Source organism: Spea bombifrons, chromosome 9 (assembly GCF_027358695.1).
Source record: "Spea bombifrons isolate aSpeBom1 chromosome 9, aSpeBom1.2.pri, whole genome shotgun sequence".
In the NCBI taxonomy this organism is placed as follows: Eukaryota; Metazoa; Chordata; class Amphibia; order Anura; family Pelobatidae; genus Spea; species Spea bombifrons.
Genome location: NC_071095.1, coordinates 31,780,334 through 31,852,422, shown reverse-complemented (window position 1 = coordinate 31,852,422; position 72,089 = coordinate 31,780,334). Strand labels below are relative to the sequence as shown.

General features: G+C 39.5%; 3 protein-coding genes and 1 long non-coding RNA gene across 4 annotated transcripts; 1 reads left to right on the top strand and 3 right to left on the bottom strand.

Annotated features, from left to right (window-relative positions):
- Positions 1–1,115: 1,115 nt before the first annotated feature.
- NUSAP1 (nucleolar and spindle associated protein 1) lies at positions 1,116–18,554 on the bottom strand. The gene is made up of 12 exons (XM_053474513.1): positions 18,375–18,554; positions 16,558–16,626; positions 16,011–16,151; positions 12,564–12,708; positions 10,581–10,673; positions 10,380–10,492; positions 6,778–6,834; positions 6,172–6,320; positions 5,032–5,174; positions 3,994–4,101; positions 1,335–1,437; positions 1,116–1,251 (listed from the first exon to the last, which is right to left on the bottom strand). Exons 1-12 carry the CDS (start codon positions 18,465–18,467, stop codon positions 1,164–1,166), a joined length of 1,302 nt encoding a protein of 433 aa, XP_053330488.1. The 5' UTR covers positions 18,468–18,554; the 3' UTR covers positions 1,116–1,163.
- Positions 18,555–18,914: 360 nt separating this feature from the next.
- OIP5 (Opa interacting protein 5) lies at positions 18,915–27,889 on the top strand. Its single transcript, XM_053474447.1, has 5 exons — positions 18,915–19,021; positions 20,838–20,904; positions 22,329–22,451; positions 24,858–24,939; positions 27,800–27,889. The coding sequence occupies exons 1-5, from the start codon at positions 18,916–18,918 to the stop codon at positions 27,887–27,889; spliced, it is 468 nt and encodes a 155-aa protein (XP_053330422.1). The 5' UTR covers position 18,915.
- Positions 27,890–41,218: 13,329 nt separating this feature from the next.
- On the bottom strand, positions 41,219–57,604 carry LOC128504478 (uncharacterized). The gene is made up of 3 exons (XR_008355459.1): positions 57,498–57,604; positions 50,160–50,244; positions 41,219–41,368 (listed from the first exon to the last, which is right to left on the bottom strand). It is a non-coding gene; the product is annotated as an uncharacterized LOC128504478 (long non-coding RNA).
- Positions 57,605–60,438: 2,834 nt separating this feature from the next.
- On the bottom strand, positions 60,439–71,382 carry CHP1 (calcineurin like EF-hand protein 1). The gene is made up of 7 exons (XM_053474518.1): positions 71,182–71,382; positions 68,401–68,473; positions 64,596–64,676; positions 64,377–64,504; positions 62,471–62,532; positions 61,468–61,590; positions 60,439–60,813 (listed from the first exon to the last, which is right to left on the bottom strand). Exons 1-7 carry the CDS (start codon positions 71,246–71,248, stop codon positions 60,760–60,762), a joined length of 588 nt encoding a protein of 195 aa, XP_053330493.1. The 5' UTR covers positions 71,249–71,382; the 3' UTR covers positions 60,439–60,759.
- Positions 71,383–72,089: the final 707 nt, after the last annotated feature.

Sequence of the window (72,089 nt, the reverse complement as noted above, 5' to 3'; positions counted from 1 at the left end):
CAGCAAACAAAATTTATTGACTGAAAACAAAATGCAGCAAAAATGAAATTAAATGAATTATGCTTTGCTGTACCCAAGTCTACTTGCTTTTGTTGCTTTGCATATGTTCGCTGATGTTTGTAAGGAGACCTCCGGGCAGTTTATGTTATTTTGACAAGACTAGAGGATTTATCTTTTTTTTGCTTGCTCTAAGTTTAATATACACCTTTCCTAATAACCTGAAAAGTAGTATTTCCAGTTTATACATTATCACACCTAACACTTCTATAACATTTAAATACTGGTTTGATATATTTATTTACCTGCTGTAACGAATATAAACATATGCACTGAGACAATGTACTCCATTATAAAATGGTCTTCAATTTTGTTGTTAACCATTCTAAACCATTAATGTGAGAAACCAGTGAACATGTATTTTCTCATGAGGACTAACCAAACTGGCAGGACTACCACAAATGTAAGAGGGTACCTGTCTCTAGATCACAACTCCAGAAAATATCTGCATGGTTTGAGTACTTCACTTTCAGTACTATTGCAGCCTGATAATTATTCTAAAATTTGGGGAAATTTTTACATTTGATTTTTTTCCTCCATTTTGAGCCCCAAATTACAGTACTGATGGTGTGCTCCCATTATCAGAGGGATCAGCAGGGTACGATCCGTTTCATTTTGGGAAGAGTTTTCCTCTGAATGGAAGTTTTGGCGTTCAGCTTTATTGAAGTAAGCGGTATTACACTTCGTCAGTACAGAGCCAGTGATCGCACTTGAAGGAATATGGAAGACATGAGGCTAAGAATTTAGGGCAGGGGTGTCCAACCTGCAGCCCTCCAGCTGCTGCAGGACTACACCCCCCATACTCCTCAGCCAGCCCCTTAGCTGAAAAAGCATTTTGGGAGATGTAGTCCTGCAGCAGCTCAAGGGCCACAGGTTGCACATCCCTGCTTTAGGGTGTACTATTATGTCCTATAGGTCATTTAGCACATGATCCTTAGGATGTGATGTCCTAAGGATGGTAAATGGCGAAAACAAAATATTACAGCACAGAAATTATAAATGGTATAACCATGTACAGCATGAATTATAAAAAGACATTTGCCAGTATAGTTAGACATAGCAAATATGGAGAACGTATTTACAGGAATATATCATGAATATCCTTTTTATGGAAGTTCAACGCCTCTTCTGGTTTCCAATGTCTGGTCTCGCTTGTTCTTTCTGTTCTTCTCATGTTGTCTGCGCCTGTCTTCCCTGTTGGAGGAACAGAAAGATAACAGACTACCTGTACTACCAGTAATGCATCCACAGAAGCACTGGTCACAACTTTTACTTACCTGGTGTGAAGATGGGGTTGCTTGAAAGTATTTTTAAGAAGAGATACTTTTGTGTTTATTGTAGACTGCTTTTCCTTAGAATCTCTCCAAGGTTTAAGTTTGCCTAGAAACATGAAGAAAAAAAACCCCATACAAAATGGATGTTTTCAAATATGCATATATCTACTTAAGAGGGGATAGCACAAAAAGAAACAGACACCTTGTGTTCAGGCCCACTTAACATACATACACTAACTGTAAATATTCTAGTTTTAATATAAATTGTGTGTGTGTGTGTGTGTGTGTATGTATATATATATATATATATACATATATATATATATATATATATATACATACACATATATACATATATATATATATATATATATATATATATATATATATATATATACACATACACACATATACATATATATACACATACATACATATACATACGCAATTTATATTAAAACTAGAATATTTACAGTTAGGGATGCAACAGAATGAAAATTACCCCCCCCCCTCCTCTAGACAATTTGACTTGGAGAAAGAGAAGGTAAAGATGGTCTCCCATACCAAATCCATTGACATTAATTTGCCTTTCTTTGTACCTATAAGAGCCTCCACTATTTTTGGAAGGCTTTCCACGTTATTCTGCAATGTGTCTGTGGGAATTTGTGCCCGTTCAGCCAAAAGAGAATTTGTGAAGTTAGGTAAGGATATTGCATCCAAAGGCATTCCTATTGATCCAAAAATGGGGTTACGGTCAGGGCTCTTGTGAAACAGCCCCAGACCATTATCCCTCCCCAACAGGCGATTAAGTCCAGGTCGGACAAAGAGCATTAGGTGTATGCTTGAGGCTGATACAAGGTACATTGTCTCCAAAGATATGTTTATTTTACCCACGTTGCTAAGGGTTATGGGCTTCAGAGTGCTTTATTCAGATCCAGATCTCAGGATTGATTATGGCAACCGATTTGTATTGTGACGTGTCATGATTAACTCATAATGTAGTGGATGCATGGAAGGGTAACTCAGCAGAGGTGGTTAGTTTCTTTGTTTAAGCATTCAATGAGTTAATCTGAGGTTGATTTAAATGTGTTTCTTTGTGCATGCCCTCTGTATCTGTTCTGGCTTGATGTGTCATCTTCCAAAAGGACCCCTGTGGTGATTCATGGCCTAACAGATAAGGATCCTTAGTTATAGGAATTCCATTCCTATCTTAAGTGGAGGGGTTTCCATCACCTTTACCCCACCATAACTTATTGGCACATCAAAGATGGGACCCGATTCTTGGGGATGGTGTCATATAATCGGTCATGTGGTCAGAGGGGGGTTTTCTTGAAACAGAGTATGATTTAGGGACAATGCAGCGTCCGAAAAGCAGAACTCCATGATATACTCTGATCGGAACAACATCGTAAGAAACCATCTGGACTTAAGGAGTTCCCACAGGCCTACTTATTGGAGAAACTCGTGAGTGAGGGTCCTGTGTTTAAGTCCTGTTGCTTTTAAGAACTGTTTGCGGTTTTATTTTTCTTTTGTATGTCTTGTTTTTTTGTAATTCTGGCACTGTGTAATCTTTGAATTTTTTTGTTATTAAAATAGTCATAATCCAAGTCTGTCTTTGGGCTCTATATATATATATATATATATATATATATATGTTGGTTGCCCGGGGTGGGTTGATATATATATATAGAGATAAAGGTTCTAATTCGGATTTCTCACGAATCCGGTATCAAAATCGAGTGGTGGCAGACTACCTGGGGGGATACAGGCAGGATTTGGGGGTTAATTTGGTGTAACTTATGCCTTGTTAAAGGGGTCAAGTTAGTAAATCCAGAGGCCTGGTGCTATTAACCCCTTCATGCCCATGCCCTCCACACAGTCACGGTTTGGCAAGTAGTCCTGACCGTGACATGACGTATGGTCACTTTCAGATTAGCAGCGCTCTCCATGGATCTTTCTAGCAGAGGGCGAGTGGGACTTTCAGCCTGGACGTGTGCATCGACTATACTGTTCCCTTCCATTACTTGTTTTATTATCTCTCCTACACCAAAGCTTACAGTAGGCACTATGCATTCTGATAGTTTGCATTCTCCTGGCATCTGCCAAACCAGTGGTTTCTCAGATAAGTGCAGGAGTAGCACGCTTTTCAGATTGCTGATCGCTTCCCAAGCCGTTTAAGCAGGTCGCCATTTTTTTGGTGGGGAGGGTTTTCCTCCCCGGATCCACGGTCAGCCTCACTTGCGAGGCTTCCGTGGATGCTGCAAAGCCGCTGATCGCAGTGATGCAGCTGTTTAACAGCAGCACGTACATGTATGGGCTTTGTCGTCATTGCGTTGCACCGCAAGCCCGTGCACATACAGGCTGTCGTTAAGGGGTTAAACACCTTAACATGCGTTTAAAGTAAAGCACATGGGCATGCCACCTCTGTAGACAAACGCTTGGCAGTAGTAACTTTGCCATAAGAGAAACCTACAATGTAAATTATCCTCTGAGCGATAAGTGCACAACCCTTGCTATTATTGCAGCTTAATTCTTATAGAAAATGAAGTGTGAATGTGGTCAATGATGGTAATTAGAGTTCAATACCTAAATATGTTATAAAGAAAAGAAATAATAAAAATAAATAGATATACAATATGGAAAACCTCCCCATAACACGCACCTTTGTAGGGATGATAGGCAAGGGGCCGGGCAAGGCTTGCCTGAAGATCAAACTTTGCTTTTTTGCTTATGTTGGGGGTTTCAGCACTAAACTTCAAAGCAGTGATTGCTGTATGTAAATCAAAAGGAAAACGGTAAACGCAAGAAGCACAGGCATGTTTAATGTTATAGTTCTGTATACAAAGATGTTAAAAATGGCATTAATGAGATGGTTTAGTCGATGGAGGCAGTAAAGAAAAAGAAAAGATGCCCAATTTGCATGGGTACAGCAAACATAGAAAGAGAACCATGGTTTAATAAATGGTACATTTTTGCACCCACTAGCGCTAAACAAAATGATACATCTTCACTATTTTACAATAAACAGGATCAAAGCAAAATAAATATCTGGGAATTCAAATGGTTATAAGTGGATCACGTATTTTTTTTTTTTTTTTTATGTAGACGTTTCTACCCTAAAACTGTATACACTGGCGTAACTACAGGGGCTGCAGCGGCCCGTGCTCCAACCCCTTGTTCCTGTCTCCACGTATCGGTTCAAAATTGTTTAGAAAGCGCCCTTTCTAAAACTATTTTGAGCCTGCACAGGGAGACAGGAGCGTATCGGGGTCACGCTACTTCCAGTGAAACCAAGGCTGCTCACACAGTGCGTGCGCAAACAGCCAGAGAGAAAGCAGCAGAAGTGGTGAGATGTAGGATATATGTCCCACCTTTCACCACTCCTGCTGCTTTCTCTTCATCTGTATATGAGCATGGATGTATACGTTTGTGTGTGTGTGTGTATAAATGTGTTTATATATGTCAGAGAGTATGTTGAAATAGGGGTGGTGCAAGGGGCAAACAAGGCACAGACAAGTTGTTTGGGGCAATTATGGCGTGATTTTTGCGCCAGGACCCTGTGGTGTGCATGTATGTAGTCAGGGGCATAACTAGAAGCCAAAGGGTCCTGGTGTAAAAATCATGCCATCATTGCCCCCAAACAACTTGTCTGTGCTTTCTATTATATATATACACACACAAATAAAACATTCTTACGTACCTGGCTCCAATTTGACTGTAGCAGGAAGAGGGATGGCATTCCCAATGGATCGCAAGCTTCTTGTAGACACATTATCAGCAGTGGAAGACAGTTTTCTGACTGGTGATCCCTTATGTTCATTAGGTGTTGTTGCCTCAGAAAATCTAAGCGACACAAAGGCAGGTGAGTGAAATAATCTTTGGACTGCATTTTTCTGTAGAGGTGTGACCTTTAACGTCTCCTTTTACTGTACATCAGTAACATTTACAGGCTGACCTGTTGATTTAATATTGCTTTATTTTCCAAATTATGTTTTGCCAATGTAACGCAGGAAACAATACTGTTATGTAATGACAATTATACACGGGGCTTGCTTGGCTTCATATTTAAAATCTGGAACGGCTCAGCATAAGCATTTCTTGGGCGCAGAGTGGCATATCTGGGGGCAGAGTGGTATATCTATAAGTATGCAACTCTGCCCCCCCCAGATATGCTTTATCACCCTAATATGCCACTCTGCCCTCCAATATGCTTTATAGCCTCAGATATCCCACTCTGCCTTCTGATATGTTTTATGCCCCCGACTTCTGACTTGCCAACACATCCCCAGACTCTCTGGTGCCTGCAAGATGCATGTAGACAACCTCTGCTGCTTATCGGCACTTCCGCTGGGGCTTCTGTGCCGGTACTTCGACATAGAAGCCCTGGAAGTTGTTATCTGCGCGTATTGCACAGGCGTTCACCGGCTGCCAGCACGCGCTGAGACAACCTCCGCTTCTGCTGGCCGGTAGTTCCGCTGGCCATCCAAGATGGTGCACCGGAAGGTCGTGTCACACCGACGCTCCATCATAGAAGCCCTGGTGGAAGTGCCCGCAGCAGCAGGGGTTGTCTGCATCGTGCTTGCTCGCAGCGGGGCTAAATGAAAAAAAAAAAAAAAAAAAAAAATGTACATCCCAGCCGTCTTACGCATCGCTTCACTGAACCCCAATTATAGGCCACACCCCCACTTTAAAGACTTAAAGTGGGGGGAAGCCCGGCCTATACGGTATGTTGAGCACAATAAAAAAACTTGATAAAAAAAAAAAAATGGTTAAGATGTGCTAGGCTTTAAAATGTAGCTAAATTGGCTTTGCAGTCATTGTTACAAACTGGTTAATTTACCGATTGTTTATTTTTGAAGAAGAGACAGATGACTTGAATGTGTTGGCCATGCTGCTTTTGGGGAGCTCTGCAGAACATCCCACAGGTGCATGAGGAGTTGTAGTCCACTTTGCAGGGCTCAATAAAGATAACCTGCCTTTTATGGTTTCCTAGGAGAAACGGACAACACTTAAAGCATTGTTAAACTAGATGTTTTAATTATTAAAAAAATATATTACAAATGCATTATAAACTGGACTGGAATTTATTACAACACAGCCAACATCTTAAAATGCTAAATTAATGACATTCCACTTTTCAAGATATGGTTTATTTGTGTTTAATTCATGTTTTGGCATGCTTGTACAGTTAGACAAGATCTCTTTAGGAGGAGATGATTACAGGGAAGTCTTAGATAAAAAGGAAACTTGCTGTAGTTAAACCCCTGAGTATCTATGCTACATTAAAATATAATATTGAGTTAACAACCACAAGTTTAAATATTACATTTCAAATCTATTTAATGAAACTAGTGAAAATTGGCTATAAAAAAACAAACAAAAAAAAACAACATTTTAACTGGGCAGCACTCTGAATAACTTTTGTATCATCACGTTGTTGTCTTACCTTCAAGACCGGTGTCTTCTCCTTTACTGCGAGAAGGTGGGACTTTTTTTTCTGTATCTGTAAATAGTTAACAGCGAGACTTACTTGGACCACTTGTTTCCAGTTACTGGTTGGATCAAATAATGTTGGTGGTTCCAAAGGTCATTCACACAAGTTTCTAATTTCTAGGTTACTCAGGCATTTCAGGTCCAGCTCTAGAAATTATTAATGTACTAATTTTAATAAAATGTGGGGGAGATAGGGCATTTATGTTATAGGTTATAGTATAGTAGGTTTGGGAGGGGACGGACTTCAGTCCATCAAGTTCAACCTTCAACACATATCTACTTCAAAAGTACATTTCAATATCGTTTCCCTCTGTCAGTTTTAAGTAAAAAGTAATTTGTCCTGATAAAGGTGTCGAATTTTGCCAGTGTAGTTTTTAGTTAGTCTGACTCACTCTTCACACTGTTTCCAGGAGATTAAATGTAATCAGCCAGTAGAAGGTTCATATCTTGCTATGTTACAATTGCCAACTTCTGAATCTACATTAGACTGCTGATCTATGCATTAGGGGGCAAAAGGCATATCTGGGGGTATATTGGTCAGGACCGATGTGATCATCAGCCTACTCTTAATTGGTTCTGCAGTAGTTTCAACCGACAGCAGTTTACTCTCTCTCTTAGGAGCCACACTGACAATCTGAAGTAAGTAGAATTCGGGTGGAGTACAGGCCCCTTGATTGAACAGGTCCAGATTGTTCTCCAACTTCTTTGGAGGTTCTATGGACAGACAGATTAACTCTGGGTACCAAATCCTTTTGGGCCAGTCAGGGGGTAACAGGATATTCCAACATCTCTCTCCATCTTTGGGAGATCCCTGGTGTTGAGAGGTAAAGCAGGAAAGATGTAACCCAAATCGAAGTCCCAATTCTGAGAAAAGGCATCCAGCGTTAACAGGTAGGCTGCCGGTGAGAGGAAATAAAACAGAGGCAGTTTCCTGTTGGCTGCTGAAGCCATGAGATCGATCTGTGGAGTACCCCCGTCTTTCAGGATCTGCAGAAATGTCACAGCGGTCAAGTTCCATTCTCCTTGAAGAACAGATCTTCTGCTGACAAAATCTGCAGTAATGTTCTCCTTCTCATGAATGAACACTGCCGAAAGGTGGGAGAGGTGGGAGAGATGGAACCTGGCCCACTTCCCGATCTTCAGAAGACGAGCGCCCAATTGAATACTCCTTGTGCCTCCTTGCTTGTTCAGATTGTCTGAATTCTAACTGCCTTTCCTCGCAAACCTGGATTGCCAAGAAAGGAACGCTTTCCAAACTGCTAGAAGTTTGATATGAAGATGATGCTCCTGGTTTGACCAAAAACCTTGTCTGAATTCTTATTCCAACGTGGCCCCCCAACAGCATAAACTGGTGACTGTAGACACAACTGTCCAAATAGGCTAGGACCAAACCAGTCCCGAACTCAGTCTTCTCACTTGAAGCCACCATCTGAGGGAAAGGAGAACGCTGGCTGGAATGGCAACCTCCCTTGAGAGAGCTGGAATGGATCGATCTCATGTCCCCACGATGAAACACTGTAGCTGACGGATATCAAGAAAGGCCCATGCCAGGGCAGGCCCTGTAGACGCAAGAGCAGCCTCAGACTGGAGAGTCGTATAGATAGAATCAAGCTGGTAATATTCTGAATCATGTCTACCAGCAGGAAGATCTTTTGACATGAAGTATTCAGGATAAACCACAGGAAGGGAATTGTGACACTGGACTGGAAAAGCCTTAGGCTTCTTACAAGAGCCTTGGGGAAAAAAAAAAAAAACGAAAAAAAAAAAAAACGACTCTTCGGAAGAGGGGGAGCTCTCTGGAGATCCGGGAGACCGGAGCCCAGACAGAGGATCAATACAGGATGTCTTAGGCTGGGGCAAAGAATCCAAAACAGATGCTGAAAAGTGGACTGGAGCTCATTGAAATCAGAAATGGACTCCTCTTTGGCTTTAAAGCAGGATGAGCAAAATGTCCTAGAGGCGTCAGACACAGTAGCCTCGCAAATTTTACCCTTTTTTAACCTTAACCCTCCTCCAACAAAGCGATCCTCCCTGGGATCAGACCAGAGAGAGGGAAAGCAAAACGTTTACCTACTACCGGAAAAAAGAGCTCAAGACAAAAAAAAAAAAACAGAAATGGGGATGACTGCACCTACCCAGAATAGGGCAGGAAAGAACTGTGGGTAACCGGGAGGTTTTGGGGGTTTTATTCTTTCCTGCCCTATTCCGATAACTGAGCCATCTCCTGCGCTACCGGGAGTGACAGGTGAAATATAATTACAGTACAAGACCTTCAAGAGGGAAGAGTGCAGGAAGCCAGTGCCCTTTACAATGCAGCTTCCAGCATTCTTCACAGGCCCTGTCCTGAGAGAGACCTGTAGCTATAACAATAAGAGCCTTTTTTTAAAACCCTATCATGCTCTCGGCCCACTGTCCCACGCAGCACAAGAGATCCTTTGGCAGCTTCTCTTCTTGTGTACTACAGTGGCCGGCTGATTGGGGTTTAAATTTTACAGCAGGGAAAAAAATAGGGGCACACTAGATGGGCCTAACGGTTCTAATCTGCCATTAAACTTTGTGTGTGTTCTTTGTATAAACACCAAGATTCTATTTAAAGTTCTGATGTGTAGGAAATAAAGATAGTATTTTGGTGCTAATTTACTTATCTTTTTACCCTTACATTACAACCCCAGTCTTCAGTAATCTCTTGCAAATGTTTTTTTTTCCCTTTTAAATGTATTTAGTGTCACTCTTTCCTTCTCCATGTCATCTCTTCATTCTCTCACTATTCCCATTATCCTTTTTAACATTTCCTACAATGCATAGCTCTGCTTTCCTCAAATTGTATAAAAAAAATTATGGCTCAATGAGACCCTCTTCACAAGAACAGGACCAGGGTTCTTCTGGATTATGTCCTTACATAAATGATTCAACTGATTCAAAGTTGCAAGAAGGATCGGATGTAGCGGGTAATTCACAGCTGCACAAGGCTAATAAGAGGAATTAGCTGCATGCAACATGACAAAGTCATGGTAATTTTCTCAACAAAAAGGTAGAGAGAGGAATTACTCTGATAATATGTTAAGCAAAAAGTATACTATTAAAACCATTATTAAGGCGTGAAGTGCTCAGCCACAATTTAGTGAAAGCGCCCATTTGAGCATAACGCAATTAGGCAGTATTCAATGGGTTACCAACAACTACAATAACTGCAAGTTTTTTTGTAATTGGTTTTGTAGTCATGGTGTATAAACAAATGGTTTGGGGGGGGGTTGCATATAAGAGTGAAATTTTACAATGAGGTTTTAGTAAGGCTATAGAGATTTGTTGAGGATGCCAGCTTAAGTAAAATATCATAAACCCTTCTCACCACCGGATAGGGAGGGTTTAAAATCCATACATAGAACCGTGATTAACAAGGAACAATTTTTTGTGCAGGAATCATAGCAACCAATCAAATGATCCTACACATTTCTTTACTGCTACTACCTTTCTAATAGAATGTTTTTTAAATTTAATTAAAAAAAAAATTACATCAGGCGTATAAAGTTTGTCTGCAATAATTCTCTGATTTACCTTAACTTTGTGAATTGAGGTGCCAACTGCTTCCAGGCGCTTCTGCTTCCTTTCCATGTACTTATCTATGGATTCCATTCTCTTAAAATGGGCTTCATGTAGTTTTTTAAAATCTTAAAGAGACATATATATATATAGTAACTAAAATTACAACAATGCAACACAACATTTAAGCATGCATATATATATTTATTGACATACTTGGTGTGGATTGTTTTGAACTGGATTTAGTAAGACGAGCAGTGTATATAGGGGTCTTTCCGTCAGCTGTCACATCAGGACTGCATCTACGATCTGTAAAACATAAGATACAGTAGTAGGTTTTCTTATTACTGAACTCAAATCAGCAATTTTGTTCCCTGTGCCAGCCCCTTATTACAGGAGTAGATTTCTCCAAAAATTTAAAAGAATAGATTTAACGTTAAAAAAAAAAAATTGAAACAGAGCAGACATAAAACCGCATTGTACAAGACTGAGTTTCCCTCCAAATTATAAAAAAACTAAACCGAAAACAAGAACCTTCTAGCAGTATTAATCTTGTCCATCCAAGTGTGCAGTTGCCTTGTAGAATCTAAGATTGCTTGTAAGCTATTCTGTGGTAAAGCACAAAATAAAATCACTACTATAGAGAGAATCTTAGATTCTACAAGGCAACTGCACAAGTGGAATAGATAAGATTTTAACACTACTAGAGCCAGGATGTTAAACAGTACTGCTGTTGCAGCATGCGATACTTCTGACTCTGAGCAACAGATAAGTGTATCCAGTGCTTGCATGGATAAGGTTTCTATTTTGCACTGTTGTAAGGCGTAGACCAATTTGCTATCTCACCATTTGTAAAGTAAGCCTTCTTAATTCTATCCTGTGTTCCTGTTAATTTGTAATGCATACTACAGATTTATTATTGCTGGTACCACCTGTAAACTATTTTTTCATATTTAATAAAAACTATGATTGAGAAAAATATTTTTTTTTGTTTTTATCTCCTTTTACTTGCCAACCTGCCCCCAATTATGTACACCTGCCCCCCAGATATGCCTTATACTCCCTTATATGCCACTCTCCCCCCAGAAATGCCTTATACCCCCCTATATGACACTCTGCCTCCCTGATATTCTTTTTAACCCCTATACTCTGCCTCCAGAAAGCCAAATGCCATTCTTACTCTCCCCCCGACTTAATAATAATAATATTCAGGAAAAGTTAGTCATTTGTAAACTCATGTTGACAAAAATCTAACTTACTTAATTGGATTCTATAAAGGAGGTGAAAAAAATTAACCGTATTTGCTTGATTATAAGACGAACAAATGCTCTGAAAAATAACCATTGTATTCAAGGTCATTTTCTATTCAGACCTCAAATAGGAGGTCTGACTACAAAACTAAGAAACGGATTTGCTCTCAGGCAGCCGGTGGGTGTCTGCAACCTCTACTTCTGCCAGGGCTTATATAACGGAGCATCGGCATCACATGACCTTCCAGGGCTCATTCATAGAAGCCCCAGCGGAAGCGCTGGCAGCAGCTCAGCTCAGACCTCCACTGGCTGCCCCACTAGACAACATGGAATCTGGAGCATGGGGAGAAGTCTAAAAAGCACAGGTAAGTGGGGGAGGGTAAGCGTGGCATATGGGGGGGGCTTTAAAAGGGTTTCTGGAGGCAGAGTAGCATATTGGGGATTAAAAGGAATATCAGGGAGGCAGAGTGGCATATAGGGGTTAAAATGAATGTCAGTTTTTCTCTCTCTATGGATATACTTTGCCCTCTGTTATTCCTTTTAGTCCCCGCTTCATGCTATAGTTGTTCGAAAGCCTTACCTGCAAACCCTACTCTGCTCCTATACACGGCATTGGTTCCCTTTCTTTGGCCCCTTTTCTACCTACCTAACGGGGTGTTTTCTGGGTCTAGGCATATGGTGATCCTGAAAAGGAGACCAAGGACTAATGGTTCTTTCCCTGCCATCAACTTCTATGTTAACATTTATCACATGACTGTGTACAACCTCCAGGTTTTTGTTTATTGGACTAAAGTGAAATAGTGGTTCTTCTTAAATTCTATTGTACATTGCAGTACAACACTGCTTGTAATGAGCAAAGAAACTGGTTTCCTGACGGCGATGTGCTATGTTTAAGAGTTAAGCTAAAGCCGTCAGTTTTATCAATTGTTTCCTTGATGATTCTACATACTTTGTGTCCAGTGTTTGTCAGTCTTCTGTGGAGTTTCTAAAAGAGTTTGTTCATTTGTTTCATCCACCTTGACTGGTTTCTTTTGCTTGATTTCAGAGTTGGATCTGTCCAAGTTTCTCATGTCCATTTTATCACTGTTTTCCTCCTTTAATATACGAGGGTGAGAGAAAGAGGGAGAGAGATTTTAATGTACATTACTGTATAGTGTTTAGCACAAAGATTGTTAGCAATCACACTCCTATCATGCCCTATCAAGTCATATTGTTGACTTTTTTTGTCCAATTGTTAAAAGTAGGTAACACACCAAAATTGGACAAAAAAAATACAACATTAATTCATATGATCGTTGACAGCAATCACACTCCTATCATGCCCAGCCAACCAGTACATGCCTGAGACATTATTACATTTTTGTACAATTTTGGTGTGTAACTTTTATTAAAAGCGTGGGTTTTTTTTTTAAAATTTTTAAAAGGTGGGCGGGTCAATTTTGGTTTCGGCTAAGCGAACCCTAAATTGTCGGTTTTGGTCCAGAATTATCATTTTGGTGCATCCCTAGAATAAATAGAACTTTCATTTTTACTTAAGAATCCTGAATTTGTAGTCACAAAACTTTCTAGGCCCAGAAACCAGTGAGAGGAAAAGTAAAGGTTTTGCGTCATTTACTTTATTTTAATCTGCATATTTTATAAAAGGCCATATTTTCTCACAGTGAAAAATGAGTGCGGCCCTCGCACGAATACAATTCTGATGTAGTGGCCCACTGCAGGAAAAACTTGGACACCCCTGTACTATATTATAGCATAGTACTACTATAGCATATGCTGACTAACTGCATAATGGATACCAAAAATTTTAAAATACATGTATTCCTGTTTATTAGGTAAAACACGGTTTTACTATTCCACTAATGTATATTTTTCCTTTAAGGGTTTACATTCGTAAACAAGGAAAGCCTGCGATTCAATGTCACACAATTGGATCTGTGAATGCCTGGAGCTATATACTCAATGGAAATAACATTAATATTTTAGAGCTTCTTGATCCAAGGAGAAATGCCTTTTGTAGTCAAGAAGGAATTTTTTCCCCTAATGGCAGAATTCTAAGTAGCTTAATTATGGGGGTTTTTTTTGTTTGTTTGTTTGTTTGTTTTTTTACTTCTTTGGGTTAAGAATAGGAAGGTTTGGTAGACTGGTTGAACTTGATGGACTTGGTAAATAAGGTTGGGAAAAAAAAAAAAAAAAAAAAAAAACCTATGTAACTATGAATGTGGAAGCCAACTCAAGACGGCTGGCACAAGTGACCATCAAGTGCGGCATTTACCAAGGTGATCCACTATTCCCGCTGCTGTTCTGCATAGGCTTGAACCCCTAAGTTAGCTAATCACAAGGACTAGAAACTGGTTCAAGTAAAAGAGTGGAACGACCATCAGCCAAATCCCCTACATGAATGATATCAAGCTGTATGCCAAAAGCGAGAAAAGTAAAACAATGGCGGTCACTCCCTGGCTGCAGATCCTGGCTGTCTGCCAGAAATAATCCCCTCAGCAAGTGATGAGATGCTATACTGCTGGGGTAGCCACATAAGTATTTACAAAGTCAGGGCCCATAGTCAATAGGGAGGATGCTGGCAGTCAGTGGCCCCAGTGATGGAGGGTTCCATCACAGTACTTAAGACCGATGTATGGAGGTTTCCACCCAGAGACTGTACACCAGCCAGTAAGAAAGCGGATGGGGTCTGGTAAGTGTCAAAGCAACTGTCCTGGATGAAACCAAGAGAAACTGGGAGTAGATCAGTAAGGTGGCACTCAAAGATAAACTGTTGAGAGAATGCATGAACCAGCAACAGATATGCATGGAAGATCGATGGTAAACCAAGACTCTGCATGGATCCAATCGACAAACAGCAGAGGTGCTAAGCACCAAGCACCAGATCCATAGAGGCAGACATCTACATCACCAGGCAGGACCCAAGGTGCAGGCTATGTAGAGAGGCTTCTGAGACAATCCAACACATAGGGCGGAGTGTAAGATGCTTGCAGCAACAGCGTACACTGAACGGCACAACCAAGTAGAATCTGCACAACCCCTCCCATGTCCAAATTGGAGATTCAGCAGAAGGTTGTGGAGAATAGCAGGGCTAAGGTTGTGGAGAATAGCACGGCTAAGATCGTGTGGAACTTCCAGATCCAGGCAGACAAGCAGGTACTGGTCAATCAACCAGACATTGTGGTGGTAGGCATGGCGCAGAAGACAGCAATTGTGATAGATGTAGCTGTGCCAAGTGACAGCAACATTAGGAAAAGTAAGTATGAAAAGCTGGAGAAAATGTGGAGAGTGAAGGCCAAAGTGGTCCCAGTTGTCATAGGAGCACTCAGGTTTGTGACTCCTAAGGCAGGAGAGTGGCTCCAACAGATTCCAGCAACCACTCAGTCCAGAAGAGTTCATTTCTAAGAACAGCTAAGATACTGCACAGACCCCTCAAACTCACAGCCCTCTAGACCTGAGGTTGAGGAAGACATATCTACACACACGGTGTGTACTAATTGGTCATTATTATTCTAGCAACAACACTGGAATCTAAATGTGAATGCCTTATGCTTTTTGGTTGTGAGTATTTTTTTTTACATTTTGTTTTATGGGTTAATTTGTATTATCTGTTATCATTTGTATATCTCAACTCTGAAGCATCATGGGCCCTGTGATGTCCTTGAATTGTTCTACCTTTTTATTATTTTTTATTTTTTTTATAAAAGGGGAAAAAACACTTGCATAGTACTTGAACATGAATTCTTTGTTGGCGAGGACGTCTGGGACATTGGACTGCCCTGCCATATATGGAAAACACATCCACATCAGCAAGAGTGGGACCAGTAAGAGTTACAAGGAAAATCAAGCATTTAGTCAGCCTAACCTGTGGCCAACTAAACTACATGCTTGTAACAGCACATTACCAGAAACCAATACATTGGTGAAAGATGCACATTATATTGAAAGCAGGGAATCAAGCACAACACTGAAAGTAATTGTCCTCAAATATAGAGGCTCACTTTACAACAAGGGATCATATTGTCTTTACCAGTTGATAAGACCCTTTAGTGATTGTAAGGACTTATTTGTGTTTTTACCAATCTTATGTTAACGGTTAGCAAATAAATGGACAAAAGCACTTCACTGCACATAGGACAAAAAGGAAAATATTGCAGTTAGGTTAATCTCTTGCTGCGTTAATGGGTAAGAAGCAAGAGGGAAGCCGTATCAATGTTTTTGTAATTCAAGTCTGCAAACCTGAAGCCTTTGATGGATAAGCTATGATTTCTCCTAGGATACCAGCATCTTTTTTTTTTCCCCTCAAACTGCATAGGGAAAAAAAGCGACACTTCGCAAAAAAGCTAGACCACAAGGTATCATCTAAAAGGCAAAGCAAAAAAAAATCTCAGAACAGTACCTTAACTTGTTCTGTATCACTCTCTTTGACAGCAACTGTAATATTGTTGGACAGTGTGGGACTTGCAGAACTTATCTCTTCATTTAATTTGCTTCTATTGAATCCTTTAGTTTCAATAACAGAATGGCTGCCTTCAGTACCCTGTAGTGAGAAAAAATGTTACATTAAATCTCCACTTTAATTTATACCCCTTGGAGCAGCCATTTTAACATCATTTCACAAGATTTGAATGGCTATTCTTTCCCATAGTGTACTAGCCTGTACTGCTTTGATCTAGTCTACTTTGGAGGGATTGGAAATAAAGATACGCGTTTGATTTTTAGCAGTTTCTCCAGACTTTTAGGGTCAATAACCATAAACTGAAGTCAAGCGTGCTTCTTACTGGTTTCCTTAAGCCCTGGTTACTGTAAAATAGCCTTTACGTCAAGCATGTTAGTTTTATTGTGCTCCTGGAGCAACAAAACTGCTACATTTCCTAAAATGTTGTGCTTCCTGTAGCAAATGATCTTTTACACAAGTTTTAAAATAGAAAGTGTTTACAATTTACCATTTTTACATTCTCAGTCTTATTCAGTGGATGAAAGTGTGCTTTTAAACTTCTCAGCAATTTATCAGCCTGCAGACATGGGAACAAGAAAAGGCAGCTTTATTAATCAAATGTTAGGGTTTACAATTTCTCCATAATAATATGGCTATCATGTCATGAAAACTCAATTTCTCTAAAATAAACCGTTTCCTTTTTTAGTCTTACTAACAGAATGCAACATTCTGCTAGCTTTAGTAGAAACACTTCTGTTTTCCCAGGACTTCAACTAAAGATGCCCAGAGCATTGTAACCCACTTACAAACCTTTCCATTGTATCTGGAAAACCAAAAACCCTTAGTATTACTGTACTTCCTTATATTGAATTAGTTAAAGCGTGTTAGCGGTGGACAAATAAAAAAGGAAGAAGTAGCGTTAAAATTATACAGGGAAGGGATTAACTTGAAAACTTGCACCATGGCATTATGTTATAACCACACTGATGATCACTGGAGCCCAAACAGGACAAAAAAAAAAAACAAAAAAAAAAACAGCACTACAAGTACAAAAAAAAAATAAAAAAAAAATCATAAACTACCACCAAAGCCATTGAAGGCAGTTATAGTAATATGACAAGAATATGGGTATAATCATTTTTTTTTACATGGGGATTATGGGTGGAATATTATAGTTACACATCTTAAGTAACACATTTGACCCGTTTCTGATAAGAATATGGGTATAGTATTTTTGTGCATGGGTATTATGGTTGGAATATTAGTTACACATGCCTAGTAATGTATTAAACTATTTTAGGTATGGTTATATTTTTTCATAGAGATTATGGATGGAATGATATGATCGCACGTGCCATGTAACATATTTGATCTATTTCTGTTAAGAAAATGGGTATAAATGTTTTTCTACATATTTTTATCAGAAACAGGTCAAATGTGTTCATTGGCATGCGTAACCATGATATTCCTCCCGTAATCCCCATGTTTAAAAATTATATTCCAAGATGATGATAAGCAAAACAGGTAAAATGTGGTGTTAGAACATACATGTACCATATTAAATCAATAATCCAGCCCAACAAATGTTTTGAATAATTTTTCTATTATTTCCATAGAATTTACTATGATTCCGTTATAAAACTGTATATATTTCTGCAGAGGAATAGTTACATTTTTGCAGCTTCTTTTTGCAACTTGGTCGCTGCAACTTAGCATCAAGAACTACAAAAAAGATTATCCTTTGATTTACCATGAGTTAAAAAAAAAGTGTACTGACACCTAGTGATAGTGATGAGCATTGCAGCCAATCATCCCAATACGCTGTTTAGTACGTCCCCGAGGCAGTCCTCGGGAACCGCCATTAACCCTACGGGTGCTGGAAGTCTCCCATAATTACGGATGCCTTCCATGATGGTGGGATGAATCCGGTGATGTATTCATGAAAAGTGATTTTCTATGTTAGTATACTTTTTTTTTTTAATTAGCACTATTTGTTATACACATTTCAATCATTCCCCCTGATCAAAATAAAGTTTCTGAAAACCCCCCCAGCCGTGAATGGGTTAACGTGGCTAGCCCAGAATACTAAGATTTTGTTTCCATATACACAAAGAAGCGATGTCACTGATTCTCCATTCTGGCACATATGATAGCATTAGCAATAAGTAGTATCTAACATATGACGCAAAATTATAGCACTATTTAACGAATCGGCAAAACGTTATTATAGCAATCACAGACACAACAGTCAATTACTAACTTGGAGAGTGGATTAAGGCTTTGCTACAGTGGTGTGTTGGGTTTCCCACAAATATAGTTTCTCACCTTTAGGTTAGCTTTGAACCCCGCTGTTTTAGCCAGTTTTTGAAGCTGCCAGTATTGCATAGCATCCAACTGCTGTAAAGATGGTACCTCCATTCTCAACACGCGTTTTAATTCTGCGTGGACCACTCCGCATGTGCCAAATAAGAAATATTTATTTGACGTTTAAAAAAACACGCGCTCAAATCGGTTCTTATTCAAATATAAAACTGTCTCCAGCCGTTGGTTGTTGTGGGAGTGCTCGTCTCCAGCAGCCAATCAGCTACAACTCAGCGGCAAGCTTCTTTTTTTTCCCCTCAATTCAGTGGCTAACAAGCCTATCAACGTTACCGTTTCCTCGGTTGACAACAAATAGTCCATTCCATTCGTAGCTTATTTTTTCCTTAACCAATCAGACAGCGCCTTAGTGTTTAATAGGTAGTAGGCGATTGTAAGAATTGCGCTACTGGTTCGCTGGGTGCGTGAAGAAGAGTTATTCAGACGTCGTTCCCTCATAAAATTTATTTTATATATATTTTGATATATACACAAGCGCCACACAAAAATGTCAGAGAATATGATTTACATGTGCAGGAGTTGCTGTACTGTTCTTGGAGACTCGCTAAGTGTATGTGGGACAAACGATAGTCTGAAGGTTATCGCTTGCCTGAGTGAGTAAAGAAAAATGGAAACGTGACATTAACCGGACTTAATTGTAGCTGTTGAATACGAACAACGAAGTGCATATTTAAGAACGAAGGTTTGCTTCCGTTTAACCCCTTCGTGGCAATGGCTGTTAACTTTTCTGCAGTGCTCATGTGTACCTGTAATTTTTTTCTTCTTTCTCTTTTACTGAACCTGCATATGTGTGGGGGGGGGGGGAGTGTCAGGACAAGAAGGTCTTTCAGTGAATGCCATTATTAGTTTGATCGTATCATAGAATTTTACCATAAAAAAGTATGAAATATGGTGAAAAATTACTTACAACTTTTACTATTTGTCACGAGTATAGAAATATTCAATGTTTTCCCTTTTGTGTGTTTTTTTTTATTTTTTTTTTTGCGCTACTTCAAAACCGTTTGTGTCATCTGGTGATTCTGCCTCCATGTGCTATTTAGGACATCTTTGAAGTCAGTTCAATTCCCCCCCATCAAACCATGTATGTTTGAAAACTAGACACCCCAGGGTATTTCAAATGCTAGTATTTAAACTCTTTCCAGGCACTATTTTTATTACCAGCTGTAGTCAAGTTTTGTGGTCATTTTTTTTCCCCACGCAAATTTTTTGGATGAATTTACAACTTCTGGAATAAGTCACTGTCCAACACCCCAATCATTTACATGTATACACACACACACACATACCATTACACTAAAATTAAGAGTAGAAGCATTATTAAACACTCACCTACAGACACCAGACAAGCCAGAAGGGTTGCTTTTCCCTCAGAAATCTCATGGTGCTGTCACAACCACACGGGATTCTGGGTAGGCGCATGCCAATAAGGTCAACAATGATCACCTTTTGCCTCTATATCAATTTTATACATGGATCCCTTGAAAGTAATTGCCCGCTGTACTAGACAGTTTAGACAAAACTCGGAAAGAGATGCAATAGCCAGATCACCACTCGTGGACAGCCGTCCATACTTGAGGCTTGGGGTAGCCAAGAAATACCATTACATAAGGTATGGTGGGTAAAGGTGATGGAAAACCCTATCTGAAAGAAAAAAAAGATATAAATATATATTTGTGTGGGTACACTAAAATGGAGAAAAGACAATTACAGCTAAACACGAGTGCCGATAAAGTGCTAAAAAAAAGCCATTGTCACGAAAGGTACAAAAAACAAACAGCCTGGTCCTTAAGGGATTAAGTGTTATTACAGCAACATAATAGGCCCTGCTTTCGTTTGTAGAGTTGTGTACAGTTATTCCTAATGGGTAAGTAATGTCCAGTAGGGATATTGTGATACAAGTTGGCTGAAAAGTAGTGGAAGTGATGGAATGAAGTGATGGCTGTGGCATTTGGACTTTGATTACAAGGTTCAAAAACCCCACGTTGTCATATTAAGGAACTGCTGTTAGTTTCAGATTGATATTGTTCGGAAACCAGAGTGTAGAATTTTGTTGGTTCATCTCTGTAAAAGTAGGAATATCTCTATGTATCACATATAATGTAGATTGGCCCCAGCAGTACGTTTTGAATAGTGGGAAGAATAGTAGCTTCTCACCACTCCAGGAATTATATGTTTTCAGGACAAAGGCTCTCTTGATCATATTATCTAATTTACTAGAAAAAAAATAAAATATGGTGAAAAATTAAAAAAGGCTAATGAAAAAACTTGGTAAATTATATATAAAGCTATTCTTTGCTACAAAAACTAGTTTGTGCTTACTATAGACCATAGTGTGTAATATATAGTGTTAATATATGGTTGTGCAAATAAAGTTTTGAGTTGTAGCTTTTTTTAATTATTTACATGCAGGGGTCACGAATGAAGTTGTTATGGATAAAGGATTACATATTATGTTGGATGGTGACCTGAATGGTTGGTAAGTTTTTAGATGTTTAAGCAGTTATTACATGTTCATACGACGTTCTATTACACGTTTGTTCTGTGTATTAATACATATTCCAGATTATATTTTTTAAACTATTTTTGTTAATATGACATTTATGTATATGAGATTATATACTACCGTATTTGCTCTATTATAAGACAAGGTTTTTTTCCAGAGCAAATAGAGGTCTGGCTATAAGACTAAGATCTAGGGGACCTAGATTCCCCTCTCTGGTAACCTCCGCTGCTGCTGACAGTTCCTCTGGGGGCTTGTATGATGGAGCGCCGGAAGGTCACATCACGCCGGTGCTCCGTCAGGTCACATCATGCCGGTGCTCCGTCAGGTCACATCACGCCGGTGCTCCGTCATAGAAGTCCCAGCAGAAATAACAGGCAGCAGAGGTTGTCTACGAGCATTGCGCTGACGTCTGCCCCCGCCAGACATCAGGGAGTCTGAAGTAAGAGGAACGAGTCTGGGGAAGCATTGGTAAGTTGGGGGAGGCAAAGTGGCATATGGGGGGGATATAAGGCATTCTCTTATGCAGAGAGGCATAAAGGGGGTTAAAAGGCATTTCGGGGGAGGGGGCTAGAGTGGCATAATGGGGGGTTAAAAGGCATATCATGGAGGCAGGGTGGCATATAGGGGTGTATAAGGCATATCTGGGGGGCAGAGTAGCAAGCTGTGGGGCAGATGTGCATAACGGGGGCAGGCTGGCAAATAAAAGGAAATAAATACAAAATAATTTCTCAATCATACCTTTTATTAAATTGAAAATTTAATAAAATGAAAATTTACATATGACTAAATATTTATTAGTAAAACATTTTTCCTATAGAGTAATCTTATATTCAGGCTTTGGGGGGCTGTCTTAAAATTGAGCAAATACGGTATATTTTCTTCTGTTTTATTTCCCCACACATGTTTTACTTCAGGTATGAATTCAGCGCTCCTGGTATATGTACCTGTCAAACACCTCAATATGCGTTCAGTAACATCTCTTGAGTACAGTGATACCCCCCATGCGTGGGTTTTTGGACTATTTAGGAGGTAAAAGGCCACCTTTGTGCATTTTTGGTAATTTGAAAAATCTGGTCAGTCTGTGCCCATGTCCTATATTTGGGACACGTAAAATGTGGTCTTGCATATCTAGCCGACCCCCGGACTTCATTTGGAGGCTGCTGGTCTTAAAAGTAGCTATGCCCCAGTCTAGCACCACGAACTCCAGTGAGCTGATGCTGCAGGAATTATTACTTGGAATTATGCAGGGCACCCTCGCCCCTTCTTACCGGAGAAACTCGCCAGCATTGGCCCTTCGTAATAAATAGGGAAGTGAGAGCATCGAAAGCAGAACTCCCACCCGCTTTTGTTTTAATGAATTAACCACCTATGACAACGTCTTCTCCGTTCTTTTTTAGTGCCTACTATCCCTTGCACTGCAGATCCTGTGAAACGCGTATCGGTTTCACTATGTACACAGCATTTAGGATTTTCTCCTGCCTACGTGGTCTGTTTTGTTTACAGAAAGAACAGATTACTTGGTAAGTAGAAATATCAATGCTTTTTTTTTCCCCCCAACGTGTTAAATCAGACCATTGTAGGTAAATATGACACATTATATACTAAATTATCCTACACCTATGCAAATCATCTGATCTTTGGATCTTTAAAATAGACAACATGTTTAACCCCTTCGTGACAAAGGCTGATTTTACTTTTTGTACCCTTCGTGACAATGGCCTTTTTAACATTTCTGCGCTGCTCGTGTTTAGCTGTAATTTTCTTCTTTCCCGTTTACTGAACCCACACACATTAGATATTGTTTTTTTCAGGACAAGAAGGGCTTTCTTTAGATGACATTGTTTTGATTGTATCATATTATTTACTATTAAAAAAAGTATAAAATATGGTGAAAAATTTAGAAAAAAATGACTGTTTCTAACTTTTAGTTGAAAAATCTTTTACTCATCTATAAAAGGTAATGAAAAAACCTGCTAAATAGATGCTACTATTTGTCCTGAGTTTGGAAATACCCAATGTTTTTATGTTTTTTTGCTTTTTTCTACCCATTATGGGGCAATAAGTACAGGTAGCGTTTTGCTATTTCAAAGCCATTTTTTCCAAATCTGGTAATTCTTCCCCCCATGTGCCATTTCGGGTATCTTTGAACCCGGCCAATGCAATTTACCCCATCAAGTCATATATTTTTGAAAACTAGACACCCCAGGGTATTTCAAATGCTGGTATTTTAACTCTTTCCATGCACTTATTCTACCAGCAGCCTATGTCAAACTTTATGGTAGTCATTTTTTTGCATGTGTTTTGCCACACACATTTTACTTCAGGTATGAATTAAAATGTTCTCGTTTATGTCACTATCACAAAACACCCCAATATGTGTTCAGCAACATCTCCTGAGCGCAGTGATACCCCACATGAATGATTTTGCCTGGCTGTTTGGGGGCAAAAGGGCCACATTTGGGGCATGCACATTTTTCAATGTTGAACTTTGGCATTTGGGGATCCACTGCCCATGCCCTATTTGGTACATCTTTGAGCCGGGCCATTTCAGTGTGCCCAACAAAACCATATATTTTTGAAAACTAGACACCCCAGGGTATTTTAAATGCTGGTATTTTAACTCTTTGCATGCACACATTTTACCACCAGCATTTTTTCAAAGTTTGCAGTAGTATTTTTGTGTGTGTATTTTTCACACACACACCTACTTTATGCATGAATTTACAGCTCCTGGTATATGCCGCTGTCACACGACACCCCATAATGGGTTCAGCAACATCTCCTGAATGCAGTGATACCCCACATGCATGGGTTTGTCATTTTTTGGGGGAACTAAAAGGCCACATTTGGTACGTGTGCATTTTTCTAATTGGAAATTAGATGTGTGGCCATCCTTCCCCCGGTGTTATTTGGGACATTGTTGAACCCGGCCAATTCAATTTACCCCATCAAATCATACCTTTTTTAAAAGTAGACACCCCACGGGCATTTAATATGCCAGTATTTTAACTCTTTCCATGCGAGAATTGTTTTAAGCTAATATGCTAATTTTAGGACTTGCTCACAAAAATATATTTTTTATATATATATTTTATTTTTTTTTTGCCTTTTTTTAATTTTTTTTTTAACATTTTTTTTCAACTTGGAGGTTCCCCTGATAGTGACATCAGTGGGAAATGATTTTTACATTTTACTGGTTTTTTACTATTTTTTTCTAATTATTATTAATTTTATTTTTTTATTTATTTTTACTAATCACACTGTGATTAGAAAGCTGGGCTCCATTGACTTGCATGGTGAATGCAGTACCTGTATTCAACCTGCAAGTGGAGCCAGAGTTCTCTAGATGGTCTGGAGACTGTCTAGCGAACTTTAAAACTTGTTTGTTTCTCTTGCAGGGCGGCGGCCATCTTGGTTGATGGCGAAGATCACCGGCAGCTGCGGCTGTGACCGCTCTCCGGAGCGGTCACAGCCCATCGAAAGGTAAGTGTTTGGTGTCGCTGGATGCCTCCTGATCGAGGCATTCCAGCGACACCATTTAAGTTTAGGAGGCGATCGTTGATCGCCTCCTAAACACTTTTAAAACGGGCGTCCGCCGCCATACAAAGTATGGCGGATGTTGAAGCCCCGTGGAGGGGCCAGAGATGGCCCCTTCGTGCCGATCGCGACGTTGCTGAATGCCTCGAGGTCGAGGCATTCAGCAACGCTTTTTGGGTGCAGAAAGCGAAAGTAGATCGCTTTCTGCACCCGTTTAAAGACGTGCCGGTCCTGGCACGTCAATTGTCGTAAAGCACATGCTTTTCCGTGTCGTGCCAGGACCGGCAATTGTCGTTAAGGGGTTAAAATAAACATAGAAAAAAAAATACTCAGTAAGCAAAGAAATATACAGCATAATCATGTGTAATATTTTTATTCTTTTCATACAGCTATGTTTTAAACTCCCGAAAAATATTTCCTGGGCTTGAGTTGGACATAAAACCCCCAATCCTAGGAGGACACATTAAAGAGGTAGCTATATTAAAATGCATTTTCTGATTTTGTCACAGCTCCCACGTGGCCACCTGATAACCCATTGAACTTTTCAATAGATGTGAGCACCTGCACACCTCTAATATGCATTTTGTATTATATATTGTGGTATAGTACCTCTTAGGACACTTCTAGAGCAGCAGGGATAGCAGGAGACCCAATATGTTCTCAGGCTTTTATTGCACCAACTCAGTCATACAAACATACAAAGAAAAACCTACTCCTATTTAAGAGGCTTACTAAACAGTAGTCTTCCCTGACTAACACAGAACCAGCCAGCTAAGCTGGTTTCCAGTATAACATAAAACAGAATATGCTTCCCAAAATCATCTCTCAAAAGAAAGAGGAGTAGCAGTAATTCTTTGCGAAGATGCTTAAAGTGGAGATACATAAAAAAGTTGACAAAGAGGGAATGTTAAACCATCTAATTAGGAAGTTTAACCTATATGATATCTGCAGGGTATATCACCCATCTGCTTATGAATTTACAAATTTTTCAAGAATACATGGGTCTTTCTCTATAACAAAACATAATATTAACAACATTCTGTCGCATAGGAGGGCACAAAGATATGAAACCACACCCGTATACCCAACCGAGACCCCCCCCCGACCCGATCAAAAGCAATACACAAAGGCACAGCACTAAAACCCAACCATGGGAGAAAGGCCTCTCAGTACTTGCTGACAATACAATTCAGTGATGTTAAATGCATTAAAAAGAGATTGGCGAGTATACCTATCAACGATGGTGATATAAGGCCACCAGCAGCCAAAAAACTACTTTCTTTGTAAAGAACAGACTCAAGCCAATCCATACGAATTATGAATTGTAAACGTGAGAGGGCCGTTGCTAGTGAGGGTGGTTGTGGAGCGATCCACTGAGATAATCTGGCACACTTACAGCAGATAAGACTAGGAGAAGAGACTTGGCACCAAACACTCCAGGTCGCATAACCTGCGGTAACAAACCGAAGATTGCCCATTCTGCAGTAATTTGAAAAGGTATGCCTAATGTTCCAGAAATATGACTGCAGGTCATACACATCTGGAGCCAATCGCCCACTCTATTCCATCACTGGCAAATGGCCTATTTTCGGGTCAAGGAAGTCCTTAATTAAGCGGCCACTGTGGGCCCAGAACAACAAAACTCCAGGCCCAATCCACACCGGACACGCTTCCACGACTTTGAGGTGTGGTAACCGAGGATTAGCAGCAAGGCCCTCAGGCAAGGAGGATCTGGTACCGGGAACCGCATGATCGGGAACCCGGTGTCCGCGAGCGGAGATCCGCCTGCCGGGAGTGGGGAGGTCGGGCATCCGACAGCTGCGTGCGGCGGTCTGCCTGCCACCGCTACATGGGGTGAAAGAAAAACAGGAAGTTGTCCGCAAAAGCAGCGACCTTCAACTTAGCAGTTCCTACCTGGAATCCCTTGAAATCCACTATATATAGAGTGTTCTATAATACAAATCTGACGCGTGCCCCTGCCCAAGGGAAACCAGTGAGAATTAAGATTATTCGCTGTGACCTGTGCCATGGGGGGAGTTGTATAGTGCCCCGAATACATGTATAAACGGAAGCCCAAAATGATGAAACTTAAAACATGAACAAGCTAGCAGCAGGAGATCCCATCAAAGGTTTTGTCCACATCACAGCTAATAACAATAGATTTCTTACTGTTATTTAGCTTAGAGGACACAATAGCGCCAACCACATTTCTGACATTTTGTGTAGAATGACGACCCTTCACAAACCCAGTCTGGGAGAGGGAGATGATTTTCTTTAAGAGAGGCTACAAACGAGAGGCCATTATTTTGGCAAAAACTTTAAGATCTTAGTTTAACAAGGAAACTCTGAGGACATCAGAGTATGATCTCTGTGCGGTTCAAGGAGAACTATGATCAGTGAGGCCGTAAACTCAGAAGGAGTATACCCCCAATCCAAAAGCGATTTATAAACCTCAGGTACGGACTGGACAATCTGACGTCCATCCAGGTGGGAGCATAGTCAGACACCACTATCGGACCAACATACACATCCAACAGCCTATGCAGAAACGTGTCTGGAAGGAATAAATAATCAATCCTGGAAAAAGAATCACTAATTTCTATGGACTATAAATTCTTTCTATACATAATTTTGGCACTGATGTCTGTTTCCATTTGATCCATTTAGAGGAAATTATTTTCCAGTGAAGTTGGAATTGCCTCCAGGTGGTGATGTCTGACATTTCCATCCTTATATCTTTGTGATATTACTTCAATCCTTGAGGAATACATGTGTGTAATAATGGCATCAGTAGAATTATTAAGTTGAGACAATATTACGCTATTGTTTTTTTTCTGTTTTTTTTTGTATTGCTTTATATTGAAATTCAAGAAACATCTTTCATCACAACAAAATTAAGGTGGCAAATTCAACCTTGTTTTTAGATTTTTCACTGTAGTGCACTTCAGTATATATTTTTTTCTGGTTCATCACTTTTATGTGCATTTTGAGACAAACACTCTTAATTGCTGATGTTAGGTGTATAGTGAGGTGCTGGGACATAATCACTTTTCTTTTGCAGTACATGAATACTTTCCCTCAATACATAAAAATATAACTTTACAAAAAAAGTGATTTTAGCTTTAATACTTTAAATGACCATTTTCCTTTAATGCAGACCCAGTGTATTTTGCTCAGTGTGTTTTTTTAGTATTTATTTTACAGTATACCAAACTATGCATCTGCACAAAAATATTTTAAATCCTAAATGGAGTGAACAAAATGTAGATGTTAATGTGTTTTATAATTGCTGCTATGTGTACCGCAAGTACTAAAACTAATTTTTTTGCAGCTGAAAGAGGGGTTAGTAAACCTCCATCTTCAAGTAGAGCTCCTGAATTGCCAGCTGGGGCACCTACCTGTGAAATCTGTGAAATTATGATGACATCTGGGTACAGTTATTTACGTAAAATTACTATCTGGCACAAAGATTCAACCTCAAGAGTCTGTAAAAGCTTCTTAAAAAGTTATGTACCAAACTGTTACTAATGATGCTTTTCAGCATAATTGCATTACAACAGTGACCTAATTAACTGCATTATTTATGTCAAAATTTGTATAAGCCTGAATAAAATAAACCTCTGCACGGTTTTGGCCATCTGTGCAAGAAACACGTGTTGCAGCCATCAGTGGCAAATTAATTTGATATTGTTGTAGCACTATTTTTTGCGTGCTGCTTTAGAATTTGACCAATATTTAAGTATTTGTTTTATTAATGTGTGTATTAGATTATCAAAATGTGTATTTCATTTATTCATAATAAAATAATTTGGTTGATAACATTCTTGACTTCTGTAGTAGCAGGTTTATCACTTTTTCAGTGTCATTCTAAAGCTACTGGGATTTAGCATCAGAGTTTAGTCCTAGCTAAGCTATATGCTGTAACGTTTCATGTGCATTTTTTGACGAATTGCTGTTACTTTTTCCTGGTAGGGAAGGTCACTGACTTGTCAACACAATTCCAGTCTGAAGAAAAAAAACAACCGCGTGATGCCATCATGTCCAAATGGACCACAATCTCTGAGGAATTTTTCCAGCACCTTGTAGAAAGTAAGCCACGAAGAATGAAGGCAGTTCTGAAGCCAAAGGGGGTCCAGCCCGATACTAGCAAGGTGTACCTAATAAAGTGCCAGTGAGTGTATAAGTGAGGATCCATTATGAGCATTCCCGATGAAAAGATTTCATGGTTTGTACAAACCAAAGATCCCAAATATGCTGAGGCTCCAAGAGACATAATTGTCCGGTTTAATAATAATTATGTAAATGACTTTTTTTGCAAGATAATTTAAGAGGAGCCTGTCAAAAGAAGAAAAATACAAAGACCTTAAATTATTTCCTGATCTCTCAGCTGCAACAAAAATGAGCAGAAGACAATTCGATGACTGTACTAGGAAACTTCATGATGCAGATATTAAATAAAGATGGGGATTCCCAACAAAACTCATACTGTCTAACAAGGGGAAAATCCAAACATTTACAGACCCTATACAATTAAAAGAGTTTATAACTTCTATCTATGAGGTATTCAGCAACACCATTTAAACGAAGAAAGCGATCTTAGATCGCTTTCTAAGCTTGTGTAATGTCATTGATGTGCCAGGCACGTCACTGGTTGTTAATTGACTGTTTTTTACGTGACATGCCAGGCACATGCCTACAGTGTAATCTTGTTGCTTCTCTCAAAGAGGATTTTGGCAGAGAGGACAACTCAAGTGAGACAGGCAAGTGGCAAATGAAGTTCAACACAGAAAAATGTAAAGTTATGAGTTATGGGAAAAATAACAATGCATCATATACCGTATTTGCTCGATTATAAGACGAGGTTTTTTCAGCGCAAATGCTCTGAAAAATACCCCTCGTCTTATAATCAGGGTCATCTTATAATCAGACCTCAAATAGGTCTGACTATGAGACAACTAAGATCCAGATCCCCCGCAGCTGCAGGGGACCTGGATCCTCCTGTCTCCCCCCCACACCGCACTTACCGGTACTTCTGAGTCCCCGGTGTGTGGTTGGGGCAGCGTGTAGATGTCTACGCGATTCGCGTAGACAACTTCCGCTGCAGCAGGAAGGAGGTGTGGCTAGCAGCGGGGGTTGTCTGCGTCCATCGCGCAGACCTTCCCCGGCTGTCAGAGATCAGAGTTCCCCGCACCGGGTACATGACAGGGAAGTCAGAAGCACCGGTAAGTTTGGGGGGGGGCGGGGGAGTGTTAAATGGGGGGCATAAGGCATTTTTGGAGGCAGAGTGCTCTGTGAAATGCCTTTTAACCCCCTTAATGCCACTCTGCCTCCAGAAATGCCTCTTTAACCCTCTATACGCCACTCTGCCTCCTGAATGCCTTAAACGTCCCTATATGCCACTCTTCCCCATAATATGCCTTTTAACCCTCTAAATGCCAGAGTGGCATATAGGGGTATAAGGCATTTCTGGAGGCAGAGTGGCACATAGGGGGTCAAAAGGCATATCATGGGGCACAGTGGCATTTAGAGGGTTAAAAGGCATATCATGGGACACAATGGCATTTAGGGGGTATAAGGCGTTTCTGGGGCAGATGTGCATAACTGGGGGGGGCAGGTTGGAAAATAGAAGGAAATAAAACCAAAATATTTTTCTCAATCATAGCTTTTATTTAAAAAAAATAGTTAGATGAATTAACATTTACTGGTAAAACTTTTTTCCTATAGGGTCATCTTATATTCAGGCATTTTCTTTTTTTTCCTAAATTAATATTCAGATTTGGGGGGTCGTCTTATAATCAGGGTCGTCTTATAATCGAGCAAATACGGTACTTTAAATGATGAAAACGACTGAGAAGGATTTAGGAATAATTGTAGGCAACAGACTTAGCAACAATGCGCAACGCCAGTCAGCAGTTGCATAAGCCAATAGGATATTGGCATGTATAAAATGGTGTATTGATCTATGGGTAAAGGATATCATCCTGCCTCTTTAAAAGTCAAAGACCTCACCTTGCCCATGTAGTGCAATTCTGGGCACCTAAAAGGATGTTATGCAACTGCAAAAGGTGCAAAGGAGGGCCAAAAAATGAATAAGGGGATTAGAAGATCATAGTTATGAAGAGAGACTAAAAAAAGCTGCATCTATTAACTATATCTATTATGATATAACAACATTGTATAAGTATGTGTGGGGCCAATATAAAGAGATCTCCAGTGACCTGTGCATTAACAGAAATGTACAAAGAATCAGAGGTCATCCTCTGGGACTGTAGGAGCTAAGATTTCATACACAACAAAGGACAAACAAAGGGCAATAAAAGGTATGGAATAGAGCCGTGCGCAGGACTGTTTCTTTAATCCCGCTCCCTCTGCATTCCTGACCATTACCGCCCACTCCCGCAATGTGTGTGTTCCACTCCCGCCTTTTCCCGCAACATGTATGGTCAATCCCGCCCACCCCCTGATCTGCAGATTTCCCGCGCAATCCCGCAAGGCTGCCTTTGCGTTGCTCGCACACAGCATCTCTTCTCATGTTCCTGCCCAGTCACATTCGTATTATGAATATAATCACAAAAATTAAATGGAGCTTTTTGCCTTCTTTTTGGCTCAAAAGCAGAAATTATAGGTAAAAGGGTTGAACATGATGGACTTAGGTATTTTTTCAAATTTAATTACTGTTGTACCAAAAGCTGTAACCCCCCCAAAAAAAACCAAACAAACAAGCATGTGTTTGCTGTTAGTGTGACTGAAAAAAGAAAACATCAAGATTGCCAACAAGTCTTTTTCAGATAAACGATCATAAAAAAAGACAAAAAAACATTATGTTCAGTGTATTTTCAGTTCATTTATTGCTTTCAAATATTACATAGTTACATATATCACATAAATATAGGTTCCTACAACATAGTTTCAACAAAACCAAGCTCAGAAATATATTTCTCTTGTGTTTCCTAACCACTCACTATCATAGGTGACTAACTATTCATTATGCAAGACCAGCTTGCAGAAAATGACCCTCCGCAATACCCATATTTGCATAACAGGAGTGCCAAAAGTCCATAAAAGACTGTCTTCACCATCAAGGAAGCTGCCCAAGCATTTATTATTACAAACAAAATACTAAAATTGCTCCGGCTTCTTGTCTACCTAGTTTGATGACATTTAGACAAGGGTGATAACACATGTAAATGACCCTTCACCTCCGACCTATTTTTATTAGGGCCAATTTATGTGTACCCACAAGCCTTTGTGAAAATAAAAATTACCGTATTTAATGTGCTACATTGATTCCCGAGTTGAATGCTAAATATAACTAAAAGAGAGTAATATCCCAAGACTAAGAAAACATGTTGACTGCAATAGAATGGATATCTTTTTATTTATAAATAAGAAAACCCTATGTAGTATTTGCAATATACACATTAGACACACAAATGCACACATCTCTAACATCAACATTTACTGAATTTTGGAAGTTTAGTCACAGTGTCTGTATAACATAACAGACATTGGCCTCTAAAAAATACGAGATTAATTCACTGAAGACAAGAGTTATAGTTGTGGTTCCAGAAGTTGGAACCACAACTTTTCCGGCAACTCCCACTTTAGTGAACACTAATTTTTGTGTGATTATGTTAGCATGCATTATCGGTCCACACACACACACACACACACACACACAAAATATCCAACTACATTTGTATGGAAGCCAACAGAGGTTCACCTGTCTTCATTCCACATAAGCTACGCATCAAAGTAAATGCCATTATGCTCAGGCTGTGCGAATGGTTGTTCATGCTGTTGGAACCACCTACACCTGCTATCAAATTCAATAGATGCCTTTATACACTTTATACAAATTAAGATGTACTAGGATATAATTGGTTACAAGGACAGGATTAATTAGTGCCATATTTGAATCAAGAAATACAATTTCCTCCTTTTTGAGGCACAACTGGAAATTGCTTTATTGTGGGTTTTTTTGCCTTCTTCTGTATCAACAGAAAAGTTGAACTTGATGGACTTGTGTCTTTTTTCAATCTAGGTTACTATGTTATACACATTCTGAAATACTACAATAAGGAAGAAAACTGAAATAAAATGTAAAGTCGAGCAAAGATGATAAATCCATTTGTGGCAAACCCATTTTTAAAACAATCTTAAAATTTCAGAGGTAGTTATGCATTTACAAGGGCAAGATGGAGAAGGAAAGGCACTGAAAGATCATGCAAACATACACATACTCATCACCTTTACATGACAAGGCTTATTCAGATATTAGTGACAACACGACGGCTACATGGATACCTTTAAAATACTCTAGTGCTAGGAAACTAAAGCATATAATAAGAATAATGCCGACTGTCACTGGTTTATACAGAAGTGGTAGAGGCTAATACAGTGAGAGAAATGTAAACATGCATGGTCTAGGAATAAAGGAATCCTGAATCTAAGACACGATCAAGGTCTGATTAAGGTCTATGCAATAACAACAAGAAAATGGGCAGACTAGATGAACCGCATATTTCTGCAGCCACATTATACGTTTCTATGCCTAGGGCACTATGCGTGGCGTGGGAAGCCAACAGTGCTCCCCTTACAATGATCTTTGGTTTGTTCCCTGCCCCAGGTACGCACAACCGCACTACAAACACCAGAATTAATTTAGGAAACTAGAGTTGGACCGTACTTATCACAGTTCATTCAATGCAATCTGTTGGTTTTTTTCTTTTTGACCGGGTAGGATCACCAACCAATAGTGCTTAGTATTACCTTTGGTTATGAGCCTATAAATAGGAACCTTATGGATTTACATTGATATGCTATTCTAGGAGCCTTTTAATGGGAACCCTATCGTAGTTTTTTACTATCAGTACTTCCTTGATCCGACAGTTCTTGCCAGAAGAAGCCAATCAGTGGCAGGAAAGCATTTCCTAAATAATCAATGGTAGCAGCACCTGCATTATTTGCAGAGCCAGAGCTGGAGCCGACTAAAGGAAGTATATCATGTGCAGTGAGACGTGTTCAGCTGCAATATAACTGGGGGCAAGGGAATGTGTATTTGTAAAAGTAACACCACTAAAATTAAACAAAAGGACCAGAAAGCTACCATATGCATTATTGTGCATACGATGACTTCAGTATCCATTTAAGCTCAGAAATTGGGGTATTTGTTAATTGCTGACACCACGGGAAACACCCCACCCCGACCAAAGGTAAAACAGTTTAAAAAATGAATGATATGAAAGGGTCCTATATTTTTGACATCTTCACTAGTTATGCGAGACCCAAGTGGTCTGCAAAGATGGAGAATCGCTAGCCATGTTACACTGCGAAAGAAGCGCAAACTTAAGAAAAAAATGTAAAACCAAAAAAAAAAAAAAAGTTTTAAATAAAAGTATTGTGTAAACATTTTTTACTCTCCAAAACATTTAAAATTAAAGGAAACTTTGCAGTGAGATATTACTGTATTCAGGGGATGTTCCTAATTATAAAACTGGGTATTTGTTTAGTAGGAACTACAGGAGTCAAATTCATGTTACTAGTAAAAGTTAAAAACATTAAGGTTTTTTTTATTTTCACCATCCACCTTTTGCATATTAGTACCATGAAGTATTGTTTTATATGTATCAATATGGATTAAAGTGAAAGCCTTAGTTCTCCAGAAAACAACAAAAAACTGTTAATTTGTGTGCAGTGAGAGGGAAAAAACAAAAAAGGTTACATTTTTTTCACTTTATTCCATTTGCCAACTGAAACAGATAACTTCATGTTATCACCAGGGCATTTGGCGCATACAATCAAACTAAACTTGCACATGCTCCCCGTGCACCTCAATTGGTGGATGGGTTTGGGATCAAGCTCATGTCCTTACATGATAAAAAGGGGAGCTTTCTGATCATAACTTCAGCATCTGCCTCTCCAGTAACACTTCCCCTTCCTCTTTCTGCCCGTTCATCCCATGATCTCTGTCTGTCCTCTCCTCCGACTTATAGTTTTTATGCGTGCTTGCAAGACTTCAAGGGCTACCCCTATTCTCTGGAGTGTCCCCTCTTGGCCTGTCTTTTTCCTCCCATATTCTTCAGCTTACCTTTCCTTGTCCCTATCCTGCAATAACTATACTAGTGTAACTAGTGAACTATACTAGTGTTATTGCATTCGATTACTAAACAAATCCTTCTGACCCCTAACAGCATGCACCAAAACAGACTGTTACTAATTGATGTTTAAAACGGCTCATAGTTGTACATGCTCTGCTCACTAACTTAATAAGGAAGTTCTTATTGGTAGGGGGGCTGAAACAGCATCCCCCCCGTAAAAAGTTTACTTAAAATGAGTTTATGTTTCCCTATTTGAACTCTGTCCATGTACATAACTCAATTTAAAGTGCACATCAACAGCTCCGGACTAAATCATGGCAAGTATGTTTTCTCATGCTTTCAGAGAACCCAAACACGCTTCAAAAGTACTACATTACAAAACCCTGTAGCAGCAAGTATTATAAAACATGCCTAAATGTTTTATCATACCACCCAAGAACAATCAATTGATTAAAATTTCCTATTTTATTATCATTATAAGTTTATTTGAACACATACGGATTTAAATATCGTACATTAAACATGCATCACATTACTATTATAAGAAACAGATTAAATATATATATATAACCTCATAGCATTACCTCTAAATCAGTTGGTTGTATCAAGTAATAAAAAGAAAAGAGAAGCTGCAGTTCCACTAAAGTTCTAAAAACCCTCTAACAACTTATTTTATTGCGAATGACTTACAGCCCCAGAATTTGAGACTTGCATGCTAAATTTAGAGGAAAAGCTGTTTAATGTAACTACAATGAGATAAGAGGAGCTTAGCAATGTCCTAGTTATGTGATATCAACCTTTTATGAAAGAATGGATAACGTGATTTATTCTCATCAAAGAATAATATCTAGATATTCTCATTAACTAGCTGCCATTTTGGGCTTATTCGCAGGTGTAGGTATAATATATATATATATATATATATATATATATATATATATATATACATACACACACAGATATATATATACACACACACACACACACACACACTATATGGAGGAAAGCACTGGGAAAGGACCGTTTAATTAATGAATTGAGGTGTTTTAATCAGATCCATTGCCATCAAGCACCTAGCACACAACAACTCCACAACTGGAAGACCACAAAAAAGTCACAAAGCAGGGTCACCGAGTGCTGAGGCACATGGTGAGTAACAATCTACAATGCTCTGCTGATTTAATAGCTTAAAAGTACCAAACTACCACTGGCATTAATATCAGCACAAAAATAGGGATGGGAGCTTTATGGGTTTCCATAGCCGATCAGCTACATTTAAGCCTTACATCACCAAGTAAAATGCCAAGCACCAGATCGAGTTCCAGATCGAGATCCAAAAGACATTTTGGACAATGCTATGCTTCCAACTTTGTGGAAACAGTTTGGGGAAGGCTCTTTTCTATTCCAGCGGGACTGTGCCCCAGTACTCAAAGCAAGGTCCATACAAGGATGAGTTTGGTGTGGAAGAACTTGACTCGTCTGAACAGAGCCCTGACCTCAACCCCATTGAACACCCTTGGGATGAACTGAAACGGAGATTGGCAGTCAGGACTTCTCTTCCAACATTAATGCCTGATCTCACAAACGCTCTACTGGATGAATGAGCAAACATTCCCACAGAAACTCTCCACAATCTTGTGAAAATCTTTCCCAGAAGAGCGGGAGTTGTTATAGCTGCAAACGGTAGGCAAATTACTTATTAATGTCTATGTATTTAGTGTGTATATTTAATATTTATCTGCAGATCTGCCGTGTGGTACAGGTGCGGCCACCAGTTGGATATGCCTATCCTTGTACGTGTATGTATGCATATTTATTTATTATACACATGTACAGACAATCATAAACACGCATTCACCCACACATAGCCTTCTTGACACAAATTCCAGGAACTGTTCAAGCCATTGAGAAAAAAACCAAACAATTAAAATGAAAAACACTGATAACCTGTGCATTTATTGTATTACATTTGTATATAGACACATTCTTCTTCTGACCACTACTGACAGCCGTAAACACGAAAAGAGACCAATCGTTCTCTTGTACAAAATATACCTATATCTCAGACGTACAGCTAGCTACTGTATAATAGATATCACACCATGCAAAACAGTTATTGCTCTTGAAAGACCAAGTTATTTTATGGCTTAGTTTGCATTAATAGTGCCATACTGTGCTATTTTGCATTCCAGATTCAGAGGTATTTGAATATGCCAATTTGTAATGTTTCAAGACAATCTCATGAACGGAATATTATACTGAGCTGTTATTGCTTCCTCTTTTTGGAGTCGGTTTACATGCTCTATTTATACTCCCAGGGGACTTATAAAGCAATTTCACCAAGCTTTGTTCATTGTCTGTAAGTCTGCTAGGTACTCACTTTACAGTATATACATTTATATTTCACAAATTTAAGCATGCATTTAAACCTAGCGGCAAAGAGAGTTCTACCAGAAATTAAGCAAAAAGTGCAGTGTCCTTGTTTTGCAGACGGGAGGGGAAAAATACGGTTCATTTTCTTATTAATAATAATAAAAAAAAGTGAGTGATCAGCTGAGAACACACTGGTTGATCACCCTCTCTATTGTTTACAACGCTATACTCGGGTATGAATGTTTTTGTTCCTTAGTAATAATTTTACTTAACATGCAAATAACCGATTGGCGGTGAGTAAACATTTTAAGCATGTACAGTAATAACAAAAATCACTATAAACAGCAGCACTTAAAAACGCGTACCTACTAATGAAATGTTGTATCACGTTACATTTAACAGTATTCTCATTTACCGGTACACAATATACTGTGTATGGTAGGAATAAATTATCCTGTTAAATTACAGTATTTTGGTTTATGATCCTCAGACCATATACAAAAACTCGTCTAAACTCTGATGCTCAAAAGAACACTGCACCTTTTCAAAACGGTCTACAAATAATTAACCTTTGATGTTAACTGTCATGTTGCATTAGTGACCCTGAAACAGTTAAAACTATTGATCTATCATGCATTGACCCTAAAGTGGCACTACATTTTGCTACATAGCACTAAAGCTTTTATGGAACTATACACATCTCAAAATGGAAGACATAGGTGATTTTGTTGTTCTCCGACAACTTGCAACATTGCTTTGTCCACAAGTAGTAAAATACACGTATGTATGTCAATATTGCACATTTCCCATTATTAAACCAAATTCTTTTCACTGCGAAAAGGTTGAGAGCTCTTCAAAATAACTGACTAAAGTAGGAAGTACCAAATAAAGTCAATCAGTACTAGTAAACATTTACTACAACATATGTTTCTAAAAGTAATACACTAAAGATATATAAATGTGTTGCACATAGCTAGTCTAGTCCTTTGCCATGTTCTAAAAATTCATACAAGCAAAAAGATTTTTAGGCTGTACTGAACGTACAATGGTGCTCTTCTGCATGGTCTTGCTTCAGTTAGTGCTGCAGCACTCCTGGTTTTATTCTCTATAGGGAGTGTTGCGTTGTGGTTTCATGGTCCCCCCCTTAGATACTTATTACAAACAGACAACCATGCTGACAGATTGAGTTTGCTATGCATAATATACAATTTATTGGATTAGGATACTTTTTACATTTAACTATACAGGGCCTGCCAAGCACTTCCTACCGTAAAGGTTCATTGAGTTTGGCTGTCCTAAGGGGGGCTATTCAGTAAATGGACAGCTGACAGGAGATATGCTCCAGCCCCTATACCCTACGAAGGCACATACCCATTGAACTTCTGGGGCTAAATAGCTTGGCTGGTGCTGTATAATCTATAGTTCAATCAGTGAGCAGCCCCCCCTGCCACACAGTTCCCCATTAACGGCGCCCAGAGAAGGCTTTGCATTGCAAATCAATATATGGTAATATTGTGTGATGAAATCCCCAATATTTATGGCTTAAATAGGTGTTTTTTGAATGATATTTGCTGGGTATGTGCTTTTTTTTGCTTTGTGTACTTATTGGTTATTATTCTAGCATCAACCCAGGAATCTGAATTTGTATGCCTTTTACACATTTTAGGTTGCGTTTGTGCGCACCTCTATTTTACCTCCTCATCCATTAAGTTATATATTATGCAGGGTCAGCTAAGCCCTTAACATTTTAAACAACTGCTAGGAAGTTATTGGAGAATGATAGGATACATGAACCTGAAAAATAGCTTGTTTGGGGGGGTTTGCCTTCTTATGGATCAAAAGCATGAAGGATAGGTAGAAGGGTTGAACACGATGGACTTTTTTCAACTAAATTACTATGCCACTATTTTACTATATTTTAATGTATATATTCACGACAATTAAAAAGCCTGCCATGTCACAGGTACAGTTCATGAATGTTTTTATAATTATGATTTGACAATTTGTTATTTTGTTTAAATAATCATTTGTTAAAGGGGTTTTGAAATAATTCCTACAACTAATCCGCACATACATAAAAATATTAAATAATCAAAAAGGTGTGTGGCCTTAAAATACCATTGTCTTTACACAGGCAGTCCTCACACATCATTTTAGCTTATATCATCTTTTCCTGGAACCTAAACATCCCTGATGTATGGAGTTTGGAATACATAGATTATAAAATGGATATAAAAAAACAAAACAAAAAAAAAACAGAACTATGTTCCTAACCAAAACATCCATATCCAAATTAAAAGAACTTCTCTGCAACATGTCTTTATGGACATACTCTATAAAAACAAAACAAAAAGTCTGGCATAGCTCAGCCTACCCCCCACCCCTCTAACTAGGTACTCAAAAGCATCTGAAAGGACACACTATCGATCTGCGTATCAGATGAACAAGCCTTGCTTGATGAACTTGGCCGCAGTTTGGTTCTACTACAGCCAACCTACCCACCTCTAGTAAAATGTGGTATTCTACCATTTTGAATTATATTTAGTAATTTTTATAGCATACACATTACTAAATATAATTCAAAATGGTGAATTAAACATAGAGGTATGGTAATATTTTTTAGTTTAAAACAGCATAAAAACAAATCATACCATACCTCTATGTTTAAGCACCGACAAATCTACCTATTTTAACTGCTGTTAAGTGTAGACAGGGATAAGACCTTACAGAGTTCCTTATTACTTTGCAACCTGTTGGCCACGGTTTATGTAATTTGGTAAACGTATATTTACACTTTTTTGTAATATAGTGGCATTGAGAGCTTAAGAATAGCTATACACATGCATCATAGGAAAGGGTAGAGATGTTGTTCAAAAGGCTTCTCCTCCCCAACTATAGAAAATTTAGTGATTGGAACAGACTACCAATGGAAGAAATAGAAGCAAGACTTCAATTTCAAGAAAGCATGGAATGAGCACAACTCTATTCTAAATAACCCATAAAAGGTTGAAGTTGTTACTTTCTAAATAAGTTTTTTTTGTTCTGGTTTTTTACTATTAACGTATTTTGTAATTCAAACTTTACATTGCTATACCCTCTCAATAAGATCTTTGAAAATTTAAATATACATTAGGTACGCCACTGACCATTCCTACAAGACTTCTATGAACTTTGCTTTTCAATTAAACAGTTTGACTTCAAACAAAACCAATGTTAATTATCCTTGGTTATAATAAAAAGGCCTACACAATCACCAATCTGGATCTGAATACACATTTCACTTCTCTCTAGGATGTATCAAACAATGTGAACTATACACAAATCAGGGTCTTGTGTGGCCCAGATATCTATTACAGAAAAAACACCAAATTAATTTAATTAATGACATGTCACATGACATAAACATGGGAAATGCTTAAAAAAAAGCAGAAGAATGACTTACAACACAGCTAACAATTACTGCCTAAACATCCTTCATAAAACATGAATGTTGCACTGATAACTAAAGACAGTTGAAGTATCTGTATCACAGGCTAGCAGAAATGTTTTCTTCCAAACAAAATAATTCTTGCTCATACTGCAATACATGGATTGATAACTCAACTGGCAGCCTAGTGTAGAGACAAACAAACATTACAGAAGTTGAGATTCATAGAAAAGGGAGAACGATGCATCATGATTTTCATTTGATACATTTAGGTTTTCATTTTTAATCGGCTCTGAAACATCTCACAAATTCAAAGCTGCATTAGACGCCTGCATTTAGGCTTACAGGACTGCTAGCCACAACAAAGGTTTGCAGTTACATCCATTTGTTCAAAAAGAGTAGAAAGCCCTAAACTTGTATTCCACACAACCGAATACCTGATAAAACAAATGGAAAACTCATTACAAGCAAAATTAGATTTTAATATTGAAGACTAAAGCATGGCATTAATACATATGCAATACACAAGACATAAATCCTAAAAACAATTTTTCAGAAATCATGATGTGCAGGTTTTTAGTCTATTTTCCCTTTAGCAGGTGCAGTTTTTGCCTTTTTCATAAGTAATATTCTTCATGCATTGAGCAAGAAATTAAATACATATTTTATGAAGGAACGTCTTAATAATAAAGGCAGCCCCATTTGTCATGAATTGTCAAACATGGATACATAACTTTATCATGGAACAGACATGATGCATGAGCAACTTTCAGTCAAAAACCAAAAGGTTTCTTGAATAGGCGGTCATAAAGCACCAGGTATTTTTGTTAATCACGTCTGTTAAGTTAACGTTCCACAGAGCTGGTTGCTCTAAATGCATAAAAATCATTTGTTGAGATAATACTTCAAGAAAATGAACAGACTCCACATGTTGAAGGAGATCAAGTTTCATCCGGGTACAAGCCTTTGGCTTCAGAGGGTTTCATGTATCATAAAACTCCTAGATGGAAGGATAAAACATAAAATAAATAAATCTAGTTAGAGCACCGCTCCTTTTGCAACCATTAGTTTTAGAGGGCTGGGGAAAAAAAAACCAAACCAATTTCTGACAAGGTGTACAGGGGAATAGCAGTCCGTTCACTAAGGTATAAAATACCGTATTGGCTCGAATATAGGCCGCACTCCCCCCCCCCACTTTAAGTCTTTAAAGTGGGGGTGTGGCCTATATTCGGGGTCTAGCGCCCGACGCCCGGGACATGCAGTTCTGGGCGCCGGGCTGGCAGGGGGGTTAGGATACAGATCCCCCGCAGTGGTGCAGGGGACCCGTATCCTACTCTCGGATACGCTCAGACAGCCTCCCCTGCCGGCACTTTCCACGGGGGGAGTGCCGGCACGGGAGGTTGTCTAAGCGCATCGCGCAGACGTTCACCGGCTGCAGCGATGCGTGCGTCAACAACCTCCGCTGCCGGCACGTCTACACGATGTGCTTTAACAATCTCCCTTGCCGGGAATTCCCACAAGGGGAGTCCCGGCAAGGGAGAGTGTTAAAGCACATCGTGCAGACGTGCCGGCAACGGATGTCGTTTACGCGCATCGCCGCAGCCGGTGAACGTCCGCACGATGCGTTTTACCTCTGCCCCCAAGACTTACCAGAGCAGACTCCTGGGTGTCTTGCGGGGCCGGTGGAAGACATCTACGCAATACGCGTATACAACTTCCGGTGCCGGCACATCCGCTGAGTGCCGGCACCAGAAGTTTTATTGCGTAGATGTCCCCCGCAAGACACCCGGGAGTCTGCTCTGGTAAGTCGGGGGGGGGCGGAAAGTGGCAGCATATTTCGGGGTGGGGAGGACAGTGGCAGCATATCTCGGGGGGGCAGAGTGGCAGCATATCTCGGGGGGGACAGAGTGGCAGCATATCTATTAAAAAAACTTTTTCTTTAAAAAAAGCACCAAACTTTTAGGGTGCGGCCTATATTCGGGTGCGGCCTATATCCGAGCCAATACGGTAGTATAGAGCTACTTTATTCAATCTGCTGGGCACATCTCTCTGCGCGTGACAGACAGCTCCAGTGCTGGCTCGGAACAACCATGCACATATTATGAGTTTCAGTGGGAGCACATTCTGCACACCAGTTGACTGATTCAAGCAATCAGCAGCAAAAAAAAAAAAAAAGTTGGAAGAGGAGGAAGCTGCTGAATAACTAACTTCAGTAAGTGCTTTATTTTTTGTGGAAGAATGCATATTACAGTATTCAGAGTACTTTAACCCCTTAAGGACCAGATTAATTTTTGTTTTTTTGTACCCTTTGGGGCCGAGGCTGTTTTAACATTTTTGTGGTGCTCGGGTTAAACTATAATTCTCTCCTCACCCATTTAGTGTAGCCACACGTTATACAGTTTGGGTTTTTTTTCAGGGCAATAAGGGCTTTCTTCACATACCATTTTTTCCACATCTAATTTTCTATTAAAAACAAATAAATAAAATATGATGAAAATTGAAAACAAAATTTCGCATTTTTATTTGAAAGAAGAAAAAAAAACAAGACTTTTACCAAAAAAGGTAATGAAAAACCTGCTAAATAGATCCTACTATTTGTCCTTTTTTCAACCAAAAAAAGCTTATGAAAAAATCTGCTAAATAGATACTACCATTTGTTTGATGCTTTTGTTCTGCAAGTTATTTGGCAATAAGTACAAGTAGCGTTTTGCTATTTTAAAACCAATTTTTTCCAAATCTGGTCATTCTGCCTCATGTGCTATTTCGGGTATCTTTAAAGCCAGCCATACCCAATCATACCATATATTTTTTTTTTAAACTAGACAACCCAGGGTATTTTAAATGCAAGTATTTTAATCATTTCCATGCACTAATTCTACCACAACCTTTTGTAAAAAAAACATTGTAGAAGTAATTTATTTTGTGTTTTTAATCACAAAAATTGCACTTCAGATATGGATTTACACCTTGTGTTCAGCAACATCATCAAACCCGGCAACTCCAATTTACCCCATCAAATCTTACCCCAGACACCCCTTGAGTATTTGAAATGCTTTTATTTAAACTCTATGTCAAGATTTTTAGGAAGATACAGCGCTAATTTTAGCACTTACTCATAATAATAAACTTCTATTTAATTATTTCTGGACTGCTATCGAGGCATTTCAGCTACACCATTGAAGTTCACAACTTTTAAGACTGGCGTCGGCTGCCATACAGTGTATGGCAGATGTTGATGTTACAGGGTCACCATACGCAAGGTTGGGTACCCTTGTTTGAGGGCTGAGGAATCACCAGTCAGTCCCCTCATAAAAAGGTAGCTCCTGCTATCCATGGATCAGTCAGACCACAATTCGTGCAGTAAAACCACCTTTATTACAAACACATAGAACTTATATAGATCCTTCAGATGTTCTCAATGCACACCGAACCCAACCCCAAATCCCATCGGCTCGGGGAGTACACAGGCAATGGATAAAGTGAGGAGATTAAGGGATACAACGAGTTTCCCCCGCCTGTGTTATTCCCGCCCTGTAGTGAGGCTGCCGACTGGTTACATGATTGTCCCTTTGAAGGGCTCGAGCTGCAGCCACATTCAGTTCGGCTAGAACTTAAAAAACATCCTATAAAATATTACCAGGCTATGGGACCAGAAACTGGACACAGACGCGCTCCATGACCTGGCTAAACCGCACACAAATCCCCAACAAAGAGCTACAAAACACCCTCACACAATGAAACACTTTGTGCAAACTGCCCCAGACAACCTGACCCAGAGTTCCACGAAAATGTGTCTCTGCCCGTTCAATTTCTAAGCTTGTTTAATGAAATCACGTGCAAGCCTCACCGTTTTTGTGTGACATGCCTGGCCAATCATTGGATGTTAAGGGGTTAATAAATATATATATATATTTTTTTTTTTTTTAGGAATACTAAACCCTTAAAAAAAAATAAAAAATAAAAAAAAGTGAATACATCTTGCATAGTGGTATCAAAAATATATTTATTCAACTCAGATTTATGCCTCCAGGCAGAACATTCTCAGTGTTTTTTCACCTATGTTTATATAAAAACCAAGTACTCCTACTGGGCCATTGACAATTTTTAGTTTTTTATTTTATTTTTAAAACACATTAAAATGCAACTTTGGTAGAGTAAAAATACAATTTGTAAAATGAAAAAAAAAAATAAAATTAAAACAAAACAAAAAAAAACACCCTATTTAAACATTGGTGTGTGTTTTTTTTTTTTGTTTGTTTTTAATATTTATCCATTAAGCCTTTTTTGCCCAATCCATGAGGATACGGAATGACAGCAATTTGACAGCAACAACACACAGCAATTTGATCAAGCAAAACTTTAATACAGAACTCTTACTACAGCAGATAAAAGTGTGTGTGTGTGTGTGTATGTAAAACTAGTTAAGCAATCAATCAATATCACAGCAATCAATGCTATAGTGTCAAATGTAAAATAGAGTAATACAGGGGTGTTCAACCAGTAGCCCTCCAGTTGCTGCAGGACTACATCTCCCATAATGCTCTTTCAGCTAAGGGACTGGCTGAGGAATATGGGAGATGTAGTGCTGCAGCAGCTGGAGGGCTGCAGGTTGGACACCCCTGCAGCAATTCATCACGGAGCCAAGTATTTATCACTCCTCTAGCTGATTGACTCGTGACTCAGCAGGGACTGGGAAAGAACAGTCTTTTCAAAGAGCCACTTGTCTTGGATGCAAGGATCCCTGGATCCATCCTGGGCTGCCTGTGCATGTTCTTGCCAACACCGCAGGTAAGGCTTCAAAGTTTGTCATGGTGTTTATCTCTTCTGTGACGCAGGCTGGCCCTCTGTTCTACAGTGCTGGCCAGGCACTTTAAGCAGAGACACTTTGTCATGTTGTTCTTATGTGCTTCGGCGTTTCCTTATCTATTTCGCACAGTGATCTGTACATGTTGATGTCAGACGCCTAAGTTACAAGCTATATAACTATACTTAGCTAATTAACCCTGTTGTCATATTTAAAGTGCATTGCAGCCCCACACAGTAGAGGTCATTTGCATGTTAGAACATCCAATACCACGAACAGTGGGGCAATTACACACACACACAGATAGAACATCCCTGAAGAGCAAACCTTGTGAAGAGGCACATGATACCTTACAAATCACGCAAAGCCACATAGTTGTGGGAGTGGCCTGTGATGTTTACATTTAACAAAATGATAATCCATAATTTTTATAAGACCAGCAGTACAACCAAGTATTTGATTCAAGAATACAGTTAACTTAAAAATATGAATACCCAGAGATGCTATAATATCCTTATTATTAACTGGCAGTAAAAATATATCAAAAAGGATATTACAACAAGGTTACAGATACAGTATTAGATGGCACGTGAGAAGATCAGCATACCATATGGATTATTTGATGTCCATTTGATGTCTGAAATACCGTATTTGCTCAATTATAAGACGATGTTTTTTCAGAGCAAATGCTCTGAAAAATACCCCTCGTCTTCTAATCAGACCTCAAACAGAGCTCCGACTATGAGACTTAGATCCAGATCCCCCACAGCGCTACTGGGGACCTGGATCCTCCTGTCTGGTAACCCCCCCCCAAACTTACCGGTGCTTCTGACTCCCCGGTGTGTTGTCCGGGCAGCGGGTAGACGTCTACACGAGGAGAGTTCCCCGCACCGGTGCAGGGAATTCTCTGATAGTCAGACGGTGTATGTGCGATGGACGCAGGGAAACTCCGCTGCTAACGGCACCTCCTTCCGGCTGCAGCGGAAGTTGCCTACGCGAATCGCGTAGATGTCTACCCGCTGCCTGGACAACACACCAGGGAGTCAGAAGCACCGGTAAGTTGTTTTTTTTTTTTTTGTGGGGCATAAGGCATTTCTGTAAGCAGAGTGCTCTATGGTATGCTTTTTAACCCCCCTTAATGCCACTCTGCCTCCACATATGCATTTTTACCCCCTTTTTGCCACTCTGCCTCCAGAAATGCCTTTTAACCCTCTATACGCCACTCTGCCTCCTGAAATGCCTTATACCTCCCTATATGTCACTCTGCCCCATAATTGACCAAATACGGTATTTTATCCATGGTGATTACAGTGTGTTCGCTGCATAAACCATGTCAAAACATTTACCCCTTGAGGTTTACAAAACACATTTGCAATATTGCTCTTTTAGCCGAAATGCATGCACAAAGAGGATTGAGTAATCACTTTTGTCTCTCAACATAAGGAGATCATTTGCCACTCTGACTAAACTTGTTTGGAGGGGTTTTACCACTGCCTTTTCTTTTTATTTTAAGAGGATCTGAGAAGTTTACAGTTTTTAGCGAACTCTGCTCTATTTTTGTAAAGGCTAGGGTGAGTATTTCAGAAGACTAGTTGGGCAGGGTCCCTTTTCTCTATATTTTTTTTGTTGTGCATGTTCTGTTTTCCACCTGGTATGAATATCCCATATTTCATTTGAACCCCTCATCTTCAGCTTCTGCCCGTCTCCGTTCCCTGCTGCTATCGAAGGGTTAATTGCATTCCTGTAGTTTGGGGTAGCCGTATTAGTCCAGTGTATAAGAATGCAAAAAAATGTTGAATGCTGAATGTTGCAGAATCTTGTAATACCTTTTAATTGAACTAACAGTATTTAAAATACTAGAGATAATAGAGACTAGCTCGTCTATTATTTTAAATACTGTTAGTCAAATAAAAAAGGTATTACAAGATTCTGCAACATTCTGTTTTTTTTTGCATTCTAAGCCAAGGTGTGAAACATCTGCCTCCTGTATGCAATTACCTTATCTGACCACTTGTGAGGCAGCCCTATACATTTCCAGGCCTCACTTGGAAACGTAGCTGCTGTGGCCTCTTTCCATGTGGCCTCCTTTTAAGTGGCTATTTCAGAGTTACACTGGAGTTGAACGGGAGGGAAACGACATACCAGCTACCACTGCAGAAAGCGGCTACGACATCATCGGAACCAGGTCAACACATCTCCATCCAAGCAGTCCTCTCCTATTGTCTCACTTCCCCCTCAACCACCAACTAGATTGTAAGCTCGCAAGAGTAGGGCCCTCTTCACCTTTTGTACCAGTTTGTTATTGTATGTATTTTTGTATGTGAAATTTGTTCTACTGATTGTAACAGCACTGCGGAATCTGCCGGCGCTTTATAAATAAATGTAATGTTCTGACCAAACCCGCCTCATTAATGGTCTCCAGAGAAGGCTTTAAATTGCATGAGAGTGTCATTGGGTTTAAAATTGCTCTTTGGTAAGCAATATAGTGATTAAAAAAACAAACATTTATCACTATACTTGGGGTACTTTGACCTAGTGCAGGCCAAACAATATATGGTCATACATGGTTACAGAATCCCTAACGTTAAGGCCTTATAAGGGGTTAAAGTAGCCTCTATGTTCGACAGCTAAGAGTGCATGCATGCAACACAGATTACAGGACTTAAAGATGTGCTTTGGTTTAGGGCTGCAACAACGAGTCGATAAAATTGATAACGAAAATTGCTGTCAACTATTTTCATTATTGATTAGTCAAATGATCGATTTGTTGTTAAGCTGTCAGCTCGCTTCACCTCCCCCACGATCTTGTCTCTGCTTCTGCTACGCGCTCTGCATCCTCCGCCTTCACGCAGCTATGTGACCCCGGTGAGCGCCGGATGTGACGTGCTTACAGAAAGAAAGGTCTGCTGCCCAAAGAAACTTTTCAGCTCCCTGGAACAAGTGCATATCTGAGGTAAGCGAGCACAATGTCCTGCAAAAACATTCAGTTAGCAACAATTGACCATCTTGGCTTTAGAAAGCCATCTACGGTCGCTTTCTGCACCCAAGCGGTGTTGCTGTAATGCCTCAACGTTGAAGCATTCAGCAACACCTAGATCACCATCAGAGGCCATATCTGGCCCCTCACTGGGGCGCCAACATCCGCCATACAATGCATGTTTTAAAAGAGCTTAGGAGGAGGTTGCTTCAATGGAGTTGCTGAAATGCCTCGATAGGCATGTCCTTTAAAAAAATAACCAAGTTAACAAACTCTGGCCTCCCTTGCAGGTTGAATGCAGTACCTGGAATCAATGGAGCCCAGCTTTCTCATCACAATGTGATAAGTAAAATACATTTAAAAAAAATATATAATATTATATATATATTTTTTCTTTTTAAATGGTAACAATAATTTTCCACTAATGGTAGAGGAACCTTCCAGTCCCAGAAATGTGAGCCAAAAATCTGATATATATATATAGATATATGTAAATATATATTTTATGGCCAAGTCCTATAATTAGCACTATATCTTTAAACAATTCTCACATTGAAATAGTTAAAATACTGGCATGTTCAAGGCCCATGGGGCATCTACTTTTAAAAAATGTATGATTTGATGGGGTAAATTGAATTGGCCGGGTTCAACAATGTCCCAGTTAACACAGGGAGAAGGATGACCACATGTCAAATTTCCAATTTAAAAAATGCAAACGTCCCAAATGGGGCCTTTTAGTCCCCACACAAACCCATGCATGTTGCTGAACACATATTGGGGTGTCGTGTGACAGCAACATATACCAGGAGCGGTAAATTCATACCTGTACAACGCATGTGGGAAAAATACACACAAAAGAGTACTACTGCAAACTTTGACAAAGGCTGGCAGTAAAATGCATGTTAGAGTTAAAATACCAGAATTTGAATCACCTGGGGCCGTCTAGTTTTCAAAAATATATGGTTTTATTGGGCACGTTGAATTGGCCAGGCTCAAAGATGTACTAAATAGGGCATTGGCATCACCAAATGTCACCACATATTGGGGTGTTGTGTGACAGTGACTTATACCAGGAGCTGTAAATTCATACCAAAATAAAATGTGTGTGTGTGTGTGTGGGGGGGGGGATAAATAAACCACCACAAAGCTTGGCAAAGACTGGTGGTAGAATTAGTTCATTGAAAGAGTTAAAATACTAGCATATGAGTTACCGTGGGGTGTCTAATCTTCAGAAATATATGGTTTGATGGGGTAAATTGCATTGGTCGGCTTCAAAGATACTTGAAATAACAAATGGGGGCTGAATTACCAGATTTGGAAAAACACATTACTTTTTGCCCCATAACGTGGAGAAAAAAAAAGCCAAAAAACAAAAACATTGGGTATTTCTAAACTCAAGACAAATAGTGGAATCTATTTAGCAGGTTTTCTTCATTCAGTCCTTTTTTCCCCCTCAATTTTTCACCATATTTTACACTTTTTTTCATAGTAAATTATATGATACAATCAAAATAATGACATCTAACAAAAGCCCTTGTCTCAAAAAAAAAAAAAAATATCACACACAACGTGTGTGGGTTCAATAAACAGGAAATAAGAAAATTACAGATAAACATGCCAATTGCTGTAGCAACTGGGATACAACGGCCAGCTCCCCTGACATCGGTGGTTGTCACGGGCACTCATATTGAAACTGCCAATAATTGTGTAGCCCCCTGTAATTTCCAAATATGTAAAACAAAAGACCTATGGGTTTAGATCTACATAGTAACCTTTTTTGTGTCATAGTACCAAAAGTGTTAGATCCTATTAAAATACATCCACTGCATCTTCCTGGTCCATATAGTGGTTTACAGTTTTACAAAAAAGGGTAATTGAGCAAGTCAGTTACTAATAAAACCAAGTTGACCCGTGCTGTTGATTTTGTTGCATTGAACAACTTCCTGAGTAGCATATCTTAAAAAAATAAATAAAATAAAAAAGCCTTCCCACTATAAATGTTATGCTTACCGATCTGTAATTTCCAGAATCATAATTTGTTCCTTTCTTAAATAATGTCATTATTCTCGTTTCCTTCGATTTAGTACTCCAGACCCTAAAAAAGAAATTAAAAAAAAAAAAGGGTCAATTGCAAATTAAACAAACAAAAAACACCAACACCCAACACAAAATTGGTTTTTATCTGCTATCAAAATCTTTCGACCTATCGATTCTGACCATTTTTTCCTGATGTAAAGACTCAGACCTTAATCAGTGCTTAGTCTTATTCGGGACTGATTATCCCTATATCACATCTCATTTTGCTCTTCTTTCTTCCAAGCTATACATATTGATATCTCTTAATCGTTCCTGATAATGGTAAATGGGCTTGAAGGATAAAAATTACCAAGGATTCCTAATATAGAATATAAAATGTACGTTATATCTGATATAGATTATATAAAACGTATTTTATGTGTAGGTGAATCACTCAGTGTAAATATAAATAAAAAACGCATTTAAAGTGTTTGTGACTGTGTGTATACGATATGTACTATATAATATAAGACTGTGTGTGTAATCTCATCTGCTCCATAGTGTGTTCCAGAAGAGCAGAAATAAAACATGCAGGGTCAGCCCCACGAACGCCAGTTTACCATACCATAGGCAGCTTCTGCGACAGTGCTAATCATTTCTCTTCACGAACAGCCCCAACCACCCCATGCTGCTTTATCACTCCCCTTCAATGTTGTGATTGTGTCTGATGCGATTTTATTTTAAACATTTTTTGTAGAATATATCTTTAACCTAATAAAATGCAATGTGACCACTGATTTTTTTTGTCACTAATCATTGACCTGTCTTATAATCAATAGTCAGTGATCTAATCTGGTCCTAATCCCGATCACTTTAATATAGTACTGTAACCTTCTAACCATACCTATAACTATCCACTAACAATACCCTAGTGTTACTCTTTATGCTATCCACTAACACCTAGATTATGTTATTTAAAATTAGTCCTAAACCTAAGAAGGAAAGACATCAAAAATCACATTTATAAAATGCCCCCAAATGCAGCAAAGGAGAGAAACAAAAGCCATTTTTAAGATTTTTATTGAGATTTTCACATGTTAAAAGAATGTTACAATACATGGCGGCAAATACATAACAGCTCATCCAAAAGATCAAGGTACATTGCAACCAGTACATGCAGAGCACAGGCAAAGTTTAAAACAATATGTATTCAAAATAAACGATTCTTCTGCCCGAAAATAAAAAAAAACAGTTTAAAAAGATGCCCCCCAAACTCAGGGAAATTGGAGACACCAAATTTCCCCAAATCCAGGGGAGGAACGTGCAAGAAATGTGAAAAGGTATAAGAAAGAAACCTCAATCCCCAGTACTCCCATTAGATTTGGGGTTTCGTTGGTTCACATTGATATGTTAAAACCGATTTGCACTCATGATTTAAGGGCGTTTTGTGACCATTTAACACTCACACACCATACATATGTAGTATCTACGTGCACAAGGGGAGAGGAACATTTTTTTATGTTATATATCTTGTTACAGATGCAGCATCTGCCCCAAAAAGTCTCTTGACATGTGTGTGTAAAAAAAAAAAAAAAAAAAAAAAAAAAAAGGACTTCCTAACTGTTTTGCCATTTGATCTGTGTTTGCTGTGGGCCACATGACGTAAGTGGGGTGTCTTTAGAGCGGAGGGCACTTGCAAGGTCACAATAGACCAGCTGGTAGCATTTTGGAACGTTAATTTAACTGCTCGAATCACACAGGAAAGAGCGTGTGTGTTAAGGCAAGCGTTTGGTTGGATGGGCAAGTGTGAGCCAGCGTGGTGTGTGTTTTTATATAAAGGCAGGCATGAATGTGCACGCAAAAGTAGATGTGTTTGGCCAGACATTTCTAAGCGCAGTTTATATGTGTGTGCGTATGGGCAGTGTATAAGTGTGTGTATGTATGTATGTTGACAGTCCATCCATACTATTCCTATTTTGGCCTAAAGGGTATAGAGTCACTGTAATACAGGTTTAACCCAGGGGCGCTTTTAGTATTGTTTTAAATAAAAATAAATTGATGGTCTCAGCAAAGGATCAACTGAAAATGTCCACCACATCAGGGTTTTAGGTAGAGTAACATTTACTATAGGCGCTTTATACGTTTTTCTTTTATTGATATAGATCAGCTTCCCCCCCCAACACATGCATTTAATCTTCTATCACATTCATTTTTTTATTTGATTGATTGCGTTGTTAAGAATGTATTCAAACGATGAACGTTCTAGAAATAATGGTTGTTCGGTTTTCCCCCCAGTACTTGTTCAAGGTAACATTACTCAAACTATTATTTTTGAACTTCGTTTTAATCTTGCTCATTCAAATTGCTGTTGCTATTCTGTATTTTTACAATAAAAAAAAATATGTTTTCTATAAGTAATAGTGAACCATTGATATCGTGCAAGGCTATAACTTTAAAATAGATACATGTAATTGGGTTAACAAATCAAATAACCCTTGACAGCCATAAACCATGTCTGTACCTATCCTTGGTTAAAATGATTATGTGACTGTGGGTGTACAGGGTTAAAACTAGGGCTGCAACAACTAATCGATAAAATCGATAATAATCGATAATGAAATTCGTTGGCAACGAATTTCATTATCGATTAGTTGAATCGATTATTATCGATTATGAAATGAGGGTTTTTTCAGAGCAAACGCTCTGAAAAATCCCCCTCATTATATAATCCGTTTAGTCTGACTCACCGTCTCACAGCAGCAGCTCCTACTTACTCCCCCTCCCTGTAATCACTGTGACAACTGGCCCCGCCCCTTCCTTCTCCAGGCCAGAACCACATGGCTGTGACACTCATCTAACTGTAAGTATGTGTATATATATATATATATTTGGGCTACTGAAAGTTAGGGGAGGTGGGGGTTAATTTAGGGGCAGTTATGGTTAGTGGGGTGTTTAGGGTTAATTTAGGGGCAGTTATGGTTAATTGGGTGTTTAGGGTTAATTTAGGGGCAGTTATGTTAATAGGGTGTTTAGGGTTAATTAAGGAGCAGCTGTGGTTAATGGGGTGTTTGGGGTTAATTTGAGGCAGTTGTGGTTAATGGGGTGTTTGGGGTTAATTTGAGGCAGTTGTGGTTAATGGTGTGTTTAGGGTTAATTTAGGGGATGCTGTGGTTGATGGGGTCTTTAGGGTTAATTTAGGGGATGCTGTGGTTAAGGGGGTGTTAAGGGTTAATTTAGGGGCAGTGATGGTTAATGGGGAGTTTAGGGTTAATTTAGGGGAATCTAAATCCTGGGGGCAGTGAAGTGACATATCTGGGGGTATAAGGCATATACAGTATATAAGGCATATGTGGGGAGGGCAGTGTGGCATGTCTGGGGAGGGCGGAGTGGTGTATCAGGGTGTATAAGGCATATCTGGGGGTAGAGTGGCATATCTGGGGGTAGAGAAGTGGCATGTCTGGGAGGCAGGGTGGCATGTCTGGGGAGGATGGAGTGGGGATATAAGGCGTATCAGGCACAGTGGCAGATGTGGGAGGCAGCGTGGAGTGGCAGATGTGGGAGGCAGCATGGCGTGGCATATGTGGGGAGGGCAGGGTGGCATGTCTGGGGAGGATGGAGTGGTGTTTCAGGGGGTATAAGGCGTATCAGGCACAGTGGCATGTGGGGGGTAGAGTGGAGTGGCAGATGTGGGAGGCAGCGTGGCGTGGCAGATGTGGGAGGCAGCGTAGAGTGGCAGATGTGGGAGGCAGCGTGGAGTGGCAGATGTGGGAGGCAGCGTGGAGTGGCAGATGTGGGAGGCAGCGTGGTATATGTGGGAGGCAGCGTGGAGTGCTGTGGTAGGCAGCGTGGCATATGTGGGGGGGGGCAGCATGGCATGTCTGGGAGGCAGCGTAGCAAGCCTGGGCTCAAATGTGCATATATTGGGGGGCTGGTTGGGAAATAAAGACAAGAAATGTATTATCAAAGTTTTTTTTATTCTGCTGTTTGTATTTAACATCATTTGTTTAGTAAATTATTTTAAATAAATGAAAAATTTACATTCATTTTTTTTATCCGATTAATCGAAAAAATAATCGGCCAACTAATCGATTATTAAAATAATCGTTAGTTGCAGCCCTAGTTAAAACATGTGCGAGTCAGTATACAGGATCAAAATAAGCGTGTGTGGGGTAAGTCAGTTTACAGTGTTAACACCCAACGCAGCTTGTCAGTGTAGACTGCCTGGAGTGTCCATGAACAGCAGGTTAAGAGTGGATGAGCCAGGAAGGTAGTGTAGAGCAGCGGTCCCCAACCATTTTGGCACCAGGGACCGCTTCTGATTAATTACATTTTTCCATGGATTTCTATGCAGACTTGCATAGAGATCGCAGTATCTGTGCCTCATCAGAGAGATCGGAAGCCATTTCCCTCCAGGAAATCCCTGTGCAAAAGGTACAGGGATTGGACTGCTGAGAACTGGGGTAAAGTCATTTTTTATGATGAATCCCCTTTCCAATTGTTTGGTCCACCTTGGGAAAAAAAAAAAAAGAAAAAAAAAACACTTTTCCTAAAGGCTAAAATGGCAATTAAAGATTTCCCAGACCTGTGGATTTTTTTAAATTGCAAGTAGTGTCTGTGTATAAATAGTGCTTCTGACCTTCTTGCAGTGGCAGGGACACATTCCCTTTCCTCGTTTGACAGCCTGGACTCCCCCCCCCCCCCCCGTCAGCAGAAGCCAGCATCGCTGCTTCCCGATCTCTTGTAACGGCTGTCAGCGTCACCTGGAAGGTCATCGGAGGACAGGATATCCCCTGCAGGGATATCCAATCACTCTAATGAGGCACTGATCACAGACACTGTGCTCTCTGTGCAAGTCTATGGGGACTTGCATGGATACCACAGTGTGATCGGTGCAGGGGGGAAATTGCACGGAGGAGAGTGAGGAAGCCATGTTTCTCACTCTTCACAAGCTGAAAAATGAAACAAGAAAACAAAAAAGTGTTAATGATTTTCTTTTTTTTTAAAAAAACAAAATCACTAAAATACAATAAAAAAATAAACAAAGTGAGCTAAGTGCTGTCATTGTGACATCACTGGGATTAATAACATATTCGAAAGGTCCCTAAGAGGACCTTTAACCATACTGCACTGATAACAGTAAAAAAAAAAAAAAATTAAAACCCTTACATCCCATTGCCATAGCACAACATCTAAAAAAGGTACAAGCCCCCTGCCCCCCATTTACATCCAGGTAGACCACCAGCAGCAGAGCCCCATACAAAACGGGAATTAACCCCCAAATGCCGCGATCGCGGCATTGAAGGGGTTAACGCTGCACTGTCGTTCTCATGGAGCGATCAGGCAGCTGGGGGGTGTTGTGTCAGGTAACCACACTTGTGTGGGGACCCAATAAACACACAACCCACTTTCCTGAAGCTCCCTGTGGCAGCTGAAAATGCAATTGCTGGTTTTCAGCCTACAGGCTCACTCCGTGGGAGTGATCTCAGGCTCGGGGGCGGGCTCTGAGTGGCTGTGCTGTCTGCCCAGACTCCTGGGCAGACAGCAGCAGCAGCGCCCCCATGTGGTGACTCAGCCTCTTACATCCACAATTTTTTCTGGATGTAAGAGGCTGACAAAACCTAGGCACAGGACAACATTCTCTGACCTGGGATTTGTCGAGCCCTGTACTACCTTATATGTAAGGGATGGATATGGCCCTCTAGAAAGAAAAAAAACTAAAGTATGTGGGGTATTTCAGTAATCAGGAGATGCAGCTAAACAAATTAGTCCGGGTTTCTCTGCTGCAACACATATCCGGAGCAAAAAAATCTAAGCAACACAGAATTGTTGGTGGAAAAAAAAAGTGCAGGAAATAATTTCTGCGGCCACCATTGACAATGATAGGTGGCCAAATAGCTGCATGAAGAGTGCCCAAAATACTCCTCATACAATAGTCTTTAGTATTTTTGGTTTATTTGGGTAAAATTAGTGTTGCAATCCCATCATACCAAATGTACAAATTGTACGGCTTTGTAAAGAATGATGTACACCTTAAAGTATGTTCCCTATAAGTGCTGGGAAAGTAAATTAAGTATTTCTGAAATCAGGAGGTAATCACCTGAGGTACCAAAAACCCCATGGACTGTAGGGGTTAAATAAATGAAAACAAAAACATAGATTTTTTTTAATTTTTTTTTTTGGCTGGCTCCTAGGTCCAACCCAGATTTGTCAACCCCTGTATTAAAATATCATCTTTTTAAGTGGATTAATGGTTTTACTAATGTATCAATTCTTTATTAACCCCTTAAGGACAATGGGCGGTCCCTAAACCCATTGAAAACAATGCATTTTGAGCCCGGCAGTATGCTTGTAGCGACAGAGAGATGCTGCAACAAAGTCAGGACATACTAATGGGCTTCTTGCCACAGGTCTTAAAGTCATACCAATATGCCCTAAGGGGGCTGAAATGGTTAATAGAGGTTAATCAAGATACAGATCAGCCTGTGCATCCTTAAGCCCTGCGGCAAGAAACCCATTATGCAATACAGGTACATCCTGACTTTGTTGCAGCAGCAAGGACATCACTGTCGCTACACAGTAAATCAGCCTGTCTACTGACATTCTACGTGCATAAATGCGCTTACAGCGAGTGCCGGTACACTATCGTTCAAGGGAGCCTGATGATCATCATTTAAAAAGAAAACAAAAAAGGCGTAAAGGGGTTAAACACTGGTACGTTGTGACGCGTGTGTGTGTGTGTGTGTGTGTATGCATTACATATATGCCATCATTAACGGGTTAACATGCTTTGTGTTTGTAATGATGATACTTACATCCCATGTAATAAACACCTATGGTGGGGGGTCCTACCCTGTGTACCTACCCATTTGCTAAAAACTTTATTTATTGGGGGGGGAAAGTCACCTCTTTCTGGTATATTAGACTTTCTTGTCGCTTCAATGACACCTTAATGATATTAGCGGTAGTTTGTCAGCTTGTCACTGATAAGACCTTAACCGTTCAGTCAGGTGTAGCAGCACCTTACAGAATAGTCATCTCTATTCAATGGTCACTCCTAAAAATGCCCACGAAGAAATTAACACGGAACATCACCTAAAAGAGTACTTCGCAAAATAAAACGTAAACATTATTTCAGTTAATCAGCAGATTAACCAAAAATAGATGTTTAACAGAAAGACTCGAATCCACTAATAATCGTGTTATTTTGGGAATTTAAATGGACCGCTATACTGCCATTTATATGAAGATGATCCGCTAAAAGGTCCCAATCGTTGTTTACAACATAAACACGACGTGTACGAGCCAAGCCTTAAAAACCCCCCGTACACCTACCGTCCTTTTTTCGCTACGGGGCCCTGTGCTGCTTTTGAATTTTTCACCGCTCCGCCATTTTCAATATCTCCGTGGCATCCGAGAATTATATGACGTGCAACCTGACTCCGCCCAATTGAAAATGAGGACGCGCGATATGCAACGACGACAATCTGGAACGGTAGCGGAAGACCTTGTCCGCGCGCAACTTGCTTTCAGGGTCGAGCGTTATGAGGTATCCTGATAGGAATGGCTTAACTCGTTAGCTTTCCACTCTAGAATTGGGTTGCCCCCTTCTTTACCCCAAATTCTAGAGCTTTTTGTCGCGTTTTTACGATACGTTTAGCTACGGTTCCCCTTTGCTTTTTTTTGTATGCCTACACAATCTATATATCGTTTTCTCTAAGACATATAGGGCTTTCTACGTGTAGGCCAACATTTAGTTAACCCTTAAGAACCAGGCTTTTTTTAATATTTTTTTTTGTTCCCTTTGGGACCAAGGCTGTTAACACTTTTGCGGTGCTCGTGCTTAGCTGTAATATTTTCTTTTTTCAGGACAAGAAGGGCTTTCTTCAGATACCGTTTTTTTGATCATATATCTAATTTCCCATAAAAAAATTAAAACAAACCACTTTTTTTTTTTACTTTTACCCGAAAAATCTTTTACTCATCTAAAAAAAGCTAATGAAAAAAAAACCTGCTAAATAGATTCTACTATTTGTCCTGAGTTAGGTAGTAATTCATTTTGTGTTTTTTTTATCACTAAAATTGTGCTCCAGGTTTGGATTTACAGCTCCAGGTATACGTCACTTTCAAACAAGACCCCAATATGTGTTCAGCAACATCTCCCCCGTACAGCGATACCCCCATGTATGGATTTGTGCGCATTTTTTAACTTGGAACTTTTACATCTGGTCCTACTGCCCACACGTCCTAATAGCGCCATCTTTGAAGCCAGCTAATTCAATTTACCCCATCAAACCATATATTTTTTTAAAACTAGACACCCCAAGGTATTTCAAATGCTAGTATTTTAACCCTTCCCGTGCATAAGATTCTACCACCAGCCTTTGCCAAAGTTTGTGGTTGTAATTATTTAAAAAAAAAAAAAAATTTCCACACAAATTATACTTCGGGGACAAACGTATAGCTCCAGGTATGCATCACTATCAAACACCACCCAATATGTGTTCAGCAACATCTCCAGAGTATAGTCATACCACCCATAAATGGGTTTGTCTGGTGTTTGGGGTTAAAAGGCCACATTTGGGGAGTGTGCTCCCCCCCCATTTTGGTCAGTCTGCCTAAATTAGACACCCCTTCTATATTTGAAATGCTTCCCTTTTTGGGAAGATACAGTGCTAATTTTAGTACTCGACATTTTATTTTTTGGACTTTTTGTTAACATTTTGCTCAAACTAGATGGTTCCTCTCATGCATGATTTTTTTTTTTTATAAAGCCGGGCTCCATTGACTTGCATGGATGAATGCAGTACCTGTATTAAACTTTTTTTTTTTTTTAAAGGATGCACCGCCATCTTGCGAGTGGCAAAATAATTTTGTTTTAAACCTCTGATGCCGATCTCAGTGTTGCCGAATGCCTCGAGATCGAGACATTACAGCAACACCCTTTAAGCGAAGAAAGTGATCATAGATCACTTCCTAAGCTTGTTTAATGAAATTATGTATCAGGCACGTCATTGGTTAAGTGATGGTTTTTGAGTGACGTGTCTGACCCCTCAATGGACGTTAAGGAGACTTCTTCCAGAGGTTCGAATGGCTCAGAACACAGAGCTTGCAGAACTAAGGTCAAATCCCATGACGGAAAATAGGTCGCTGAAAGTAGCAATCTTGAAAAAACACCTTATAAAAGTATATCAGAGGCCAAATCCAACAGGAGAAAATGATTAAGAGCTCATACCTGCCCTTTAAGTGTTGAGACATTAAGACCCGAAAGAAAACCCTCTTCTAAGAAACTAAGAATGGAACTAATGCAACCAGGACAGGAATTCTAAATCAGACAATATATTCTGGAAGTAGATCCACGGATTTAAGCAGCACATCGGCCATACTGTCGGAAATGCCACATTCTCTAAAGAGCATCCTTGCAACAGCCAGGCTGTCAATCTGAACCCTTCAGGAGGAAAGTCCTTGTTTTCCCACCAACTGGGCCGAAACCGTAAGCTCCCAAAATGTCAGGGCCATACGCTTGAGCTCTGAGAACCAACTTCGATTTGGTCAATATGGAACAAATCGCCAAGACTCTGGCTTTGTCTGCTTGAATTTTGAGAAGGACACGTGGTATTACAGCCACTTGAGGAAAAAAACGTAGGCCATTTCAAAATTTCATGTTACTGATAGTCCAACGCCTGAGGGTTGTCCAATATGTTCAGAGGGGCAAAAACAGAACTTTGCTGTTTGTTCTGGTTGCCAAGAGGTCGATCTCCGAAAGGCTGAACTTTTAAACCAGGATGGAAAACATTTCTGGTCTAGAAACCAGTTCGCCTGAGACCATCGAGACCTGCCGAGGTAGTCTGCAACACAATTGGCTGTGGCCCGGAAAAGCGTGTCCAATAGATTCTCCAGGTTCTGGTAAGAGATTTATAATCCAGCCATGTTCTTCGTAAAACCTGATCGCAATACGGAGATCTTATGTCAAAGGTTCCTGTCCCTAAGGAATAACGATATCCCAACAATTACTGCCACTATATGACAGGAAAAATAAGCTTGGTGATCCAGTGAGAAATCAAATCGCCATTTTAGTATAAAGAAACCTCCCTTTTTGAGGCCCGATTTAGAAGTGCGTGTGCTGTACTGCAGGCCCAGATAAAAGTGTGGCATTCTGAAATTTGCCAGTAAACTGAGTTTTAACATAGTATCACTTGCATTTCAAAACAACTAGAACAATTAAAGCATATATGTGAAACTTCTCCATAGATCTTGTAATTCCCACTAATGCAGATTTATAAAGTCTTTTTTTTTTATTGAACAAATTTACAAAAATTACACATCATGGCTTTATCATGTCGCCACACTACCAAATTGATTGTATTATATTTAAAAGCACAAAGTAACATGGTATAACTGCACCAAATTTATGGTAGGTATTATGTAATAAAACAGGCAACATGGAAAAATTGGTTTGTCTCCTGCAAAGAAGCATAGTTAAAGTATTGCAACTATTACATTTTCATATTCAGGATTTGTTTTGTGTTTCTATTAACCAAGTGTTTTCCGCAAAGAAGAGGAACCATTTTAGTTAGAAAGTCTACTTCTGATAGTCTCAATGCAGGAATCGGATGCTCATTTTCTGCTCCACATCAACCTTTTCCAGAACCTAAGAAAAAAATAGGAACAAATGTTTAATGTATAGATCTTAACACAACCCAGGTATGACTGTAGTTAATGTTTTTAAACAAGGATAATTAAATACATCTGCATTTTGAAGACCTCAATTTGATCATTGTAATGTGGAAACCAACAAAGTTCTCGCTTCAAGCATATTAGCGAATGATACAGCTAAAAAAACAAAAAGGAATTCATGCCAGACAGTTTCAGCAATGATGTTTATTCACAAATGGAATTGTTTCACTCATTATGAAGTCAGCATTGGCAAGTTTCCTCAATGTGAAAGGCAGAACTAGGCCCGTATAAAGGGAGGCTTAAGAAATCACAGGATTAACGATGTCTTACTCAGGGCTACTCAAGCCCTTTCTGCAGCACTAGCACACTTAGGGTATGACTTCATAACGTATAATGGAGACAAGGGGCTGAAACAACTCTCTAGCAAGCCATTACTTGTCCCTGAATAAATACCAAATCTGAAACTGTTGCTACCCCATAAAACCACATATAACATTTAAAGAAACATATTTTGAAGCAACTAACATAGCCCTTCAATCATTTCCATTGGGATCAAATTATTTTTTTCAAAGGTGAACATGATGGACTTAAACTAACAGTCACAGTACAGATTAGCACATTATCAGACCTTAACAAACTCCAAAAAAGATATAGCAGAATCCCCATCCTGGTCCGCCTCCTGAATTGTACGATCAGCAATGCTTCCTAACTGGTCATCAGATATGTTAACGCCAACCATCATACGCAAGACCTGTAGGGATGGGGTGTAAACAAAGAAAATCTTGCTTATAGACAACAAATGGTATAGAACAAAACAAAAGCTTTGCTTCACCCAGGCTGTTTTTTTTTTTGCCTCGTACCCTTCATGACCAAGGCGGTTTAAACATTTGCAGTGCTCACGTTTAGCTGTAATATCCCCCTCTCTTATTTAGTGTACCTACACAATATATTTATCTTATTTACTATTAAAAACATTGAAGGATTTTTTCAAACTCATCTACAAAAACTAATGACAACACCTGTTAAATAGATTCTACTATTTGTCCAGAGTTTAGAAATGCCCTATGTTTTTTGCAAGTTATAGAGCAATACAGTCCAAGTAGTATTTTGCTATTTCAAAACCATTTTTCCGCATCTGGTAATAGTGTCCCCATGTCCTATTTGTGACATCTTTGAAGCTGTCCAATTCAATTTATCACATAAAACCATGGATTATTTAAAACTAGAGACCCAGGGTTGTTCTTATAATGTTAGTTTAACACTTTTCATGGTAGAATTTGTGCAGTTTGTGGTAGTAACCCCCCAACACATGCACACAAGTTGTACAGGTATAAATTTAGAGCTCCTGGTATGCCACTGTCAAACAAAGCAATATATGTTCAGCAACATCTCCTGATTAAATGGATGCCACCCATGCATGGGTTTGCTGGGTTGTTTCTTGGAATTTTGACTGGTCTTCCTGTCCCCATGTCCTTGTTGGGAAATCATTGAAGCCAGCTTATTCAATTTTATTCAACTTTTCCATGCACTAGTTCTGCCACCAGATCTTATCAGTTTGCGGTACTCATTTTGTGTCAGTGTGTAAGCTTGTAAGAGACACTTTCAGCAAGACAAAAGACTTTCCAATATACCTGCAGAAGTTCATCCCTAGAGATCTTGTCATCTTTGTCCAAATCATATAGGCAGAAAGCAACTGGAGGAGAAAAAAAAAAGTTTATATAATATAAATGAAGCAATATTTACAGAAACAGATTACTGATCCTGAAAATTACAGCAGATTCTTTTACAGTTTCCACAACATTGCACCCCCTATTCAAGAAAGCTTAAAGTCTACTTAGTGTGAATTTAGTTTTCCCTACATAACTATGCTAGCTCAGCATAGCCTCCATTATAAAGGCATTGTGTGCCTTTATAGACAGTGTTGCAGGATATATCCTTTACTGCTAGGAAGATGCCGACGGCGGTGGGAGCACAGCCCTTGGAAGGACCAAAAGCAGAGCATCTCTGCCCCCGGCCCTCAGGTGTTTTACCAAAGAGTCCAACAAAAGCAAAATATATGGAAAAACAAAAAATGGACAGTGTCAGGTTCCCAGGTCAGTATATTGGCAGATGTTCTAGGGCAAATTCTCCAGATCGCTTTGTGAACCATTTGATATAGCTCTGCTTTACCAGACCCAAAACCTAGAAGGCACCAATAGGTGCAATCCGTACATTAAAAAGTACAACAGTGCAGGGCTTTGGAAAACTACTCTTGTATAAAAAAAAAAAAAGAAAAAAGGACCCTCCTTTCGTCAGTCTGCCCCAGGAAGCAGAGCCTCTATTGTTTACTCAGCTACCAGAAACGACAGGGAACATAAATACAGGATACACAACTGCATCTTAGTTTACTACTTGATTGCGTCCAATTGCTGCAGATACAAAACCACACACCAATAATCGAGCGCTAAAGATCTTGTCCTTAATTATTTTATATAATATTTGAGGGTTAATTATAATGGAAGTTATCGTGCAAAATATGTCTTGTCATCGTAGCAATTAGAAAAATAGCTGACTAAACCATTATGCTAACTTTGCATTGGTATCACTATGCCCTTTGGACAGACGAGACCAAAGTAGAGGTGTTTGGCTATAATGCACAGCGACGCGTTTGGAGAAAAAACAGACAGCATATAAGCACAAACACTTAATTTACCAACTGTCAAGCATGATGGTAAAGGGGTGATGCTTTGGGATTGTTTTGCAGCCACAGGACCTGGAAACCTTGCAGTCATTGGGTCAACCACCAACTCCTCTGTATACCAAGGTATTCTAGAGTGAAATGTTAAGTCATTGGTCGGACAGCTAAAGCTTGGCCAAAATTGGGTCATGTGACAGGACAATGATCCCAAGCACCTACCCAATAGCAAGGTGACCTATTCTTATTTCTCAGGCCTGGTTTAATACCCTCCTGCCATCTTTGATGTCATTCTGAAGGACACACTTTAGGCACAAAAAAACAGAGCTTCATGTCATGATTTTACTATGGAAACTGCTCTCTGAAATCATACCTGAATTTGCTAGGTGCAGAGTCCCCTGTAAGTTTATGACACCCAGGACAGAACAACTGCTATCCCCTCAAGATGCCCTGCTTGCATGCTCTTCCTGCCCTACTGATTTTATGATAGGGTCTCCAGATAACATTTATAATGGGATGTGGACCAAGAAAAACTAGTTTTCTTACTTGTGCAAGATGACTCGTTAACAGTTTAAACACAGGCATTTTGCAAGACAAAGGTGTTGCAGTGGCCCAGTCAAAATCCAGATCTCAACATGATTGAAATGCTCTGGTGGGACCTTGAGAGTTGTGCACGTCAATGAACTGAAGCAACATCGTAAAGAAGAGTGGGCCAAAATTACTCCAAAGATGAAAGAGACTGATGGTAAAACAATTACTTTTTCACATGACTGTACAGAAACACCATTAACTTGTACAATGCTTTCTAAATATATATGGTAAGAAATATGCACTGGCTGAAAAAAGCTCTTGTCCTGTCTTACACCGTAGCTTGTTGTTTCGACTGTTCAGTGGTTCTAGGTTACTCGTATCTTTCGACTTCTCATTGTCTTCTATAGGTCGAAAATGCGCTAATGTTCTCATGAAACCACGGAAGTTCACCTGATCTTCACTGAAAGAAAGGAAGAAAGAAAATTAGTTCCAAAGCCCCTGTAGATTCCATGGCGCTTGGATGGTCCAAAAGCAAAGTAGAGGTTACCTACCCATCAATAAAAAATGCATTGATTATGCGGTCTCCGAGAGGATTGATTGCTAGCTCTGGTATCCTTTGGAAGTCTTCACGACTACAATGCAATAAACACATTAAATAAAAATGGGGGGAGTGGGCTGTACATTAGGTCAGTGTTAGAAGTATGTGGAGAGGGATGGGATTTAGGAAAAAAATTGGAGATAATTACATCACAGCACGGAGAAGAAGTCTAGGAATTATGTAAATTGAGAACACAATTGAAACATCTTTAAAACAGCTACAAGATAATGCAATTTTGGAGAGAATGCACATCATTAAATAAATTGCAGAGGACTTTCAGATTTTTGGTGGCATGCTCCCTAACCTAGCCTTTAACAGCAACCACACTTCCAACAAATGACCACTAAAATATATTGTGAAAACCATTAAACACATTGTTAACTGTTGAAACATGTCTGCAGAAACATAAACGCAAGACAAAATATTACACTTCCAGAACTCCTAAATGGAGGGGGTCAATAATGTACATGTGTTAATCCTTACAGTATCACCTTTTCATCCCCGAAGGCTTGGGGACCAAGCGTCAGCCAATGGCGAGATGACAACTGAAATTGTTAATTATATATAATCGTCAACAGCACTTGCCTAACAGCAAAAACGGAACTTTTTCCATCTAAAAATATTTACAGTAGCAAATGTTTTGATTCCATTATGTGTAATGTATTTAATTTATCAGGGCATTTTAACACTTTTGCTTTCTGGCATTTTAATACAAATACTGTGATAAGAAGAAGGTTTTATAGTTATTTCTTTGTATGGCAAATAGTGTGACTCGGGTATGTATAAGGGGTGCGTGTGGGTATAAGAGCTTGGCCGCCAGATAAACTATATTGGGTCGGTCTCCAAATGTTTCCAGGGCTGCTTTTTATCCCCAGTCCGGCCCCATCTATATGACCGCAAAAGTTACTAAACTGGCAACCGATTCCGGCAATTTTGGAGTCCAGCAATTTTTTGTGGTAGTGCTACAAAAATATTAGCAGCAGTCTGTCAAATTAAGTGAAACCATGTTAAACGAAAGGTCTGTTAAATATCTGAATGTAAATGATTTGCAATACTACTGGTTTACTGCAGGGAGATCTTGTAAAACGAACCTACCATTTGAATGAGTAACTAAAAATAAATTAAGTAGGAGCAATAGCTTATTTAGCGTTCTGTAAGGAAGTTACAAAACATGGAGTGGCAGGGGGATGCAGTTAACAGTATAGACAATTTTTTCCCCTTTATATTCCATACCTTGTCCCATGATGCAAAAGTTAGATAGTAATGAAGAAGTATCAAGGAATGAGACATCATATCCTCAGCGTTAATGAGGTTGATGGGGAGGGGGGTAAGAATAGTCAACTGACCCTATTTGACTAATGTTCTGAAGAAAAAATTCTAATTCAATCTGACAAAATGTCTCAACGCCAATAGTTAAAATGCTAATTTTGTTTGCCAAATATTAACCATGTTTTACAATGTTGTATTAGTGCTTAAATACTTTTGACTGGTTAATTAGCATTGCTCCTGGTAAATACAATAAAGACTTCTACTCTAGCTAATTATTAACATATAGTTCTGTTTAAACAAGTGTAGGAGGTCTTTGGCCTTAAAATGTATTTCTGCAGCTACTAAAAGTTTGGCACTTAGTTAATGGAACCATAAAGCTTCATAAAATTGGCCAAACTGCTCAATAAAAGTTAAAGCTTAGGGAGACACAGATCAATGTTCTTTTGCCTGAATGTGAACAAATTCCCATAGTTACACACCAAAATCTTGTTGAAAGCCTTCCCATTAGAGTGGTAGCTCTTTTAGCCACAAACACGAGGACAACATAGAACGTAATGCTCATGAGCTGGAAATCTGATGTCTAATGCACGTCATGTTTACCTGTAAGGTTACATTATTTTGTACAGGTTAATTTTTAACTATTTACAAGAATCAACTGGTTCAAACAGAAACTGAAGCAGATCAGTCTAGGTTGGGAAACACCTTAACAACTAAAACTGTGGTTGCTACCTCTCCTTTAACTAAGAGCACTTTTTATACAAAGATAATGGATAGGATCAGTTTATGAGTAATCAACCCTTAATGACTATGGGTTTTTTTACGCCCCTAACCAAACAGCCTTTTCACCATATTTGTTTTACCACAACGTAGTGTACTCAAATTATGTCTTATTATCAAGGACAGGTAGTGCTTTTCCCCTGTTATAACATTTTCTATAGTCTTAAAGAAGACTCTATGGAAATAAACAAAACAAATAAGGGGTCTACAACAAGTTTCTCTAAATTCTACTTGAGACAGGAACGACCTGTGCTCAGACGCTGCTTTCTCCTACCCATCGCAACCATGAAAACAAGAATTCAAATCGTCAAGCGGAGCTAGCGTTGAAGACAGTAGGAAAACACCGCTTGTTGTCAGGTACTGCGGCGCCTCCAAACAGTTCTATGGCTAGCAATGCCCACCCGACAAAGTCACTATTTCGGGTGATTCTAAGAGAGTTAGAGGATGTTACTTTCCAAAAGTGACTTCATCCGACGACAGGACACTGAGCGAAAGCATCAGAAACGTCCCTAGGAATAGTCAATGCAGTAGCCGTACCAGAGTTGCATAGCCGTGGTTGGATAAACCCAGGCTGACAGCAGACCCTTCCGGGTCGCATCACTGCTGACATCACCCGGAAGTTCATCGGAGGACAGGATATCCCCTGCAGGGCCTGTCCAGACCCTGCTGGGATATTCAATCTCTGACGAAGCACAGACACTGATCTCTACACAAGGCTGATCTGTGCAGGGGGAAATCGCAGGGAGGAGAGTGAGAAGCCATAGGAACTAAAAAAAATAGTTTTTCTAATTTGTGCTAGTTTTTACTAAATTTATCATCCTTAATTTTCCGCTAATCATTTAACTATGGTACCAAAATAAAGCTCTATCTCTCATTGAATAGTGTACAAGGGTACACTATTCACAGGAAAGGAGAATAATCGCTGAATCGACATACCGCAAATATGGCAAAATTGCTCCGGGCTTTAAGGTAGCAAACACTGATGGGATTGAAGGGGTTAATATGCATTACTAAGCTAAAGGCCATATTTTCTTAGTACAAAAATGAGCATGCCCCCCCCACACACATTTCTAATGAAGTGTCCCACTGCAGAAAAAAACTTGGACACCGCTCGTCTAGAGCCTGCTGGGATACCTCATTGCTCCCCTACTGGCAGATGAAAACCTGCAATGTCCAATGCAAGTCTATGGAGACATGATAGAAGATCAGTGTAGGGGGAAATCGCAGGGATGTGAAATGTGTCTCCCTTTTGCCACGTTTAGTTTTAATTAAAATATAATATGTATATATATATATATATATATATATATATATATATATACACTAAAAATATAAAGTGAGGTAAGTAATGTCACTGTTACATCGCTTGCATAGAAGTCACCGGAGGGATCTCTATTCATATTCCACGGATAACAGTGGAAAAATAAAAGTTTACCCTAAGTGCTACATTCACTACCCCCAAACCCATTAAGCCATGATTATTAAAAAGCACTACCCTATAGGATACTATGTGGCCCTCTGGAACATAAGGAAGATATTTATGTGGCCGAACAGCAATAGAATCATATAAAACTAGTGCACAAACACAGTCAGAATATATTTTAATCATGTTAACGTGCAATGTTTTTTTGTTAGTTCTGTTTATGGAATGAAAGGTGTTCATAGCAGGTTGTCAGAGGAGAGGTACAGAAGGAGAAAAAAAAAAAAGTCACCTTAACGTGCCATTTTCTCCTTTGTCAAGGCTTGTGAAGCGGCTATACAGGCGAGTAATCTGGCTGTGAGAAACTGAACAAAGACAAAAAAAAATATAAATCAGAATTAAAAAGGTGGGGTAAAGACAATAAATAACTTGAAAAGCAAAACAATTGGCTCAAAATTACATTAGTTTACCTAGAGACAGAAGTGGCTATGCATACATGTAAGTGTTACAATTGCAGTGTGTGTGTGGTCTGCCTTGTGCTGAGCCCTCACCCTAAGACATTTTCACTTCACAATAAGCCCTCACAAAGAACCAGGTGGCAAAACTTGCATCCCATGACACATGCCACATTTAACCCCTTAAGGACAGGGCTTATTTTTTCTTTTTGTACCCTTTGGGACTGAGGCTGTTTTAGCACTTTTGCGGTGCTCGTGTTCAGCTGTAATTTTCTCCTCACCTATTTGGTGTACCCACAAGTTATATATTGTTTTTTTGGTTGTTTTTTTTTTTTTTAGGACAATATAGGCTTTCTTCAGATACTGTTATTTTGATCATATCTTATTTACGATAAAAAAAAAAAAAGTGAACATTTGAAGGAAAAAAAACAAAACCTTTCATGACTTACTTGAAAAATCTTTTACTCACCTACAAAAGAAAGTAAAAAAACCTAGCTAAATAGATTCTACTATTTGTCCTGAGTTTACAAATACCCAATGTTTTTGTGTTGTTTTTTTTGCTGTTTTTTTGTTAGTTATAGGGCAATAAGTACAAGTAGCGTTTTATGATTTCCAAACCTTTTTTCCCAGATCTGGTCATTCTGCCTCCATCTCCTCTTTGAAACATCTTTGAAGCCGGCTAACTCAATTTACCCCATCAAACCATATATTTTTGAAAACTAGGACACCCCAGGGTATTTCAAATGCTTGTATTTTAACCCTTTTCATGCATAAGATTCTACTACCAGCCTTTGCCAAAGTTTGTGGCAGTAAGTTTTTTTTGTATTTTTTTTTGCACAAATTGTACTTCAGGGATGAATTAATATCATATTGGGGGCACAGTGGCATATAGGGGGTTATAAGGCATATCAGAGGGACAGAGGGGCATATCTGGGGGGAAAGAGTGGCATATCAGGGGGTATAAATTATATAGGGGATATAAGACATAACTGGGGAGGGTGGAGTGGAACATCTGGGGTATAAGGCATATCTGGGGTAGTGTTGCAAGACTGGGCTCAGATGTGCATAACTGGAGGGCAGGTTGAGAAATAAAAATAAGAAATGCATTATTCTCAAAGTTTTTTTTCTCCTGCATGTTTTTAACACCCTGTTTATTAAATTAGTTTAAATAAATGAAACATTTACAGTTTTTTTAATCCGATTAATCGAAAAAAATATCTGCCAACTAGTCGATCATGAAAATAGTTGCAGCCGTAATTTTGCCATTTGGTTAGTCTGCACCTATGCCCTATTTAGAACATCCTTGAACCAAATTCAGTTTACCCCATAAAATCTTACATATTCATCTATTTTTTAAATGTAGACAGCCCATGGGTATCTGAAATATTAGCAAGGATTTTTGGAAAGATACACTGCTAATTTTAGCAGTTGCTCATAGAAAAAAAAACACACTACTGCAAACTGACAGAGGCTGGTGTTAAAATGGGTGCATGGAAAGTTAATTTCCAAACATGTATGGCTTCAAAGACTTCCTAAATAGCACAAGGGGCAAAACAACCAGTTTTGAAAAATGCTACTTGTTATGTATTGACCTATAACATACAAAAAACTAAAAGCCCTTCTTTTTCTAAAGAAAACAAAAAAAAATGGGACTTGCATGGGTACAGTAAATTACATCTAAACATGAGCACCACAAAAATGTTACAACAGCCACAAATTTGTGTTCAAGTAAATCAAGAAAATGTATAAATATATTTAATATAATTTAAATATGGAGACCTGCTGCCAGCACACGGGCTGCTTACCGGAGCAGCCACACACTTGGAGCCCCCCCCCATCCTCCTCTGCGCAGCCACACACACTTGGAGCCCCCCTATCCTCCTCTGCGCAGCCACACACACTTGGAGCCCCCCCCTATCCTCCTCTGCGCAGCCACACACACTTGGAGGCCCCCCCTATCCTCCTCTGCGCAGCCACACACACTTGGAGCCCCCCCTATCCTCCTCTGCGCAGCCACACACACTTGGAGGCCCCCCTATCCTCCTCTGCGCAGCCACACACACTTGGAGCCCCCCCTATCCTTCTTTGCGCAGCCACACACTTGGACACCCCCCATCCTCACGCCGCGTCATTAGGGTTGGACGGCGACGCAAAGACGCTTCTACTGACTGTATTAAAGCAGAAAAAAAACCGATTGTGCCAATAGGAACGTAAAAATACCGTAATATTTCGTGTGGGGACACAAACGCCAGCCGCCCCCCCAACAGAAGAGACCATATCTCATCCCGTTCACCAATACTACTTACACAATACTACGCAATAACAATTTTCTTCCGTTCCATTACACAGGCGTGCAAAAAAATAGCCCTATCTTATAAATAAAGTTTGAAGAAAAAAAAAGTCGCATCTAGGCATTGCGGCCAGTTTAATAAATAATTAAACGGTACAACTGACGTTATAGACGGCTCTGTCTATCGGAACAAGCGGTAACCTTACCACAAGCCATACCACAATAATGACCTTTATAAACGAATGCCATTTCAACGCCATTTTTATGCCTGTCTGGAATATGCAGCGGCCGGTGCGACAGAAAACATGAAGGAAAAGATGACACTTACAGCCAGTTTCTTTCTTAATCTCCTCAATCTCCTCGTCCCTCAGCAAAGTAGAAGCCCTGGAGCCCATAGCGCGGACTTTCAGATTTCTATTACACTTTATCACTCTATGGCAACCTGATTCTAGAGTTCCGTATGTGAGGCAGTAGGAGAGTGTGACGACAACCCGTTTGTCAGCCTATCAAACGCAAAAGCGAATGAAGGCTCTACCGAAACGCTTTCGTCTGACGCCACGCCTCTCGGAGGCGGCACTAAATCGGTTTCCCTCCCAGTTTTGTTGCACTGTCTGTGGCAAAGCGATTTCCGTTGTGTTGTAGTAGTAGTTGGATAGGATAAAGCCCGTTTAGCCTATTGTCTGACAGGTGTTGGTTTCATCACTCTGTTGTTGGGCCTCTTGGTTTCACTTATCCCCTGGGGGTAGATAATTCCAGCGTTTCCCAGTCTTTTAGCTCCTGTGATATAATGACTATATTAACAAATATATAGGTCCCACCGGCTACTATATGCCAAAAAGGGCATAAAGGGAAAAAAATAAATTGCTTAAGTGGGAGGTTTTGGCCGGGGTTTTGGGAAAAGGGAACCGTATCTGTACCTCAGACAAATAATTACACACGTACTACTCTGAGAGAGAAGTCAAGTTTTTTTCCCGTGAGCTTCATTATTATGAGTGCGTATACTCATAATAGAGATGTAGCTAACGGCAACAAGAATGTCAAAGGAATGCAACAAAGTATTGGGGAGACACACCATTCTTATTGGGACAATGATGTCATGTTTACAGAGATCAAAAGCCTCACAGTTCCCATCACACATTATTTACAAACAGAAACCACCACTTCCACAGACAATGCAATACACATATTACCATTGTACATTTGCCTTTTAATGTGGGCTTCAAAAGACTACAATTG

Coding starts and splice junctions, on each gene's coding strand:
- NUSAP1 (XM_053474513.1), bottom strand. CDS start 18,467: ATGGAGGTACCATCTTTACAGCAGTTGGATGCTATGCAATACTGGCAG. Junction 4,102..5,031: donor TACAGTCAAATTGGAGCCAG/GTACGTAAGAAT, acceptor ATTTACATACAG/CAATCACTGCTTTGAAGTTT. Junction 1,252..1,334: donor CAACCCCATCTTCACACCAG/GTAAGTAAAAGT, acceptor TTCCTCCAACAG/GGAAGACAGGCGCAGACAAC.
- CHP1 (XM_053474518.1), bottom strand. CDS start 71,248: ATGGGCTCCAGGGCTTCTACTTTGCTGAGGGACGAGGAGATTGAGGAG. Junction 62,533..64,376: donor TCGAAACAACAAGCTACGGT/GTAAGACAGGAC, acceptor TTTCTCCTCCAG/TTGCTTTCTGCCTATATGAT. Junction 60,814..61,467: donor CTTTTTTGGAGTTTGTTAAG/GTCTGATAATGT, acceptor TTTTTTTCTTAG/GTTCTGGAAAAGGTTGATGT.
- OIP5 (XM_053474447.1), top strand. CDS start 18,916: ATGTCAGAGAATATGATTTACATGTGCAGGAGTTGCTGTACTGTTCTT. Junction 20,905..22,328: donor GATGGTGACCTGAATGGTTG/GTAAGTTTTTAG, acceptor GTTCTTTTTTAG/TGCCTACTATCCCTTGCACT. Junction 22,452..24,857: donor CAGAAAGAACAGATTACTTG/GTAAGTAGAAAT, acceptor CTTTTCATACAG/CTATGTTTTAAACTCCCGAA.